Source organism: Lepisma saccharinum, chromosome 25 (genome assembly GCF_977018435.1).
Source record: "Lepisma saccharinum chromosome 25, izLepSacc3.1, whole genome shotgun sequence".
NCBI lineage: Eukaryota > Metazoa > Arthropoda > Insecta > Zygentoma > Lepismatidae > Lepisma > Lepisma saccharinum.
The window spans coordinates 38178641-38250729 of NC_139253.1; positions in this window are offsets into that span (position 1 = coordinate 38178641).

Sequence of the window (72089 nt, forward strand, 5' to 3'; positions counted from 1 at the left end):
TGAAATGCTCGTTTCGGAAACCTTCATTTGTTATTTTTAAATAGGATATTTTCGTGAATATAGGAGATACTAACGATTACTGCAGAGACCTCATACTCTAACCTTTGTTCTGGAAATTTCCTCGATAGACTTTGAGCCTTGTGTAACGAAGGCACTAAAGATACGATCCCCATAGGATCATGTGATGGATGAGATTTAAATGCGGGTCATTTAATATTGGAAAAGACATCAAGAAGAATACGGACATCCTTCAATGGAACCGGAGGGAGACACTTGTAATATCGAACCCCTAGCGTCGCCATATCTTGCTACAACGTCCAGATGGTTAGCGTAGAGAATGAAACAAACCGGCTATAAAAACGAATATAACTTTTCCTGTCTCTACTGCGAGACGGAAGATATTCCTTTGAATTCGCATTTCGTATTTTCCTTGTTCCCCATTTTGAGGTTTTTCTGGTTTATGTTGCTTTTAATCGGTTCTGAAATCGCTGTAGATCTAAACGTTTTTATGGCTTTCTTTGAAGTGGATTTCCCTGGTCTTCTGCGAGATTGCGTGCGCGTGTGTTTGTATGAAGCTTGAATTATATAAACAGTAATAATAAAAAAGTAAATCCTTTTCAGCTACCGAGATGACGGTTCTTATGAGTAACGCTTGACCCTGGGAGCTTTCAGACCGAAGCGACAAGCAAAGGGTATCTCCTGCAAGTGAAGGCTTGGTAATCAGACATTAAAAAATAAATGTGTCGCTTCGGTCTGTGTATTTTGATGCACAAAAAGTTCATCATTAGCACTTTTATGTGTTACTCGAATTGTTAAGTCCACTTTATGCACAGACAGAATCGGGACAGAACTTATAGTTTAAAGTGGGATCCGGACCATTGTCCAATGAGGACCCCTTGATTACACGACGATGACGTTACCATTACGCCATCGGGAGTCCTCAGATATGGTACTGGAGTCATTATGTGTGTCCATTGACACATTTTGGATTCTGTAGTGGTTGATAATACGAAAATATCCAAATACTTTTATCTGTTAATTCAGTGTTTTTCAAGTTACTCTCTTCTGCTAAACGGAATTAGAGAAATTAATTAAGATTGATTTGTTTAATTTAACTTCGCTATTCTGACACTCATGAAGATGATTGATAATATGACTAAATTGATGAAGTGATACTCACAAAGAAACACCGTTTTCCAATCCGAGATTCGAACCTTGACATCGTAACGCGTTGTGCTAACCACTCCGCCACCAAGCAGTCTCCGCGTATTAAGAGAAGCTGAAAGTAGTTGATTGATTGATTGAATTGCTTTATTTTACTTCGCTTCTTGTGCCACTTCTGGCTAATTTGCGAAGATGAGGATGAGTGATTATATGATCTTGATTAAATGATGAAATTGATGAATGGACAATCACAAACATCCATGCCCAGGCCAGGATTCGAAACCGGGACCCCTGGCGTCATGACGCGACGTGCTAACCACTCAGCCACGGGGGCCGGCGTGAAAGTAGCAGAGTGCATAGTATTCATCCTCCTACAATGAACTTTAACCTACACGTTACTTTGGAACAGGCTAATTATAAAACAGAAAAAAGTTCTGAAATTAACCTCTACCCATCTCACTTTACCAAGCTTGGTATCTAATGCACAATTTCATGCCCAGCATCAGTTCCACGATCGTTATACAGGACGTATCACTTTCGTACGAACATTTACAAGAAGAAATGAAACGAAAAATGTGCTTATCGCAAGGGAAGGAAAACAATCTCTCAGGATGCTTTCCCTCTCAGAAAGCAAAGCATCAAGCAAGGGGGTGGGAAAACGAAATCAAAACGCAGCGACGTAAAACGAAATTGAAAGAGTTGTTTCGACCCATCACGATATTTGATAACGAGAGAGGTCGGATGACACTTGGGGGGGGGCGCTTTAAGATGACGACCGCGCAAGATGAGCCAGGAATGATTCCGATGAATATGTATTCCTGTTAAGGAAAAGTCAGATCCCGCTCGCGAGCCATAAAAGAGAGCGAAGTCTTTGTCTCCGTTTAATGTTGCGTTTGTGCGGGCTACCTCCGTCGCCGGCGAACCAGTAAAAATATTCCATTAAACGATGAAGATTGGGAGGGGAAATCTATCTCAGACCTTGCCTCCCTCTGCATTCTCTTCGTGCTGTACGGAAAAAAAAAAGTGGGGCCATATTTTTTCTCTCGCATTTCCCAAGGCTTTAAAAAATAAGCGTCGCACGCCGTAAAGATTCAGCGGTTTCGAAGTTAAAAGGTTTATCTTTTTTGTCAAGGTTTCTCTGAGGTTGTAGATGGCGCTTTGCATTATATTATTTTCTGAAGATAAAAAAATATATAGTTCGAATGAAACACGGTGTCTACAATTTCGTAAAAACAAAATTCCCTGACTTTTTCAGGTTTTCCAGACCACGTCGTTAGGGCACTTCATGTATTTACACATTTGAACAAGAAGGACACTACATGTTTTTATTAAACACCACGCTTAAGGATCGAATAAACTAATCAAAAAGTAGTAACGAGAAGTAGAACTGAACAGAAATTAACTGTTAAATAGGGGTATCAAGTGTGAGCTTTTATGTAATACTTGCCACATATTCATTAATGATAAATAATTATATTTTACACAAAAAATCATAACAATAAAATCATATTTATAAGGGTGGCCCAAATGAAACTTAGACTTTTGTCGTAGCGTCGTAGCTTAACCTTTGATCTGGTAGGTGGCGTTGTATGTAAGAAAGCATATATGTATACATCGTATGCATACCTGGTATAGTCTGACGGCGCAGTTTGTTGTTTACATGTGCAGAAGCACGTTCACAACATGGATTCGTCCAACCGGGCCCAGCGAACAAAGTTATTCCATTCTTGAAGGCAGAAAGTATTAGTGGAGCCGAAGTGTATTGTCACGTGAAGAATGTGCCCATTCGTTTTCGATTGGCTGGAGGCAGGTGGGACTGTCAACTCAGCAACATACTGTACTACCCTAAACAAACTGAAATCGTCCCTCAAGAGTAAGCGACCTGGCATGTTGTTCAATGGGGTTCTTCTGTTGCACGACAACGCACGGCCTCATGTTGCTCAGGTGTCCCGTGATCTGCTGCGGCGTTTCCGCTGGGAAGTCCTCGACCATCCTCTCCACAGCCCTGACTTCTCGCCCTGCGACTACCACATCTTCGGGCCACTAAAAAAAACATCTGAAGGGCCGCCGGTTCGCCAACGATGCTGAGGTCCGTGACTCCGTTGAAGATTGGTTCCGCAGTCAACCACTGACGTTCTTCGCTCAGGATATTCATACCCTTGTGACGCGCTGGGACACTTGCTTGGACGGACAAGGTGACTATGTCTAGAGGATATGCCACCCGTGGATCACTTTTACTTCCTGTATGTTCATATATTCCAACCAATAAATCATTATAGAAAAAACCAAGAGTCTCACTTTCACTTTGGAAACCCTTGTAATATATAATTATAGTAAAATTTAGTAATGGGGCATTCCATGTAAAAGTTCCCCTGAATCTCAATTTTTCAAAATTAAATGCAATGCTGTAACTTCATTCTATCTTGTGAGTGAAGATCTAAAATTGTCATCTGCATAACAATTCAAGTTTTATACATAATTAAGTTAGAAGGTAGAAGGTATTATTTTACATATTGTTCGTTTATTTTAAGTGTTCCTTTACCATTGTTTTCTATTTTTATTCCCCCCGTGATACCAAGAAACAATTAATTTCTCCTCTGTTTCACTAGAGTATTCAAAGGTCAATTACCTTCTCGCTTTGCCTTAAATCATTTATTTTTCATCATTTTAAAATTCACAGTTATTAAGTGAAGAGGAAGTGTTTCGTCCCACCGTGACACAAAATTGTTCACTTAAGCTATAAATCTAGGAAGGTATTTTAAAGGTGTTTGTGTTTAATCGACAGTGTTAAGTTTCATATTTCATTGCACAGCAGCTGTAAGAAAAATGTTTCTTAACTATCGACAGAATAGTTACTTTAATATCGAAAATGTAGTCCGGGTATCCCACCTGTGACAATGGAATGTATTAATCCTAATATGTGCCAAACACAACCCAAAAATTTCACAAGAAAGTGTAAAATGCCAATAACCACTTCCTGTAGTAGATTTGTAGTTGAAAATAGTCCAAAACATGGTCCTTTTCCCTAGAGTATTTAACATACAATTTCTACTATAACTGCCAGTAATATTCAGTGTATCAAACAAAGTGTAGTTTGTCCACAACAAAATTAAAATGTCTTGCTTGTCCTTTTCTTTTTTGTTCAAGAACCTATTTTTAGTGCACTTCCACAAAAACATTGATTTTTCCAGAACCACACTAAATTTCTCTGACATTTCCATGACTTTTTTAGGTTTTCCAGATTGGTAGACACCCTGTGAAAAAATGTGGATGTGTCTCCGCAGTTTTAAGGGGAGTTAATGCCACGCCGGTGGCTGAACGTGCTGTTGTTCTTGGTACCGAAGAGTCTATACTCTGTCCTGACTGTCTTTGGAGCAGGGGCGCGAATAGCGGCAGAGAAATTGGGGGGGGGGGTGGGGTAGAATCGAGTGGGTAGAGCGAAACAGTACACGCTGCTGCGAAGGCTGGTAACTGCAGTCGCTTTCCCTCTCGACGCAATCCTATTCCCTCATACGTGTTCATTGGTGGAGTCGTCTCGCATTTCTACTTGCGTAGATACTTGTTTGTTTTCGTTCGCTTGCTACAGAGGTAGCCGGGAAAGAGTATACGATTCAAGTCACGGACTTGGGATGAATATTCATTTTTGAGCGTCCCTTCATCAATTTCATCATATAATCGCTCAACCTCATCTTCCCGAATAGTCAAAAGTGGCAGAAAAGCTAAGTCAAACAAACCAAATGAATAAATCAATTTTATCTAATTAACATCCATACATCCTCTCAAATCATCAAAGTTGTAGAAAAGCTACAAGGGATGTAAATTTAAGATCAACAGATGTAAAGAATTGAGGGAGGTAACAAAGCATAAAATATTTATTATATTTTAAAACACACGATGTATTGATGGTGTCACTAATCGTAAATACATCAGATTTCAGAGTTTTTTAATTGCAAGTATCCTTGCAAACATGTAAGAGTACATGGGCCTGGTACAGCTTCCGCCTAGAAATGATCTGTCATCTGCTGGCCGCTGTTGCCAAACCTACGTTTCGTGAAGACATAGGGACTGGCTGAGCTGTTGCACGAGTCTGACGAAAGGGCTAATCATATCAACGAGTTGTTCAAGACCTTAGAAAGCAAATTCTTTTTCTCTCCCGATCTGAAATACAAGCTCCTTGTACCGCTACGAATGTGCAAGAGGGTATGACGAATAACTCTGAACTATTACACGGAGTAAAACATAGCATTTCTAAATTGATTTTTTCCCATATTACTAGATAATATCGTGATGTCAGCAAACGACTGACAAAGTAGTTCCGAATTCACTGATTATGTTCTTGTCAATACGTTGATATGATGAGCGGATGTCCGAAATAGAACACGAGAATCGGAAACGGAAGATGCGTGCTTGTCATTATGGATAATTTGCTCTTCTCCGAAGCACAGAAGACGACGAAAACCAACAGAGGAGAATCGATATTTAATGCTAATGAAAACGAAAGCGGTCCACCTTAAAATTTCCTCAACTCTTCCTATTGATTGTCTCGAAAATGCATGGAGGCACGTAACACAGGATTGATTGCGTCTTTACATTCTGGGTACAAAGAAAATCCAGAATCTGCTAAACAAGGCTTCGTGTGAAATATTCATACCGAACTGGTTACTCTGCATACATAAAGAGCACACGCACATGGAGAGAAAAGCCAGCAAAGGACAGTTACTGAGAGAGAGGGAGAGGGAGGGAGGGAGAGAGAGAAGGGGAGGGACACGCAGAGAAAGAGAGAGAAGGAGGGATGAAATTCTGAAGAAAATACATCTCAGAACACGTAACATTCTATGTGGTTTTGAACTGTAAGCACGTATGGCAATATTTACTCTGGAGTCTGCATGATTTTGCAACGATAATGGGAAAAATCGAACTCCTTAATGCGCAAGTAATTGCCCTGGGAGTATTGAACGTTAGGAGAGATGAAGGCTGTCCTCACAATGCCTTCTTTTGTTGTATCCATGTACAGTGCACAGGCTTGGAATATGACATGCCGTCAGATACAATTTGAACTAGTACCTACTACAACGCAATCTTTCAAAACGGTTGTGCAAAAAATGTGAAATATTTCAAGAAATTTTGTACTTTATATAAACTCTTATTCGAGGCCAATGCAAAATCTACACTAAAGGTATCTTTGAGTTCGTTGAAAAATGTTTAATTTCTATAAATTTGGAACTTAAAATAAGCACCAAAATCCTAGTAAATGCTATGCTTAAAATATATAATTATAACACCATGAAGCCTTGTTTCCATGATATGAAAAACTCAATATGCTGACCAAGGCAGAAATTTATTTTATTATAAAACATAAACTAAACGTAACGTTTCAACCTTCTAGCAAGGTCTTCTTCAGACTCTGCACCAAGTACAAACGTTACGTTTAGTTTATGTTTTATAATAAAATAAATTTCTGCCTTGGTCAGCATATTGAGTTTTTTTAAAATACACATTAAATTGTCGTAGTTCTATTTTGTACCTATCACCATGGGAGTGGGTTTTGTGGTATATTCACAATTTTGCTAGCGTTCATTACAGGTTAGAGTCCTAGGCTGGTTTGGATATTTCTTTGTGAGTGTTCCTCATCAATTTATTTTTCATCGTCGCAGTTAATCAAAATGGCAGAAAATCGATGTAAAGTAAGATAATACAGAATCCGGAAGGATGTTAGTGACGCTGGTTTTGTAACATTAGGCTTTCTGAAGAGCAGTGGAACAACCCTCCTCAGATCAGGACTCGAAGCTGGAATTGGTCCCGGGGTCGAATTCCAGCCTGGCCATGGATGATAAAAATATTCATCATTTTCAACATATCATCACTCATCCCCATACTCGCAAATTAGCCAAAAGTGGCACAAAAGCGAAGTAAAATAAAGCAAATCAATCAATCAATCAATCAATCAATCGAAGCTGGAATCGAGATCGTGGGTGAAGACTGCCCTCCATGGTGAAGCAAAGTAGACGTTATTCTACCAGTGCACTTTAGAAAAAAATGAAAATAATGTTAATATCACAGCAGATAGCAATAGGCCCTATTATAAGGGAAGCTTTGATATCGGCTTCTGGTCTCAATTTACAAAGAAGAGTGCATTAGAAATGTGAAATAACTTCCAAAAGTGCCGCAAAATACATAAAAACGAGATATCGGAATATGGCCGAAGATGCGAAATGAGTAACCACATGGCATAAGCTCATGTACTAAACACGTGATGAATTTGCATACATACCTCTTTTGTTGAAAGTAAAGGCGCTACAGCCCCTATATCTGACACAGTGACATTAGGCCAATATTCTTTGTCATGTACGGTGAAGAGACAGGTGAAAACGTTGAAAGTTCGTACAAAAATTCCACGCGACAGACAGCTCAAATTTACATGATATATTAACTGTTATTTACAAAACTAACTCAAATTTCCAAAAAATGATCAAGTTGGCTTCCAAACGCTATTTTTGTCTTCCGCACACTTTCAGCTGTGAAGAGCAGTTGTTTCGTGCCCTCTATAGGCTTAAAAATTATAGAAATGTTTCGTCAAATTAACCATTCATGCTTACTACATCAGCTAGTTTACGGATGTTGGAAGAGGAGCTTCGGCAATGGTCTCAGTTCGCAGGCAGATGGGTTGAAAGACCATCGCAGTGGCTCATAAGTGACTGCACTTTCATCCCAAGGACTATTCTTCTTGAGGTATGCAAACACTAACCCGTGAAGTTGAAGGCTTTACCTTTACAATGGATCTTACTGGGACTTCGTGATGTAGAATGGAACAATGAAAATGAAACAAAGATATATTGCAGTAACGAGCATAAAAAATAATGGGTGTCTAAAAAAGATGAGACGTTTTGAAACAGTAGTATAGAGAAGGGAATAAATAGTTGCAAGATATTTAATCATAGAAATGAATAGTGCAGAGGATGCTATTACATAATTACATACCGCTGAAAAGATATGTAAGTTTATGGTTTGATGATGGCGTCTAGTAGATAACGACCTATTGTAAGCAACCATTTCTACAGTAGTCAAGGGATAGCCTGCATACCTCGATGTAACATGTCCACAGGAATCTTGGCGATTATTCAGTTGTAAAAGGTCAAGTCGATAGGATTCGTGAAGAAATAATCTCCCAGATTCCTATGAAGATGTTATATCGAGCTATGCAAGATGTATCTCGACGACTGCAGGAATGGTTGCTTAGAATTGGTCGTCATTTACTGGACGTCATCATGAAGCCATAAATCTACCCATCTTTTCAGCGGTATGTTATTATGTAATGGCATCCTCTGCACTATCCATTGCCATGATTAAATATTTTGCAACTATTTATTTTCTTCTCTATACCTCCGTTTCAAAATGTCCCATCTTTTTGAGACACCCTTTACTAAAGTGGTAATTTTTTTATCTGAAAATTATAAACCAAGATGTAAAACTTACTTTTTTTGACATTAATGACCACTTTCCAACAGTGTGGAAAACTTGAGCAACAAACGATTACATGGTAAATCTACAGATATCGCAATGGGCATTCTTGAAAACCCTGAGCCCAATTCTCCTTCAGCAGCATTAAGGCAGGGAACATCCATCTATACCTGTTACACGCACACTTTTCCTCAGCCATTCTATGCGCATCCAAATCGCCCATTACGTCCCTTCAATACGGACACGTGCATTGAATGCAAGCAACACCCTCAACACAGGGACTTAATCGATCAACGTGGGTACGCAGTTCCCAACTGACAAAATTAGGGACGAGAAAAAAAAGAGAGAGAGGGAGGCGACAAAATAAAAATGTTGAGCGCAATACAAATCGCGTTCCCTTCGTTAAAAATTCATTTGTAACGTGAGCACAATACCAAATCCGCGAGGATGATACGCTTAAAGCGACAGCTGCCCTCATTGATTCCATTCTCTGAAAATTGCTTCGAAATACAAGATGAAGGCATGTTCTTATGCTCCATAACTTTCATTGTCGCCTCCCCCATGGCGCGGTGGTAGCGTCATTGCCTTGTAATCAAGGGGTCCCGGGTTCGATACCCGGTGGAGGCACAAGTGGTTCGGATCCCCTTTAAATTGTCATTAGCCTTACTGTGCATAAACTGGACTTAAAACACCAACTCAAACCAATAACTTTCATTGTCGATCTTCGAGATGTTGTTTATGTCCTAACTGAGTTAACAATGATAACAAACACCATTAAGCCTTCTTTCCATGATAACCAAAAACTCAATATGTTGACCAAGACAGAATTTATTTTATTTTAACACATAAACTAAACGTTACGTTTCAACCTTCTAGCAAGGTCCTCTTCAGACTCTGTACCAAATACAAATGAAATAAGTTACAAAGCAGGAAGATATATATATATACACAAAAATCACTCCCCTCCAGATACAAGATTATTAGAAAGTTGTTTATCTGGAACATTCCTTTCCAGGTGTTCCAGTAGGTGGCCTCAGCTGTCAACTGTTGTTTCACCGGACAGGCGATTTAGATAAACATTTCCTTTCATCTGGAACGTGGTTGGACTCTTTATCTCACGCTCTTTTCCCTTATCCTTTCTTTCTTCATTCCTCTTCCTTCTCTCTACGTTCCAGATGAAAGGAAATGTTTATCTAAATCGCCTGTCAGGTGAAACAACAGTTCACAGGTGAAGGCCACCTGCTGGAACACCTGGAAAAGAATGTTCCAGATAAAAAAACTTTCTAATAATTTTGTGTCTGAAGGGGGGTGATTTTTGTGTGTATATATATATGTATATCTTCCTGTTTTGTACCTTATTTCATTTGTATTTGGTACAGACTCTGAAGAACACCTTTCTATGTGGTTGAAACGTAACGTTTAGTTTATGTTTTAAAATAAAATAAATTCTACCTTGGTCAACATATTGAGTTTTTGAGATAACAATATGTTAAAAGTTCAAGAAAGAAAAATACTCTATTACTTCCGATTGGTAAGAAAATGTTTAAAAACGTGATTTGATTTTTGTTATTTAACGTCGCATTTTTATCGCGTTTGGCTAATTTCCAACGATTAGGGTGAGTACTGAACGAACACTCACAAGGAACAAACATGCTCAGGCCGGAATTCGAACCCAGGACTGCCGACCTCCGTGGCGGAGTCGTTACGATGCCAGGGGTCTCGCGTTAGAATCTCGGGTTGGGCATGAGTATTCTTTGTGAGTGTCTGCTGACCAATTTCATCTTATCATCACTCATTTCTGCATTCGTGATTAGCCACAAGTTGCAGAAAATCGAAATAAAATCAATTGAACCCGGGATCCGTGGCGTCCTAGCGTGCTGTCCCAATGTCTCAGTCACAGAGTTCAGTTATAAGAAATTAGCAAAACTTATTTTCCAATAAAAGTAGAAACTGAATTGAATGAAGCAAGAGTCTTAAATAATTAAATACTTAAAATAAAATAAAATCCTGAAATTTGAAATCAATGGATAAATCAGTAAGTACAGTTAGAACACTTTGAAGGATATTATGCTTTAAATATTTGAATAAAGCGAGTTGATGATATATGATAGAAGATCGAGGCTAAGGGATGAGGTATTTGGGAGGTATGGCGACAGGTACGAACTCCAATAGGTCTCACCTTCGATTCCTGGAGGAGGCACATTACACAGTAGTTCATATTCCACTTTAAACTATAGCTCCAGCCCTGATTAATCCAACTGAGCATAATGTGGACTTATAGCAAATGTTCTGCTAGATATATTACTTAAATATTATTAAATTATTTATTTTAAACAATGCATATCGTACTAATTTACAAAAATCCTCAATGAAATGTTAAATGTTTTTTTTAAAAAAAAACTAGTTTCAGTTAAATTGTATTTCAGCCTCCACGCCAGTGGTCCGGGTTCTAATCCCAGCCTGGGCGTGTTGTTCTTTGGGAGTGTCCCTTCATCAATTTCATCATATGATCGCTCATTCTCATCTTCGCGACTAGCTAAAAATGGCAGAAAAGCGACAAAAAATACCCAAATTAAATCAATCAATCAGTCTCCAGAATTATGAACATATTTGAAATCAAAGTTGACTTGAATTTACATGAAGATCACAACAGTGAAAAATCAGAAGTTCACAGTAATGTTATTCCAACAGTGACAATTTCTCCGAGATGGCAATACTGAATCATATATACATAGATCACACGTTTGTTTAGTTACTGAGTGGGATCAGCTGACTCTGCCGAACAATGGAGGCGTAAAATAAACGGTGTGACGAACATGGCTAGAGTACAACGAATGGATTCCACGGATGAACGAGCGTCGCATCGCTTGACATGGCTGACACCAAATCAACGCTGACTGTGCAACGTCTATCATTGGATATTTGTACAACGCGCTTCTTCTATGAGCAGAATGCATGCCATTACACGTGTAATAGATGCTTCGCTTCCTTCTACATGGGAAATGCCTTGTAAGCTGTTATTGGTACGGATTATCCTGTTTCTCGTTCATAACAGTTTAATTAATTATTAAAAATTAAAAGTTGGTGGTTTATATTTGTTAACAATACTTTGTAAGGAACATCTTCATACATACCGCAAACAAGACGCGCCAACTTAAAATAATTGTTTTTTTTCCGGGGGGGTCAAGATTGGCAGACACAATATTTTTCTATGTAAATGTATGCAATATATGTCCCTCTACGTAAATTTTGGGGGGCCCGAAAGTTCACACTTGTACTAATCAGTGGTATAGAGAGGATTCATAAAAGTTTTATTGGTTAACAACAGCCAAATCTTGTACACTTGATTATCATTACTACTAATATTATTATTTATAAAAATTGTTTATTGTTACTTAATGCTGAGCACAGCAATGGTTAAATACAGCAACACATCCAATATTTCTACAATTACTTCACAACACATCATCGTTGAAATTATCTATAATAGACTTTAGCAGTCCACCACCAACGTTACTATTTACTGAAATAAGGGAATTGTGTCTATTCCCATATTTAGGAACCTTTCAATGAAATGGTCACTATCTATCTTTGATGACAGCATTTTATGTACAGTCACCTGCAATAAAAGTTGGACACCTAGTTCCTGAAATACTGGCTTTCCTGCAATGCTTTTATGTATGTTGCCTAACTATATAATGATTGATTGAATTAGTGTTTTAAGTCCACTTTATGCACAGTAAGGCTAATAGGGACTGGATCTACAGTTTAAAGTGGGATCCGAACCACTATGTGCCTCCACCGGGTATCGAACCCGGGACCCCTTGATTACAAGGCGAAGACGCTACCACTGCGCCATCGTGGAGGCCCTTAACTATATATGAATATCCCTTCATCAAGGCCCATCTAATCATCATTCACCTTCCACGTTGTGATTAGTGGCAGAACACAAACGCCAAATAGGACATTTACAAGAGGAATATCGTATATACTATTCTTGAAGGGATAATTCCCATGGCGGCAAAGGTGTACCAAGTTTAGGGATTCAAATTCCTCCTCAAACCATCGTGCGACAAAATTACTTTCTTTGATACATTACTTCAGAAAGAACTTAATCCGGTTCTTAAAGCTGTCAATTTCTCAACTGCCTAGAAGGGGAGAGTGAGGGTATAAAATCCTCTTATACAAAATCCATTGAGAAATTGCAGTCTTGAACCAGTGTTGCAAACTGCAATATCATTAAATATATAGATGCCTTTATGGTATGATAATTCTGTGTGTTCTATGAACACAGATTGACAAATATGTATACGCAGACGAATTCTAAAGTATTAAGTAATCTAGAGCTTGAGATAAGTATAGTAAATATTTAAAATGTACAAGAACAATAATAACCAGAAAATATACCGTTCTTAATTTCACTACTCTTTTTTCAATTTAAAATGTAATCATCCTTGCAAGTAATATGTCTTCGTAAATAATTTTAGTATTCTTCTCTAACCTTAAATAAATATTTTCAAGCTTCTGTCGCTGTTTATGCAAGAAACATTATTATGAAGTTATGCAACTGAATGTATCTACTTTAGTACTATAAAGTCATAATTAATGCATTTATGTACAATACTTAATTCTAGTTATAAGCTTCAAAGTACATATTTGAATTACATACACAAATACTGAATGTGTTTTGGTTATTACATATGCTGTCTCGAGAGTGGAGGGTATTTCAACATATGTCTGAATATTTTACTTTTAAAAGATATTTCGTAATTGTTATAGGCATTTCGTGGTGTGGCCAACCCTTAGTATATTTTCGGGAAATCGAAAATATACGACTTACAACTTGTTTCACACTGTGTCCAATATTGTAAACTACATATGTATCTGCTACTTTACAATTTTCTTAGAAGCCTCTTTACGTATATTTGATGCATTTCTTGAATCTTTATAATATGGCAAAGAGATGTAAATTGAAAAGCAATACTAATAGAATAGGGATATTAAAAAAAATAGCATTAAAGATCGTTGAGCGTTCGACTGGCGATATGGCAGTTGAGGGTTCCAAGTTCTATTCCCATCCTCGGCATTTGTCTTTCCTTTGTGAGTCTTCGTCATGAAACCAACATTTCGTCTTCATTGTCACGATTCGTCAAAAGTAAAAGGAAAGTAAGGTAAAATAACAAATGGACAAAATAGCGTGAAAAATGAACAACAGTTATATACAGGGATGTGTAGAAAAATAAAAAGACCCATTGTTCAATGTGTATATAGATGCTTTGTACTGGAGTAAATAATTGCAAAGATAATATTTGGAGTCAGAAAAGCAAGCTGACTGGCAGATACAAACTCAGTGTAGAAGAGAAAACAGTTGATTTTCTCTGCTGTGTAAACCATGCGGTTTCTTTTTTGTGTCTGTTAAACATCTCCAATGGCACACCAAACACTTTGTCGCGAAATTCTTTTGCTATTTTTTGAAGAGCACAGATCATTACTGAGCGTCCAAGTGGACTGTCAATACGAGAACTGAAGAGTAATGAAGCACGTTAATAAAACAAAAGCGTAGCTGAGAGAATTCCGAGTCTAGATGATACATGTAGGAAGTGACAGTGTGTTACGTGCCTGATGGGCAAACAGAAACTATGCGTGAGACGAATTAGTTTCACGAGAGCGATAACAGATGTCAGTGCGCCGAGCGTGAATGAGAGGACAAATCGTAGCTTTTGGATGAAGGAAAACATGGATGTGTACATGAGAATAATTAGAAAAGAAACGTGATAGTAATATAAAATTGCATAAATAGAACAAGAGACATATTGTAAATAGTAAATTACTAATGTAAAGTATATGTTCATATGTGAGAATTTAAGGAAATTTTATAATCGAAGAAACGATTACAAGAATTTGTCCATTTCCGATCTCTGGATCGGAATATTTTTTCTAACCGCTGGCAAGGAGTAGGCTGTCAGTTTTTCGTTTGTTTCTGTCTATGGTTGCGCTGTGATAAATTAGTCGCACCAAAGCATATTCTTGGTTGCGCTTCATGTTAGCGGCACTAGGCTATGGCTAGCGCTTCCAGTTAGCGATCTGTGGTTTTCCTTCTATTATCTCGATTGGCCTAGGAGGTGGCGCTGTCTTCCCATAGTTAGACGCTCCTAAACATTTGTTTTGTATATCTTGGTTAGGCCGACATGCCCAAGAAAAGGGGAAAGAGAGCAGGAAGAAGAATACGAGAAATTATACTTGAAAGAAGGAGGAGAGACAATACAACCTCCCGCCATAAGTCATGACCCGTTAGGTCTGAAACGCGATATATCAAGGAAGGAGAAATAATTTAAACTGGTGCCAATAGAAGAATCATCATCGTCGCGACACATTTACGAGAACTGCAAACCAAGTAACAATGATGATCCAAGGAGCAAAGATAAGAAAGATCTTTCCGCATTAGGAAAGAATGCTTAAATTGACATTGTTATTAAGGGATTTGTACATAGTCTGATTGAAAGAAGAAGTCTCCAGTAATCCAATTGTATAAAGTAGAAGAAAATTTACATTAGCCGATTGGAAGAAGAAGCAGCTTTCCATTAATAAATTAGTAGAAGGATGAAAGAAGAAGAAGATTTTCGTTAGTCTGATTAGAAGAAGAAGTTTCCAGTATTCCAATTGTACAAAGTAGAAGAGACTTTCCATTAGCCAATTAGAAGAAGAAGCAGCTTTCCATTAATAAATTAATAGAGGGAAGAATAGAAGAAGAAGCCTTTTCCCAAAATAGAACGAAGAAGATGATTTCCTTTCAATTATATATATATATATATATATATATATATATAAGAATATAACCGATGCAATTTTCGAATCAACATATATAGATATATTTAATTGTACATACAAGCTTCGATATATATATATTTTTCACTGTATTGTGTACAGTTTTTATATTATAGATCCGCATTTTACTATATCCTCTTGGCTATAAAACGCTTTCTTATTTCGTATTCTCGAATAAAGAACCTATCCCCTGAGATTAAGATATTCTTATAGTTGTGGTAAATAACATTTAAGTACCGTACCCTAAGGGGGGGGGTGCCAAGTGCAATATTAAATGTTTGTGTTTGGGTCGCGTTTCTACCCTGTTTGGCTAACATAGAGGATAAGGATGAATGGTGATTAGATGAAATTGATGTAGGAATACTCAAACCAGGATTCGGACCCGGAACGTTTGGACGTTGGAGAAATGGTTACTCGACCATTCAATGCGCTCCACCAGTGAGGCAGTGTATACAGTGGCTTATCAATGTAAATTGTGAAATTATATTTTTGGTTACAAATATATCCAACTATATTGATGATTAATTTTGTTTTGTTCCAAAAGTTGAATTAACATTTGGTATTTTGGAAGTGTGTTTGTGTTTATATTGCCGAATGTCTCACAAACAAAAACGAAATGCTGATTTTAAGCAAGCATAATATTCAATAATGCCTGTGGTGCGTGAATATGGAAAAGCATTGATGAATGATACCAAGTCATATCTTTGATTTTTTAAATTTTGATTGGATTTATTTTACTTCGCTTCTTGTGTCACTTCTGGCTAATTTGCGAAGATGTGGATGAGTGATGATATGAAATTGTTGAATAGACATCACAAACGTCCATGCCCAACCAGGATTCGAACCCGGGACCCCTGGCGTCGCAGCGCGATGTGCTAACCACTCATATCAAGAAGGTCATCAACCTTACATATTTTGATTAATTTTAAATTTGGCATAGCCTCCACTGAAAGCGACACTTGAGATAGGAATCTATGCAAAGCTGCAGATACATATCTTTTGTAGTTCAGAAATTACAGGAGTGCAAAATGAGCGATGTCGACCAATTCTTTTTTGCATCATCTTGTTAATTTTAAATAGAAATGTTTTGGCAATCAGTGCAACTACAAAAGTGATTCAGACGCTGTTGGAAAGGTCTTGAAGAGTTCTTTCATATATTACATGCCCTCATTATGGAGGGAAATTGTGAAGGTGGTGTAATTCAAATTTGTGTAACCATTTTCTGAGGAATGTCCCGTACCATGGCCGTCTGGTCTCCGGCTACGATACGCGAGCAGGGTCGAGCCTTAACACTACGTTTTAAGAGAACGCCTCTTCTCTTGTCTTCAGGTGAAATTTCTTTTGCCGGTGGTGGTAATTGAACCTACGACAGACCTATGCTTTTTACTACAAATCCGTTGCTCTAACTAACTACTCCACGGCGTTCCCCAAAGGAAATTTCTAAGGCTGAGCCAATATCTGTATCGGAAAGTATCGATGGAATTTTATTTACCGATACCAGCCGATACCTTTCCGACATTTTAGTCTTTCGCCGGCGTCCCCAAAAAATGCCGCACGACCTGTTCCGAAGTCTAGTTATCCTCGAAATTATACAAAATTCGAAATTTTAATTTATTCTGCAGTAATATTTTGTAAAAAACTACGTTTTGTGATTACGTAACAGGAATTTTAACATTCTGATGCAACTTGTGAATATTTTAAATCAAAACTCTGGTAAAATGATGCTTATAACTGGAGCGAAACACTACCCATTAATATTAATCATTGTTTTTTTTAGAACTTTGTTAGAATTTTCAAGTATCGGGATCGGTTCAACGTGGTATTGTCTTAGCCCTAGAAATTACACCTCAACACGAGAGAAGAGATGTTCTCTCAAAATGTAGTGTTAGTTCAAAGCACTAGACAATGGATATGTCCAAATAACATTGCATGCTAATGTAAAACCATTGTCACTAACATTCAGAGAATTTTAACATTTTTCTCCAAACCATATTAGCCAAAGTAACCATTTCTGTAACCAGCATTCATCTCGCACCGTTGCAGAAGCTTCAGTAGAGACCCTCCACAACGCTGAACGGGAACAAAGGCCGAAATTATCAAGTAATCGAAGCGGTTTATAACGGCGGGAAAACACCGGAAGCATCTCTGAGCCCAAATAGCAAGAACGTATTTCCCCCCCGATTCCCAACCACGTACTAGTCAGGGTCCGCATTGGCGCCGTAATAAATCCTGATTTACGACTAGCATTTACCAAGACTCTTCCACTCATGCAAATTACCCCTAACAGCATCACACGATTGCAAGCGACCTGAGCCTGCGTCTCTCTTAGGTAGGTTGTAGCGAGAGGGGAAAGCGGACAGCAAATTATAACGAGCGATTTGCACTGTCACATGCAAATCTATTATTGCAAAAGAGGTGGAGCTGGATTAACTTGCATCCCTTGTAATTAATAACCGGAAAAAATGATATGCATTTACACAAAAACTTTGTCGGTCTTCTGTAATATTATCGGAACGTGCTTAATGTCAACCTCATTAAATAGCGGACGTGTCTTTTAAACACTCTTTTTCTGTGCAGCACGTGTTTTCAAACCCCTACCTCCGTGGCGGAGTGGTTAGCACAGCGCGCCGGGTTCGAATCCCGACTCATCCTCATCGTCGCGATTAGCTAAAAGTGACGGAAATTCAACGCTAAATAATAAATTAATCAATCAAACATGTTCTCAACATTATGCTTGTGTTTGGGTTATTGTGCGACTCTTCTAGCTTTCTAGCTTAATCGTGACGATGAGGATGAGATAGAAGATTTGAAAAACACACAACCATCCCTTTCACAGGATTCTAGCATCTTACAGCAGAGCTCCCACGTAATAAAATAGTGTGAACGGTTGCTGTTTCGGTGTTGGAGGCTCACAAAATTGTCGGTTGATTGGTTTGATTTATTTTACTTTCCTGTTTTGCCACTTCTAGCTAATCGCGAAGATGAGGATGAGTGATGATATGATAAAATTGATGAAGGGACACGCACAAACATCCATGCCAAAGCCGGAACCACTGGCGTCGTAGCGTGCTGTGCTATACTCTCTGGCACGGAGGCCGGAATAAAAATGTCGTTGTTGGCCCAACATTGTGAGGGCAATTGGAGATCTATTTGAAACCATTGATAGTGGGCTCCAGAAAGACAGAAAACATTGGCGATGGGAGTCGACGCGTATGAAAGATGCAGGTTGTAGGACCCGTCCTTTAGCAGGCTGTTGCATCAAGAAGTTTAGTTAGTTTTAGCCAACCACTTTGACATAACGGCTGGTATTACTATATACTTCAAACAATGAGTCCAAGAGTTTGAACGTTGTAGCAACTGAGGAAATAAACGCATATGTTTCGGTTTCAACCTCGCCGATGACGTTTTAGCCTTCTAATCAAAGGTTTCCCAGGTTCGATTCCCGACTGGATTTACATTGTACAATGCACAGTGCTTTGGATCCCACTTTCAACTGTGGCTCCTGTCTGGATTAGCCTGCCTGTGTGAGCATAACGTAGACTTCAATCTACAGACGCTAGTGAAAATTGCTCCACGAGAACCATTAAAAACTACCGTTTCCCTGAATCGCCGAGTTAAAATAGTTCGTGCGCCCTTCGCATACTACAATATATACCCTGTCACAGCTAACTGTGGAGCAAGGCAGCGCACAGCGTCAGAGAAGCGAGGGAAATTGAGTGGCCAGAGCGAAGGAGTACACGCTGCTGGGAAGGCAGTCGCTTACCCCCACTCCACGCAATTCCATTCCTCTTACGTGTTCATTGGTGTCGCCGTCTCGCGTCACTACTTGCGCAGAGACTTGTTTTCGTTTGCCTGCTCCACAGTTATCGGGGACAGAGTATAGATGCTTGCGACTGAAGTGAAAAGGAAAACGTTTCGTCGTAGCTGCAAACATATATCATAGAAACATAATTGTTCGCCATTGATGTTCCAATGCTATTGATTTTTTGTATCTAATGTCTGGGACAAGTACGGTTCTGGGAGATTTCACGCCGAAGCGACAAGCAATACGACAAATGTCGCTCGAGAATAAACCAATCAAGAATAACAGTGAAGGACGTCACATGCTGCATAAGCATACATTACATTGGTCGATATTCAAGTGACAGGCGACACGTGTCGCTTCCGTGTGTAGGCTTTCTAAGAATTCTGTATTTTTATTACAACACTGAATAAATGGTAACATTTCATACAAGTTATGAATTATTTTTGTTATTTACATTAATATGTTCCACTGGAATGACAATTCTCCGTCCTGTGCTGTGACAAACACTTTCATAAATATCCATGATGCTCATTTGTTATGGTCGATTTGTGCAAAAAATTAATGTATTTAATGTTATTTATTGTAACAGTAATGATATAATCAAGAGTAAACTAAAAAAACTTAACTGCTCTCCAACACTTGCTTGCAGTTCGAACAGGTGTTCTCGGGTCACCAGCCAAAGTTACATTGGAGTTGCTCCCAAAGTTTCGAGGGCACACATTGCTCTCATCTTCAGGGAATGTTCACATTTCAATTTAACCTGACTGGTAACCCAAGAACACCTGTTCGAATCACGTCGCCAGGAAAGATACAATTCCTATTTTACTTCCAGTTTTTAATTATTTAATGTCGACTAAGTATGAGTTTATATCTTGAATACGTCTTCTACTGTCTTAGTATTACACATGAGAAAATAAAATAAATAACTGCCATCAAGTACGTCAGAATTCCACATAATTGATAGATAGAGTACAATTTACATTCTAAACCCACATACTACATGCGAAGATTAATGCAAGTACAGAAATAACAGAGAAAACATATTTTAGATACATTTGAGTTACGAGAAACGTAAGACAAGAAACTTTAATTCATTCCCAAGGACATTTCTCCAGGAGAATTGTATACTATCGTGTAATCCAAGGACAGATAATTTTTAATGAAACATTCTTCATACGAGAGACAAGGAAATATGATATTGTGTGATGCTTGTACTCACGAAAAATGATATCTTTTGTTTTCCCTTGTAATAACGGAAGAAAACCCCTGTCCTCGACGAGGCAATAAAAGAAATTTAGAAGCTTGATTATTTTGACGAATGGGGTGTCACTGGACGATAAACCAGGTCGTGAGACGTTCCAGGGGGCTCAGCGATCGTTTGGCGGGGAATCCAGGAGGGAAGACAGTAAGATATGAGGAGAACAAAAAAAAGAACCGGAGTAGGCCAGGGAAGACACCCGGAGCTCCAGCTGCATTAAAACAACTGCCGGAATAAGTGGAGAATTTTAAATGAGAAGAAAACGGGAGTCTTCCTGCTTTTGAATAAATCAAGAACTTTCTCAGATCTTCTTCGTTCCTTTGCTTTTTTTTCCTCCTCTCTCTCTCTCTCTCTCTCTCACCGTGAAACAGTTCATTATCCTAAATCGCCATTCCACCACCCAAAAATGTATATTTTTCCTCCCTTGAATTTTGCTTTCTACTCTCAAAATTCGATGCATACTTTGATTTTTTTTCTCATTCATGGAAAAGGTATCTTCACTTGAAATGTCGCCCCGGTTTGAAGACAAGTCCTTAATGAATGCTTCAATCTTAGGCGTTCGCTATTTTTCAACTTTCCTTGTATTTCAGAAAGTGTTCTGGAAAGATTTTAAAATTCAAGGAATAACATCCAAAAACTTTCTTAATGGCTAAAGTAGAAAAATATATATCCATGGAGTGGACGCGGGAAACAGATGTGTTTAATTAGGAATGATTTAACAAGAAAGTCTCCAAATATATTCTACCTTATGCAAAGCAGGAGGGAAAAAAGTAAAGAAAATGTGCATCTAAAGAAGAATAGTTACAAATTATAAACACAGAAGCTGCAGTTTAATTATGAATATTTACCAACATACGCTGAAGTCCGCCATATTGTTGGCCGCAATATTAAATTCAACTCAAAAATTTTAAATGGAAAGGGACTAGAATAAGGCTGTGGTGAAGGAATTCCACTTGACAAACCCAACAATGGTTCCCCCTGGGCTTAACCTGTTTCTATCATGACAAATTGTACCCAGCATTACATTTTATAAGGAGTGTTTCTCAGGATTTTTTCTGAAGGGGAGCGTAAGATTTCATATCTTCAGTCATGGAAATTTTATTATTATTATTATTTTCATTATTATAATTATTACTAGACTCTATTATTATTATTTTTTTATTGCTTTACAAATCATGAAATTCAAATTGAATTGAAAAAAATTTGATATTGCTTTCAAGTTTAGACGCGAGGCTGGAATTTAGATTTCAGATAGAAACTGGATGCAACTTGCTTCCTTTCCATAAACAGCGTTAATTTGTTGTTGCACAGTTTTGTCTTTTTGTACTTTTCTCAAATTCACAGATATCAAATAGAGACCCCTTAATCTACTGTCCTTCATGGTACCGCTGATCCATATTACAAAGAATCTTATTTAACATATATATATTAATTATTCATATTTTCTGCACTATAAGTGTGTGAAATTTCATAAATTGGCAGTTTTTATTCCAGAAGTGTAAAAACATTCACTTGAAGGGAAATGTTTTGAATAATTCAAGATTTTCACCGCATCCGGAAATTTCGAAAATTTTCCATCCCGAAAATTTCCCCTCCTTGTCCGGAAATGGATAATTTTTGTTAGACAAGGAAGTTAATTGCTGTAACTGATAGCCTGTAAATCGCAGAAAACAATATTATTTGTAATAAAATATCGGTACTATGTCACCATTAGAATTACATGAACATCTTCCATATATATCAGAAAGGGGATACGTGCTCCCTGCTACCCCCCACGAGCGCCCTTGTATATAATAGAGAGAGGTCTCCTTTGCACATTACAAGAAGCCATGGAGGCTCATAGGGAGCGTAGAGGTAGAGATCCACATATTCACGATCTCGCCCATTGTGGAATTGATGAGACCAGCACCACGCTCCGGATTATATACTTGCATATGGGTAATGCAAATCAAACAAGACATATTTGACAATGAATTCAGGGGCGCTTAAATATTGCCAATTTCCCATGTATTATATTTAATTCTATTATTTTGAGGGCATTTCGTGGGGCATCGTTTGGACCTCAAACCCACTGGAAATTAATGAAATAATGGAATACCAATGGTATGGCAGGACTCGCACCTGGAACCTTCGGTAGTGATATCCTTAGTCGTCCGTCGCTGTGACGTCAGCAGTATCTTGATATGAATATGGTTGAATGTCTCAAACTGCACTAGCAATATTACTAAGAGAAAGGACCCGATTATCGTCCCCTCACCCAATACCGTCCCCTATGGTATTGGCGTTGTACCGTGCTGCCAACTACGGAAAACAAGCAGAACTAATTGAACGTGGCCTGTTTAGTATGCAGTGAGAGAACAAAGGTTGCTGTGTGCACGCTAGCGATTGTGTTGTGGAAAATAAGTGTTTTGCTGTTTCCAAAAGTTTAGGAGTGCTGAATTCATTACCACCGCACCACAGAAAGGTAGGTGTTTCACTTTACTTTAATCTAGCACATCAAAATAGAGGTTGTAAAGTATATTTAAATGTATTTGATTGGTCGTTTCTCGTACCACGTCGTGCTCAATCACGACGCCATAGTGCTTATAGGATAGATCCGAATATCGTCCCTATGTGTGCTAAATGCCGTCCCCGGGACGATATTAGGCTCCCAGTTACATTGCGCTTTCATCGTTTCAGATGTCTCCTGGTCCTACAAAACGAAGAAAACAGTGGATAAAGAAGCTATGGTTCGAGTCGTGGAAGCAGTTCGCAAGAAAGAAATAGGCCTGAAGAAAGAACAGAAAGAAGAATATCAAATATCAAAGTTCGTCATCGGAAGATGAGGAAGAACCTGAACTCGCAAGCACAGATGATGACGACAGCGATGACGATTATCCAGACCGAGACGAGGATTATGAAGACAGTGAAGAAGATGCCGTGTGCTTGTATTGTGATGGTTTATTTTCTGCAGACAGGAATGGTGAAAAATGGGTGTATTGCTCAACTTGTAAAACGTGGTGCCACGAGGACTGTGCTGGAGGACAGAAGCCACCTATTCACTTCACCTATTCAGTTTGCTTAAGTGCCTAGATAAACGTTTGCGTTTTTTTTCAGTCCAACGTCCATCAGCTTAAGTTTTCTCATTATGGTTGCAGGGGACGATATTAGGCAACCCATTCCTTACTTTCGTGCATTTTCGCAGGTATTTTGTATATTATTTATATACAGCTCACATATATAAGAAATATATATAATAATCTACCGAATCGTGTTATTTTCCATTTTTGCACTTAGCTTTCTAAACTGAAATTCTCGTGTTTTTTAAAAAAAGGACGATATTCGGGTCCTTTCCCTTAATATTACATTTCACCACAAAAAACAAAACAAAGGCAGCGACATACCCAATTACGCTAATGGCGAAATTGAGATGTGTAATCCGGTTTTTATGCTGCGATATGTTCTGTTGTATAATGAGCGTCATGTTTCTTCGACAATAAACCTCTGGCAATCGAGAAGAAAGTAATCCTGGATGTCATGAGACCTGGCCTCATAATGGCGGTCGCTGTGGGGTGTCGTTGCTGTAACTTTGCGGCACAGTTCATTAGATTACGTCTTGTCGGCCCGATTGAACTGTTGTTAACAAGGGAGAGAGCAATTGGCGGGCAGAGTACATGGAGGCTCCAACCTATATTTGCTCTAACTCAAAGAGGGCCTTGTTATTGGTCGATCACTTGTTCCATGCCAGCCATAATCTATGGCAATGATTGCCAAAGGCTCATTATCATTACCTCTTAATCAGCTTAGCTCGCGATATCGATGAATATATAACGAATATCAGGGATATAGAGCGATTTGATTGGATGATTATGAAGCGTAATAGCTCATTTATAATTTACTCGTTCCGTACGGATGTGCACAAAGCTAAGTATTTAATTATGAATATAATGAAAGCTGGTAAAAATTAGTGACTTATATGGACAATATGTTCCTGCGCAAAGTGGCCCTGTGGGTCACACAGCCTCTAATAAAATGGATACTTTGGGAAACAGTGGCAAAGGCAGCCGGAGAGTGGTGCTAATCACATCACCAGCAAAAATCCATGAACATGACTCTGAGAGCAAACACCACCACATTCCAACATGAACCTCAATGACAATGTATTAAGCATGTATTAACTATCTTTGAAACACTGTTCACTTTGTAAAACTATAATTCGTTAATAAGAATCATATATCGATTTTGTTTTTATCCTTGAGATATGTGCTCTTTATTTTATGATAGAGTTAAAGTCTTATAATACGCACTCCAATAGCCTCCCCGATGGCGTAGCGGTATCGTCGTCGCCTTGTAATCAAAGAGCCCCGGGCTTGATGAATGCTGGAGATACATAGTGATTCGGATCCCACATTAAAATGTGGATCCAGTTCGTATCTATGCATAAAATGGCCGTAACTCAAACTACATATATACATAGAGTTTTGGTTGATTGAGTTATTATTCCATTTTCACTTTATGGACAGATAACGAGTGGGCAGAGCGAAGCAGTGCACTCTGCTGCAGAGACTAGTAGCTGCAGTCGCTTTCCCCCTCCACACAATCCCATTCTCTTCCATGTGTTCACTGCTCGAGCCCTCTCAAGTCACTACTTGCAAGGAGACTTGCTTTTTTTCGCTCGCTCCAGAGATTCCCGGGGTAGAGTTTTGAATAATAGAGAAAAAAGTAATACAGTAACACCTCGTTAATCTGGTTCCCGATAAGCCGGACTTCTCTTAATCCGGACAGACAAAAGAAGAAAAAAAAGCAGAATGCAAGGTTTTAATGTGGCTAGAAGTCAACAAGAGAACTTCCCAAAGAAAGGGCAGTCAACCACTGATGAAATTCTGTTTCCCGCAGACTTTGTACTGTACTGTATAGTGTATTTATGCCTATGCCCTTTAAATAACACCATACTAAATGTGTTTTGTTGCTATAAACTGAGTTTTAATGCGCTTTCAACTGTTCTTTTAGGTTATTTCAGTTAATCCGGACTTTCGTTAAACCGGTCAACTTATCCCTCATTAGTCCGGATTAACGAGGTTTAAGTGTATATAATTTTTTTAGAAATCATTCTATTAACAACTAGGAGTGTAAGAATTTGCCCTTCCGGAGACACCCAAATATCAACTTCCCTTCCACGTAGTATACCCTGGACTACATGTAGTCTAGTGAGGCTCTGTCATCTAGACTTACGGCCAGTAAAATCCTCTGTTGGGCTCGTGTTGTGTCGTCCCTATATGTTTGTGATTGTATCTTCATTTATCTCATTTTATCGCCATTCATCCTCATCTCCGCGATTAGCCAAAAGTGACAGAAAAGCGAAGTAAAGTAAACTAAATCAATCAATAAATATATAAATTAACAACTCTTTGCAGTTTGATAAGAAGGAGATTACTTCTCTTTAACTACACATCGAGCAGTCCAATACTCATAAATGCTTTGCCGTTAAGCCTCTACAACCAAGGTTGGAAAAGATGAAGCTAGCGTAAGTGTGTCAGTACTGATATGCGAGAATCTGTCACTGCAAATTAGACAAAAGAATGTATTTTCCCCAATAGACGTTACGCGGGAACCAAGTTTGACATATATTAATTTCGAATGATTTACAGGTTAGCCGATCGAAATATAGTGTGCAAATGTCCATCCAAAGAACAACATAAACTCATATGGGCAAAAACTTTCGCAGCACACGTTAATTAATCATAATCATTCACATGGAAGCTCGTCTATGTATCGAATTGATATATATTGTCCGCCATGACAGGGAACAATTAATACTTGTCAATTTAAAACGAGTTCGCAGTGTTAATTATATGTTCCTGCAGGGACTAATTTCCTCGTTTGTGAATCCTCGCGTGAACACGTGCCAAGATTTAATTGCTTCCCACACACATAATTAATTTATTGTTCGTTCTTGTCCGTCCTCAAGCAATTGGGCCGGTGCTAACGGGGAAATATCGAACTCGTCACAGGCACATGCTTTCATCCCAATGAACAATTCATCATGGCTTATCACAAGATTAGCTATATTTAGAAAGAGAAGATGAACTCTAAAATATTAAATGCAATTAGCATACACATACAATAATGTTTTCCAAATTCATTGCTATATTTTATCATTTTTAAATATTCGTTTATGTATTTTGTATTTTTTATTTATCTTATAAAGTTGTTGCTTTAATTACAATAAAACAATAATGTGAACTCCAACAGTTTACCTAATATTAACTTGCTCCACTATGTTTATCGTAGGTTATCTTCCCCTAATTATTTCGCAGTCACTATGTAAATTTGCCATGCAGTATAATTTGTAGAATGTTATATCGACAAACAATAATGATGAACTCGACATAATGCACCTTCAAATAAATATTTTTTTTACAATAACATATTTCGTCGTATACGAACCTGACGAATGTAACTCCAAAATTGCAGATTTCGGTTTTGTTGAAATCAACTTCTATGACAAATCTCCACTTCTAATCGTTAGCATTAAGAGTCATCATGTATCTCCAATTTACTGGCTCTTATTAAGAGTCAGACATATTTGTAAGAATGCATTCTTTCCTCTCCTGTAAAATTGGATAATTGGAGTTACGTCATTCTCGTTCTCGTACGACGATTTACGTCATCTTAAAAAAATAATTCAGACATAGAACATTATACTCAAATAAATAGAATATACAGTAATTCGTTTTGTACATATGATTAATAAATTGCGTGAATGGCTTCAGATACAAACGCAGGTTAGATAATATAGCTCAAGTAATCGTGGCCATATTTTCGGATGATTGATTTTGAAAAATATGTGCATAATTATATTATTACCATGGTTTGAGCAAATTCGTATTCTCCTTTGTAAGAACAAATTATTGAGAAAAATGACGATTGTTTCAAATGCATAAAAATAATTTTCTGGTAAAGCTACAGTATGAATCGCATGATTGGTCAAAATAATGATTTTCTTTCCCCGCCATAGAATTCGTATATGCTATTCGTTAACAAAGAAATTACACAGTTTTTTATTTTATAGATCACACAATGAATTATGTTAAAACTTGTATCTACATAAAGCTAGTTTCAAATTAGTTCCCATGTACATTTTAGAAGTATTAAGGTAAACTGCCATGATATCGGATACCCGCCCAATATCGGATACCATCATTTCTCGGCTCGTGGGTGCTGCCATCTGCAAAAATCCACTGAACTACGTTCGTCGATTGCCGCCAATACTTCCTTGTGAGTGGGAACGCTATTGAGCACGGTCACGATCGACGAAAACAGAAATTTTCAGTTTCTGGAAGCATTTCATGATCAAAGGTTTTCACATTGAAGGTAAGGAGAAACAATAGCTTACTTATATTTAATAGAAAGATGGAATATTAGAGTATGTTGATATGCTAGTCCTATTCGGGTAAATGTCTTTGTTTGAGATTAAGGTTATATTTTCCACGAGGTGAAGATGGGGATGAGTGACGATATGATGAAATTGATGAATGGACATTTACAAAATGATGCCCAGGCCAGGATTCGAACCCGGGACCCCTGGCGTCGAAGCGCGATGAGAAGGAAAATATTAAACGAACATGTAAATGAGACGGTTACGGGGAAGTAGAACCAATATTCTGCATATGTAAATACATATATGTACGTAATATATGTTCTTCAGGATATTTGAGATGGGCTGAAAGATGGCTTGCCCCTTAAATCAGCACTGTGTTAGCGGGTGCAATTTTATGAGAAAAGAAAAGCAGGTTGAGGAAACGAATACAGCAAATTCAATGATGAAATAAACATGTGAATATAAATGGATATCGTGTAAATAGATTATCTGTTCAATCTCCGGTCAACACCTCTCACTCGTTTATTTCTTCATTCTTAACATTCGTACTGACCTATTCTGCATTGCGAAAGAGGTGGGATATTGCTTTTTCACGAAAATAATTTCAATTTTTAACATTAACAGTAATTATTGTTCTTGCTTTCTTCGCTTCCGTAACACACAATATGGCGGGCACAGTTGTGGATCATGAGTGGGTATGCAGTGTTTCCAACCTTCTTAACTAAAAAATGCCCCACGAACCATTCCCGCATAGCCCCAAACACCATTCACGCATAGCCCCACAAACCATTCACGGTAAGGTTATGTTAGGTTAGCTTAGGCAAACATAGTTAAAATTTGGGGTCGTAGTAATATCAGGAATGTACATTTCGTTTCTTTCATATTCTTGCAAAACAACGGCGTGGTTGGAAACACTGACAGGGTGTTACGTCATCGAACGTCCGCAACACGTAGAGGAAGCAAATAAAAGCAACGGCAATTGTGCGTCGGAGATATATTTCTCTTCAAAAATACATGAATTGCCGGTACAATAGATTCAACGATGAAAGAAAATATGTCCACGAACTTTGACAATGCTACAGAAACTCATTTTCGTAAGAAGTTTCTTCTGTAAAAAAGAAGAAATCCGTTGACCGAAGATCGAACTGTTACCGTAATTAATAAACTGATATGCATTTCAAAACATGCAAATGTACTTATTGGTCTTAATTGTCCATTGTTCCTTATGAGTTACTGAAATGTAGGAAGTTCAGATCCGAATTCTGAAATGCACTCAGACGCACAACACTACCAGTAGTTCCATTCACAGCAATTAACCTTACGTTAAAGTCGATTTATCTGAGATGAAACATCATCTTAAATGAGCAGCATCTCTTTCCCTCGCTACCTTCAACCCGCGCAGCTTGCGGGGGAGGAGACGGATGTGAAATTTAACGAATATGGTATCCGCTCGTGGAGGACAATCCAACACAACTGTTACAATATGTCGTCTGCAATTAGCACACGCCCACCACCTCTCGCGCGTCCAAGCCCACTGCACAGAAAAGGGCTAATGGATATGCGAGACAATAGAGACAGATTCAGGTGACATCTGGCGGTAAAATTTATCATAATTTTGTGGAATATTTCCTCTGCGGATGACTGATTTATAATGACCCAGCTTGCGACGAAATCGGCAGTAGAAGCGGGGGCATGTCGCCGCGTCATTAGTTGAGGGTCTTCCTTTCCCTGTAGCACAAGGCAATATGTGGTCAGAATGGAGCACGCGTGTACATAAAACATGTGTTTCAAAACATAACAATCAATTACGGCAATTAAGAGCCAGCGTGACATTATTAAGTTCGTGTCGGACATTATTGATCGGGTTGGCATATTCAGTTATTGACATATGTTGCTTATTTTTTGTTGTTGATTTTTACCATTGATGTCCGACCGGGAGGAAAGGGTTAATGGAGATTGTAAAGGGTGTCCCCAAATTATTAGCCTGATTTCAACTACTTGTCTGAATGTTCATTGTACACTCCTGTTCACAAAAAGTGGCACACTTTATTGGGTTAAACAGTTGAAGAAAGTGCCACTTTATCTGAGCAGGAGTGTACAGTCACCGGCAATAAAAAAATGGGACATATATATCCTGAAATACCTACTCGCTTCTTTGCAATGCGGTATGCGTGTTGCCTAACTCCATGGAGATGAACTTTCTTCAATAGCAACTTTTCCATAGAAGTTCCCTGTACGCCGTAGAGTTAGTAACGCACATAATGCGCTGCAGGCAAGCGAGTGTTTCAGGATCTAGGTGTACCATTTTATTGCTGGTGACTGTACATTTTCCACTGCCTACTGCTTTGTCTTTTGTTTGTTCTACCGATATGTTTCGTTGTTCTATGTAGCTCATCAGTGGTGATTGACTCATAATGAATTGTTGGAATTTTAAGAACTTTTTTCTGCTTTCTTTTGTTTGCTCTCCTCCTTTCTGAAGGAGAATTAAACGTAAATTGTCAAGTTTATCACCTCCTGTGTCAAGCTCAAACTTCTCTAACATGGTGGACTCTAGACCACCGCAAAGATAATCCTCACTGGTACTTTACATCTAAATAGAGGTCTTATCCAGATCACTAGACGAGGTGCAGTCTCTACCACCGATAAATAATCTTTACTTGCACTCTTTTTATATCCTACTTTGCACTATAACCACGCATATCGACGCCTGTCCAAAACACATTCTGTGCTGGGCCCCCACGGACAGATAAATAGACAGAGATCCTGAGGACCGAAACAGAATCACTCTCTGAAACGTATGTACAGTGGGATCCATGAGTATTACCGTGCAAACTGTCCATGACTATTTTCACTAATTTTTCTCTTACATCCTTAAGAGATGAATTTCTATGTACGCTTGTACAGAATTTGTCGGCAGCTGGTTTTGAGATTTAATTCTTGAAGCTCCTATTTGGTCAAAATAGTGCACGCAAACATAGTGATGGACAATTTGCTCGGTAATACTCATGGATCCCACTGTACGATTAGGAAGGAAAGAAAAGTAGTTAAAAGCATTTCCTTTTGCCGATGGAAGATGCACATCCGATACTGTGTCGAATAGAGTGTTGAAAGGAGAGGGTTTCGTTCGAGCGCCAAATTCGCACGGACGACGCTAGATAGCGAACGGAATTGAGAGCTTCTTCGTTCGATCGAAAAACGCTCTAATAGGCTAAACGAGCGGTATACACTCGAAACCTAGTACTACACGTACAAACGTAATTTGTCTGTGGTAGTGGTCCCTCAAATACGGATTCTGAAGTGAAACACGCAGTAAAATTGAAAGTTACGAAACATTGTCATCATCTCCATGTTAAAGTGTAGTTTAGTATATCTTACCAATACACAGTAATATATGAAAATGAAATAGGTAACAGTGAGCTGAAACTACAAAGCTATATATTATACATGCATGTTCACATTGAAAAGGAAAGAGGAACATATATTAAGAGTATTTGAAATTAAAATCCTTAGAGCAATATTTGGACCTAAAAGGTATGAGGAGACAGGTGAGTGGAGAAGGTTACATAATTTAGATCTGCATAATTTGTATTCACGTCCAGATATTATTAGAATAATGAAATCAAGAAGACTTAGGTGGGCAGGCCATGTGGCACGAATGGGAGAGGAAAGGAGAGTTTACAGGATTCTTGTTGGGAAACCTGATGGTAACAGACCTGTAGGAAGGCCAAGGCAAAGATGGAGATTTTGGTTGGTTGATTTGGTGTTTCAAGTCCACTTTATGCACAGTTAGGCCAATCGGGACTGGACCTACAGTTTAAAGTGGGTTCAGAACCATCCTCCACCGGGTATCGAACCCGGGACCCCACGAAGATGGAGAGATAATGTTGAGATGGACCTAAAGGAAATCGGTAGGGATGGAAAGGAGTGGATAGGTCTTGCTCAGGATAGGGACAGATGGAACGCCTGTGTTGCTGCATCCATAAACCTTCGGGTTTTAGAAAGCTAGAGAGGTAGTTAGTTATAATCACATTAACATTATATTTCATTGTACACGCAGCACGCTCAAGGGTAGGAAAGGCGAACGGGCACGAAGAAGCGAAAATTGTCACATCCAGTACTCTGGTGCTTAGCTATTATGCGCGAGAACAGAGTTCGGCTTCCTACTCTCCAAACCCTCATCTATGTGGGATAAACATGGTGCTAATAACATCATCTCAACTGATTAATTGGAATAAGTATCGTCATAGTCACATATCGCAGGGAGTTAATGAAACGGCACAAATCTTGCTGAACAATTTCCCTTGTAATATGCGACTGGCAAAATAACGCTCAATTGCAATATTGTTTTAATTCTGTCAGTTAACAACTGAGATTTGCCGACTAGGGTTGTCGATTTAATCTGTTAACTGAACCGATTAACTGAACAATTTCAAAATTCGATTAACCTATCAAATGTGTTTAATTGATTCGATTATAATGTAACGTGAGGCGGAGGGAACATAATTGTTGTGTGAATCCTTTGTAGGTAGTTAGGCTATTCAGCTATGATTTACAGGCTTTTAGCATGAACTAGTTCTTCTTACCCTCTTTGATAATGCCTCCACCCGAAGGGTATCATATACATTTATAAAAAAAAATGTGTGTTGTTCTTCATAGCGTATAGAATTATTAGAAAAATACTGCATTCTATTATTTATAAAAAACAAAATTAAAAATATCAGTTAGTTTTCCTCCGAGTGATAAATCTGTTTATAATCGATTAAAATTTTATTAAACGGTCGATTAATCGAACATATTGATCGGATATTAGTCGATTAGAATTTTTAATCGATCGACAACGCTACTAAAATATAATTTATTCGCACTTTGTTCATTGAAAAAGATTCTGAGTACAGTTGAAAAATGCAACATAACATTTTTTCCTTCGCTGTAATCAATATTTAACCGCGCGTACAAGGAATTCCACGTGTAATAATATTGTACATGTATTGTATTGGGAGAGGTGAAAATGCAATAAGGCGAAACGGGCCATAATACTTTATTTCGTATATATTACAGGACACGGAATACCTTTCCTCTTCAGATGCAGCCAGTTGCATTGTACGGCCCTACCGGCGAGGTATCGGTGCGGGACTATTCGAATAGAAACACTTGTGGACACAATTATTTTGCCGATGGTAGATGCACATCCTATACTGTGTCGAATAGAGTGCTGGAAGGAGAGGGTTTCGTTCGAGCTCCAAATAGTTCGCACGAACGACGCTAGATAGCGTACGGAGTTGAGACAATCTTCGCTCGAGCGAGAAACGCTCGAACAGGCTAAACGAGCGGTATACACTCGAAGCCCAATAGTACACGTACAACCGTAATTTGCCTGTGGTAGTGGGCCCTCAAATACGGATCCTGAAGAAATGGAAAGTTAAGAAACATAGTCATCATCTCTATGTTAAAGTGCAGTTCAGTATAGCTTACCTTTATATACTGATATATGAAAGTGAAATAGTTAATTGTGGGCTGAAACTACAAAGGTGGGTATTTTACATGTATGATCACATTGAAAAGGAAAGAGGCACATATTGATTCAGTTGGTGTTTTAAGTCCACTGTAAGCACACCAGGGCTAATCGGGACTGGACCTACACTTTAAAGTGGGATCCGAACCACTGTGTGCCTCCACCAGGAATCGAACACGGGACCCCTTGATTATAAGGCGACAACGCTACCACTGCGCCATCGGGGAGGACCAAATGAAAGATGAACTTAAATTAAGAGTATTTACATTGTTTAGTAGACTGAGCTAACCGATAGGCTCTATTGGATCCTTGCATTTGTGACAAAAACACAGACATATAAGAGTAAATATTGAAGAAACATTGGTAGCACAGAGAAGGACTTGTGTGTACCCACCAGTAACGCAGCCTTCATCCTTAAAAGCCCGCCTGCACCAGGACGACTCGAGAGCAAGGAATCCATTATATCGCTACTTTCATAAATGGAACACAAACAGTCTCCTAACGAAAGCTAATGCAGCGACCCCACCAAGTAAACCAGGAAATGCTTTTTGGGATTTCCAGAGCAATCGGAATGCTTATTTGATGATCACTTGCCTGGGTGTAGCGACACGGGCGCCCTCTCCTCTAGAGCTGCAAAGGCTATACGTCAAAAGTTCGGAGTTTGAAAACGGGTGAGGGAGACCAGAGGGATAAATGCTGTTTCATTTAATTGAGTTAGCTAAACAGAGGCTACGCTCGAACTTGCGGTAGAGACATGTCGGCTTCAAAAGGCCTGCAGTTAGATGGCCATTATAACAGCGAACCTTTTGAATACGCGTTCATGCATTGTTCAAACCGTTCCCAGTTTGTAGAGAAACATCAGACGCACACCGAACTTTCCTAATCATGCCAAGTGGATCCCATAATTGGCTTATAGTGTTTAGTAAGTTTTGATCTTAACCTGTTATAGTTTCTTGTTGATCATTGTGCGCATTCCCACTTTACATTTCAAGTAGAATGAAACTGATTACAAATTTTACTGATAAGTTTTAAGAACGAAACAATTCCTCACTTTTATTACATTTAACTTTCACTGTCTTACAGATAAATATTTCATCTAATCGTAAAGTAACGTAAAGTAACTAAATGACATTTCATGCACATGAAAATATGAAGCTTCATGGATATCAAACATTTCTTACGAATATAAGAACCGTTAAATCAGGGTTATATTAGAATCATTCTGAAATAATGTGTATGGCAATACAAACATATTCATAAATATATCAAACTAGTTAATTGCATTCTTAAGATAAATTAATCGTGCTGAAATATGACAATTATATGATTATATTCCTTGTTAAATTGTAATGCGATTGTTAAGGCATTTATATGGATCGTTTTATAATGTGTATGTAACATTCTTAAGAATGTACAACAAATGTATCTTCACATGCAAGATTACTACATTTTGGTCAATAGTAAATTGCAATTATACCAATTTCCTTCACATCTTCTCAGATAATATTTGAGGATATATCATGTTACAGTGATTTACAATAAAATATAAGGTTTACTATTAACTACACAAAATATGGCTGCGTAAGGCAAATTCACATTTAGAAAAAATAAATGGTTGTTGTTTATTATTGCAATTGCGATTTCATTAATTTAATTAGTTGAAATATGTGCAGAGTGCTATCTCTCTAACTTAGCATGTGATTGTTGTGTTTCTTCAACATTTTAACCTATTTCTGATTATGTCAGATAATAGAACTTGGCTCCCTTAGGTATTACGATATTAATTTATTTGTTTGGCTTTTGTTTTTGGCTGGAGTTATGAATTGTGATTTAATGTGGTAAAACTTGTTTGTTAGTTGACGTGAGAAGTTACAATTTAGTACAAACAGTCGGTATTATACATGTAACTATTCTTCTTGGCAATACATGAAATATGCTTATTATAAATTCGTCGAAACTTAGAGTTGATTTTATTTAATAATGAACGAACGATTTCCCATACCTTGAGTGGCATCTAGTGAATGCTAGGAAAACTCATGTGAACATATTGTTGTGTTTTAGAAACGTAGTGTTATTTTGTTTAAGACAAGAACGTTTCAACACATGGACTGTAATATAAGGTATCCATAAATTTCTAGAATTCCCTAGCTTTCATAGATCCTGAGGAAATTGATTCATTGATTTTTATGTTATGGGCACTTCAGCACGGAGTACATTTTGGTCTCGTCACACAATACGGGGATGAATCCCCTAACCAAAAGTTGAGAACAGGGCCCTAATAACAAAACAAAATGTAAAAAACTTCCTTACTCAAGTTTTAAACTATTGTATTCACCACTAAGCAAGAACAAAAACTCTACTTTCTGTGATGACAACTAAATCTTCTTACCTAGATCAAAAGCTGAGGCTGTAAATGGGGACTCAGCACAGATGGACAAACACATGACAACATAGCCCTGCGGAGGATTATACTGGTCCTGACCCCCCCCCCCGAAAGACTTATTAAGTACGAAAATTAAATAATGAAAATATACTCGTTTAGCATTTGTTGTGTAATTTCCTCTGAACAAATTGGGATCATACGACTTTGAAGGACAGGAAGGACATATTTAGGAGGTCTGCACCCTCCTCCCTACCCGAAAAACTTATTAAATAAAAAATTAAATAATAAAAATATACTCGTTTAGCATTTGTTGTATAATTTCCTCTGAACTTATTGGAAGACGAGGGTTATATTGGAACATACGGTTTTGAAGGACAGGAAGGACGTATTTAGGGGGGTCCAGGGGTCCTATTCGAGTAATAATAATATAATATTAAATTATGTATTATATTTAGTATTTATTCCTGAGACACTTGGTTCGCCCCCCCTCCCCCCCCGAAACATATTTCTAGATACACCCCGTGGAAGTGAGTCTGACTTTCGAGTGCTTTACCAGGTCATCACCCCTTACACCTCCTAAGGAAATTTATATCAATCCCTATCTATTAATGGCCCGTGGTAGACTTATGCCATCTATTGATTCGCAAAGAAGATATTAATTTTTTTACAAGATAATATTGGGTACGCCCATTCACCAACCAGCCTTGTTTATATATACATTTTCTCTAACAGAGAGAGAGAGAGAGAGAGAGAGAGAGAGAGAGAGAGAGAGAGAGAGAGAGAGAGGATGGAGGGAGGGGGAGAGAATCGATTAACACCACGTTCTATTACCTTTTATATCAGTAACAGATCCGATAGGAAGATGTGTTGATTTAGTAGCCTATTGAACTAGAGAAAAAATAAAAGTTCGAGAATAGATCTAAGTTCTTTCGCGCAGTATTAACGCCCTTTCATAGCTACAACTACCACGAATTTATCCTTTAAATAAATACATGAGTTGAGAGGGGAGAGAAACATCGGCTTAAGATTTTTAAGCGTCATGAACATATACATCAAAGACCGAAGCCCCTTGCTTCTGCTTCTTCATTTCATTAATGCATAGAAAGGAAGGTGGGAAGGCAGGGGGCACGACTTGCAAGAAGATGAGAAGCGAAGACAAAGTGTGAAAATAAGACGTGAAAGCAAAAAGGAGGAAAGAGGAAAGACAAACAACTTCAATGCGTACTAATTAGCTCTATAAGAGGTAAATGACAAAAGCAGATAGAACAGTGTACTAATAGCTTTGCTTCAACCACGAGATTGGTTTATAAAGAACTTTAAAAATGTCTAAAAAATGTACAGTTTTCAGTTCAGGTAACTCTTTTCCTGAGAGGAATTGACCCCGGTTCACGTTCCTCCCTGACTGATAGGAATACATTCCAGTTCAAGTTCCTGTTTTCCTGAAGGCAAGTTGTTACAATTCAAGTTGCGTTCCGTTGTTTCTACGAGGAAAGGTTCAAGTTCTGTTCCTCCTGTAAGAAATTGGTTTAAGTTCAAGTTCCACATTTCCTGTTAGGAACTGGTTCCAGTTCAAATTCTTCACTTCCTGAAGATAATTTGTTCCTGATGAAGTATCTGCCTTCCAGAAGGAAATTTGTTCTAGTCCAAGTTCCACTTTTCTGGAAGGAATTGGTTCCAGTTCAAATTCCTCTCTTCCTACAGGGAATTATTTCTAACGCAAGTTGCACTCTTTAGGGAAGGAATTGGTTTCAGTTCAAGTTCCCAATTTTCCTGGTAGGAACTGCCTCCAGTTCAAGTTCTTCCCTTCCTGAAGATAATTTGTTCCTGCTGAAGTATCTGCCTTCCAGTAGGAAATGTGTTCTAGTTCAATTTCCACTTATCTGTAAGGAATTGGTTCCAGGTTAAATTCCTCTCTTCCTGAAGGGAATTATATCCAATACAAGTTTTCTCTCTTCTTAGAAGAAACTAATTCCAGTTCAAGTTTTTGCTTTCTAGGAGGAATGTCCTTCCAGTTTCAAGTTTCTCCTTCCTGACAAGAACGTTTTTCAAATAAAGTTCAAGATAGCAACTTCTTAGTTCTTTTCTCTCACAACTTTCCATCTAATAATATTATAATTTAGTTAATGCAATATGCTACTTACAGATGTAGCATGGGTGACGGATGATTTGTTTTCAGAATTTTATCTGAAACACTGTTTTAAAATCTAAATTTTGCAATTCAATGGTCGATTATACTCCCTTATTTAAGTGCAAAGGAAGAAACACAAAGTGAACTTTAAAGTATTCGTTAAGCAGATATGACAGGAAATAAGTTTGGAACTAAGTGCCCTTTACAAGAAACGGATGCATTTGCGGTCTGTTCTGGAATTAAATAACTGATTCCATTAAACACATAACTTCCAAGATATTGGTATAATTGATTGATTTGGTTAACTTTACGTTGTTTCTGCCACTTTTGGCTAATCGCGACGATTAGAGTGATGATGGAATTGATGAAGGTACACTCTAGCGACGTAGCGAACTGAGCTAAACACTTTGCCACGAAGGTTGGCGAGTTATTGATAGAAGTAACTGAGATTAAGTTAAGTTGATGTGTGCACCATATAACTGATCACACACATTACCTAGAGCTAACGGCTATTTTCCGCCAAAAAAACATGTCTTATAAATGGCCATTTGCGTTGCGGGGTGGCTAGCACAGGGTGTTACGACGCTAGGGGTCCAAGGTTCGAATCCCGAATTGGACATAGGCATTCTTTGTGAGTGTCCCTTCATCAGTTTCATCATATCATCGCTAATCCCCATTGTTGAGTTTATCCAAAGCGGTAGAGAAGCGAAGTAAAATAAACCAAATAAATAAATAAATCTGTTTTACAAATCATGCACAAGGAGTAATATTCTGTTGCTAATATGATTATTTCACCACACTATACTGTCTCCTTTAAATATTGAAGCTACAAAACTAGAAAACCCTCTCTCGTTTTACAAAATGTCAATATTGCCTGCAAATTTGAAAGCTGGCACTCGCAGTAATACAGAGCAAACGCAGAACATCCAATTAAGAATAGTAATCATGGGAATTCGGCAATGAAAGCAACGGTCCGCTTTCAATAGATCTGTTCCGCTTAATGAGATGTACACGGTACAGAGTGACACGTGTAAATGTAGCTGTCGAAATGTGTGTATCACAACGAGAAACGCAACTTCCTGTAACGTTCCGGACCATAAAGTGAGATTTATTATCTTTCCCAGTTTTTCATTTCGCCTTTAATGCCAAGCAACCCCTGTCTTCGTCCCCATTTTGTGAAATAACTTATGTACTTTCATTTGTTCGTTAGAATGGCGAAACACAAGAGCGGCACAATGTATTTTTGTTGTCTGGAATCGTGGAACAAAAGTGGTATTCAGTTTATAGCTTGTCTGTCATCGTAAAGCAACAATGCAGGATTACTACGCCGTAAATGTTAAAAGCTATTGAACGCTTGATCCGTGTTTTAATTTTTGTCCGCTGCCATGTTGGGGCGTTTTGATGGATGGAAATGTTTCTTCTCATGCGAATTGTTTACATGAGTTCGGCCTTTTATTGCTCAATAAAAATAGTTGAAATACTGATGACACTAGAATAGTGACTTCTACTAATGAAACAGTTCATGACCGGTGCGCTAGTAATGAACTTTGTACATATGTGAGTCAGTAAGTAGGTCACAAATGTTTATTTAAGAAATACTAAATGAGATACTGACTTGAAAACCATCTTTATTTTTCAGTAATCACCTACGTCGGGAATCGAACCCGGGTCTCCTGCGTGACAATCAGATGCCATACTGACTTTTTCCTTTTAAATGAATATCCTTATGCGATATTATCCTCCGTCATTCACCATTTTCTCAACTTTCACACATATCAATTTTTACTATATTCTCGGTTTCTCTTATTACGGACAAACACAAATAACCATGTCCTAGCCTAATAAATAGATTGCTATGACCATTATGAATAGAAGAGCGACGGGCGATGTGTGCATGCCCTAGAGCCAAAAATCAAAATATTTTTATGGGATTCGAACCCGGGACCCCTGGCTTGGTACCCCGCTGCGCTGACCATTCCGTCACGCAGGCCGCCACGACAAGACCACCGCGGCTCCATAAACAACACAATCTCCACCACCATTGATACATTTGGGCAGCTGTCCCAGCCACAGTCGCACCTCACGTTCAACATGTTTATCATCCGCGAAATGTTTGCCGCCACCGTGCGCACACTTTTCGGAAATTCAAACGGTGATGCATTATGCTGTAGGCTAAAACTATGAGAACAGCCCATTGCAGTTTCTATGCTGGATATGGTCACTTGCCTGGCAGCTCGAATCATCTCCTCCACCCGCACTATCTCCACGTACAGTCCAAGAGTACGGCCGCCATTTTAAAACTGAACTGCCCATGCGTGCGTCTGCTATGTAGCGACTGCTAATTGAATATCATCAAGCTGGATTATGCTGCCACCTAATGGCACCATTAGAAACTACTCACTACTATTCTCAGCTATCCCACATCACTGTGTGATCTATTCCCCTCGTATATATCCAGCGGGAATGGACGTGTCAGTGTATCCAACAGCGTTGAGGAACTCTACAACGCCACAACAAATTGATTCTTCATTAGATGATCTATATGTACAGGGTAAACTGGATTAATAATGATTTCCCACTTAGTTTATGTTCAGTTGTGGTGTGTGGAACTGCTTCAGAAAACAGTTCCTCTAGAAACCTCACTGTGTGGCTATTCTCTGATTGGACAGATTAAAACACCCTCACCAATCACCTAAAAAAGGGTTTTGATCAAACTTCCTCTTTAGACCCGAACCTTAAATGCGACAAGAGGAAGGATGGTGCTGACTACACAACCGATCCCCACGGTCTCTAAATTCCTCCACCCAAGCTGCAGGGATGCATGCTCCATTTATTACCTCCTCTTGATCCTACGCTGATTAGTGAAACTCCAACGCCCTAAGCTCGCAGTGTGGCGCGATGCTGGTGGAATCGTCACGGGATATACACAGGCATCAAAACCCACGTGATGCGGCAGTCGATTTGAAAACAGGCATGCGACAAGCAGGCTTGACATTTGCTTGAGAACTTCATACATGCAAATCCCGTTCCGTGCTATCACAATGGTGCTGCGTGTCGCTATCTCCAAGTGATTACATGTGCCCTTATCTGAGCATGCGCAAGCGAAACTGAATGGTCTATAAATAGCAGCACGAAAAACCTAGGATAAGCCAATGAAAAGTATCCTGAAACCTTGAGAGGCATATCTGGAAATTGTTTATACATAGGGCGTCTGACTCCCACACGGGAGGCCCGAGTTCGATTTCCGGGGGAGTGATTTCAGATTGGAACTTCTCATATAATGTCCCTACATTGGAAAGGTCTGAGGTTTAGCATAGTGCGGGGGCAAAAGTGGCAGAAAGTGGGGGGTAACTAATCCCCAACGCCCCCTCTACACGCCGCCACTGTCTTCACGATATGATGCAACCTGTAGGAGCTAGTTTTTATCATTATCTCTATATATTATGTTATAAAGTAAACACACCGAAAATCTTATATGTTTGCAATGTTACTTTAACTATGAAAAAATCACAGCATTATTTACTACTGTAATAATTTTAATGAAATTCTTCTGTAATTGTAAAAACAAACTAATTTCCAAGAGTTTATCAGAAGTACTGACACTCCTGAAGAATAATTTGTCTTCGTATATTTAATGAATGTTTGGTCACTAGAACCAATTTTATTTTCAAACTTTTTCTGTATAGTAGATAAATTTATATTACGTGTATAATTGTTCATTTCTTTTACGGGCAATTCTAATGGTAATTACAGTTATGGTACGTAAACTTAACCCTCTATATTATTTGATTAAGTGTAATTTCAACTGTTAGTATTAATGATTATATTCCTGCCCGAATTCCTCTTTCATGCATTTAATAAATTCACTTTCACCTAAAATAGATTCGAACGAATGTAACTCGGTAAATATCCCTCACCTGGGCGAGTTCAACATTCTATGCTTTTAAATATGAGAGACATGCAACATCACAGGCAATCAGTAAATATCACAATGCTCCAGAGCTCTGAACAGACTCGTCAGCACTAGCGATCAATTTGTTTTGAATTTCAAAGATACTAATTGTGTAGTAGAAATGTAACGGCGAAACAATTTTGCATTTGTTCCTACTTGAATTTTTGCTATATGTCGTTTTCTGTCACATTTGGCTAATCGCGACTATGAGGATTAGTGATGATTACATGAAAGGACCCTAACGTAGAAGATCCATGTCCAGACAGTGACTCGAACCCGGGAACGACGATGGATAGTCGAGGATCGACCAGTTAACGCATTCGACCACCGAGCCCCAGCTTTGCTTGCGTGCCTTTAATGACTGAACAACACCCATTCAAATCCCATAACGTAAAATGTATTGTAACTCTTCATTCCTTCGTTACGCGGTAAAGAGGACATCCTTTCCTCTGATAAACACGAAAGAGACAACTGCCATCCTCACATGTTATGCAACGCGGTTATATGCTGTGTACTTCAGGTTGCTTGTCTGTCAGGTCAGAATACAGCGTGCGAGTCTTTCTCGTCTGAAGAGGAACACACTTTTGGACGCGAATGTACGAAACGTTGTCTCTCAAAAGAGCCACGCGCTGCAACACCTTTTACACCTACTCTACAACGAGCAACCCCCTGAACTGCCGTACAACCCTCGTGGCTAATTATTTGGCCGTGGCAGATGAAAGGTGTCGCCGCGGCGGTTGATGCCTCTGGAGATGAGAAAATATGATTGCGTTACAACAGGATGTCGAGAAAGTTTGAAGCGACTTTTGTCATGCGACTGTTCCGATGCTCTTTTGTCTCGGAGCCAAGAAAGAAGGGCTTCCACGTGAACTCCTCCCTTGGGGATGATCGAGCAAAGGGCTCGCTCGCTTTGTAGTTCTTTGCTTCCTGCCCTTCCCCACCCCGGGTTGAATAGATGCGAAGAGAGATACGTTGTTGCATTACCTTGAGGACACGGGGGAAAGAAATAGTTTCTCCCTTTTTCTGAAATAAAAAAAAAGGATACGCCGAAAAAGTGTGTGGAAGAATGGAAGTTCTGTCAATTCCATTTGAGGGTCTTTGTCATTGGACATGCAAAGGCAGCTTTGGTCTTGCGATGTAAAAAGATGGTTCATCTCAAGGAAAACGGAGAAGTACATGCTTCTGCAACTTTCGTTCTGGACATATCGCATTGAAGTCTGGAGTGTACTCAGTATATTAGCACCTATGCGCATAAGTTACTGGTAGTAATTAACTGAAGTGATTCACAGCAGAGATTCAATACACGAGGTTTTGTTCTCGTATTGTGTGATCGGCAAAAATTGCCCGTGTGATTACGTACCCGTTTTTTTAAACATCAATCAATAACTTATTCTCCAAACTTAAACGAGAGATCATAATCAATTAAGTTCAAAAAACACTGTTGAAAATAAGAAAATAACATCATCTTTTCCAAAAAAGGCTTTATCACTATGCACATTATATCGTATCTTTCTAAAATTTGTTCCGGAAGAGATACAAGAACGATTGTTCTAACAAGCTAAAACAGTATATTATTGATGGGTGTTGACAGAAATGAAATGACATTTATGTTGCACAGATTTTTTTAGTCACGAGAAAATTCTTTACGGGATATAAGTGGTTACTTTCACTACGCATAATATGGCTTCAAACAAGTAGGTATGTTAATTATGCATAACATTGAAATAGTAAAGAAATAGAATTGGTAGTACAGGGTGTTTTTTCCGCTCTGGGCCCCGATTTCGCTTATGCAATAAAAATCAAATCATTGGTCATAATGTAATGAAATTTGCTACGGACATACCTTGGTGTATGAGAAGCATGGTGACGTCACAGCGAGTGTTGAAAATAGTAACCATTAACATCAATGCATGCCTGCACACGCCTCTCCAGGTTACAGAAGGTAGTCAGTCACCAATACATCAGGAGTCACAGCGTCAATATCCCGCCGAATGCTATCTTGCAGTTCCCTGATAGTCATTGGCTTGTTGCGATAGACCTGTCATTTTCCAGTACGTGCGAACGATAAACACACGCTTTTCCACTGAGTACTGGTTCAAACTGTACTGCTTTGTTACTGTACGGTAATCACGAACCACTGATTCTAAGCACGAACTTTCAACCGAACCAGAACAAACACCAATCACTATCAGATGCATCACAACAGCAGGGCTAAGAACTCAGACTGAAAGCACACGTCCGTACAAATGTCATTTAACGGCAGAATTGCCCAAACGCACGCGCATGCCCACGCAAGGACTAGATACACTGTGGTGCCATCTCCAATGACGTTACCATGCTTCTCATACACCAAAGTATGTTCGCAGCAAATTTCATTACATTATGACCAATAGTTTGATTTTTGTAAGCAAAAATCAAGGGCCGAGAGCGACTGAAACACTCTGTATATCTTGACGTAACGTTCAGCTATAGTTGTGCAATAAATACAATTCTTCTACACTCACCCTACACTATCGTTGAATAATACTGTATTGCCTTTAAGTATGATCCTTTGATCCTTTGCCATGTGGGTCGTGCGTTGAAAATCAATCTTAACTATTATTTTCAATTATGTTCTCATGTTAATCGATATTTTAGCTTACACTTTGATATTAGATCATATTAGGTAATAACCTTTGAAAATGAATTTCATTTGAGCACAGCATCGAGAACACACCGAGAGATTCATCTCAATTTTCATCTCCTAAGCTCAGAGCCAAAGAACTTCCTGAAAGCGAGGGGCCACATGGAGGCGTTGCACTAATCGGTTGAAAATGAGAAGACAGCTCTCTAACGATGTAGCATCATCCTGTGTCTGCCAGCCAGCCCCTTTGATGCTGGAGAATTAATCCCCGTCTTCCATTGGAGAACTTTGCCTTTCATCATAAATCATCTGCAAGACTCCATTTAATGCAAATGTCATCCATTCCCAAAAGCATCTTCCCCCACACCAGGTGAAATTACGATCGGTCTGATATCATCACAGTCCCCACAGATCAAAGGAAATGATCAGTAATCTCTAGTAAATAGGATGTGGGTAATAGCATATGGCTTAATAGTTAATAAATTATAAACAGAGACTCTCTGCTAATGAGTACTATCACGAACCTCATAAAATTCGGTTGCTATTTTCGCGCTTGTCTTAAAATTTACTATATTCTCGGGTCCATTATCTATCTTATATATATATATATATATATATATATATATATATATATAAATGGATGCATGTGTGTTTGTGTGTGTGTGTGTGTGTGAGAGAGAGAGAGAGAGAGAGAGAGAGAGAGAGAGAGAGAGAGAGAAAGTGGGTCTTTGTGTGGGTGTATATAATTTGTTCCGGCATAACTCTCGAATTCCTGTAGCAATTTCAACCAAACTTGCTACACGTATCACTTGCAATGCGGAAAGAAATACTGTGAGGGTAAGACACCCCTGGCACGCATAGGGGTGGGAGTGGGAAGGGGCGACATGCAAAAATAATCGAAAACGACCGATATTAAATTCCGCACAAATCAGCCGTGACTATGTCCGGCACAACGATAGTGTTTCTCAGGTTGTCTAACATTCAGGCTGATTTCCGTTGCGAAAACGACCGATATTAGTGTGGAATACATAGTTTTCGGGGTTGCTAAGATGAATATTGACCCTTTCAATGCAGTTCAACTCCAAGTTCATCACCTATCGGCATGGGGGGTACGAGGGATTAAAAATGGCCTATGTTAGTGTCGAATCCATAATTTTCGGAGTCGCTAAGCTAATTGGTGACATTGAGGATGAAATAAAATTACTTACATTTTACACTATAGTTAGAATTAATTACTTTCCTGTCTAATAGAAGATTGGAATAAATAAATACCCGGGCAACGCCGGCTAATCAGCTAGTTCTCTATATAAATGAGGTAAGAGCATTTTGTGACACTCTTACTAATCAAAAATAGTTTGATTGCCTTCTTAGAAAGAACAAGTCATCTCTTTCGTAAACAGAGGATCATTCAGAGATGAAACCACCTTTAGGAAGAGGGAGGACATTTTTTGAGTTCGAATAGAAACTTGAATAAAAGTAACCAACTATATTAGTTGGTTCTTAGGAGAAAACTATAAATTATACTTACATTCCCTTTACATTTAATAATTGTTAACACAATTTTTAAGTATTGAAGCGTAATTATAATTGTCAATGGCATTCTGCAGCAAACCACCAGCATTCTATTTTGCAAGGAGCAAGGTGCTCTATCTATTCAGGCTGATCTCCGTGGCGGAGTGTTTAGCACAGCCCACTATGGAGCCAGAATGAATGGAATGGTTTATTTTACGACGCTTTTCTGCCCCATTTGGCTAATTGCGAAGATGAGGATGAGTGGTGATAAAATTGATGAAAGGATACCCATAAGGAACACCCACGCCCAGTCTGTGATTCGAACCAGGGATCCCTGGCGTAGAAACACAACCATTCCGCAACGGAGGTCGGCACGATACCAGGAATCACAGACTGGGAATAAGTATTCTTTGTGAGTGCCCATTCATCATTCTCATCATATCATCACTCATCCTCATCTCCGCGATTAGTCAAGAATGACAAGAGCGTCGTAAAATAAACCAAAATCAATCTACTATTGCCTGCTCTATTTTCAAATGTTCTGAGATTTTGTACCTAATATCACTCGATTGATGGATTGATTTGCTTTATTTTCCTTCGGGCTAATTTGCGAATATGGGAATGAGTGATGATATGGACACTCGCAAACATCCATGCCCAGACCGGGATTCGAATCCTGGACCCCTGGCGCTAATATCACTTGAATTGTAATCATTATAAATAGATAGTCAGTAAAAAACACATGAGTTGATATTTAGTCTTGCAATGATTATTTTCGAGAAAGAAATTGCAGTTATTCATCACCATGATATTGATATTTTTCAGGCTTAATAATAATAATGGTAGGGGGAATGGATAAACAGGAAATTAAACTTTAAATTAATCTTATATTTTTTTCGATATTCCTCATAAATTAAAAGACATTTCTTTGATTAGTACGGAACAAAATGTGATGTAGTTGCAGTTATCAACGCCAAATAATTTCTTGATTTTATACTCGTATGTAGAGTCAACGTAAAAAGTGGTCGAGGTTCAGCAACAGAATTGCGGAAACCCAAACTACACAACATGTAGATGGGTTGCATAACGCGTAAGGATATACATTCCTGTACAACAGAGTTCGTTCATTTCTTGCTGAACTGCTGCCAGTTATTACGTCATTTTTAAAAAACTGATCCTGTAGTGTGTTTACAATCTTCGTGCCATGTCTTGTTAGCTCCGCGTTCAGTACATCCATAAATGGCGGCGAAAAATGGAAAGCGCAGAACGACGGGACGAACCGTGTTAAAGGCGAAAATAAACGGAAGGAAAGAGCAGATGAACGTCAAAAGGAAATAAAGGACCGTTACGGAACACATGTGCGGCGGGTAACACATTCACAACGCTCAACAATGCGGAGCCGAGCTCGAGGATAACACGAAACCGGAGTGGCTCCTTCTGCGACCGCAGATATGGGCCTTTCCCCTCGTAGGAAAGGCTGCATGTAATTGTTATGAATCCTCGCACTCGCTTTCGGGGGGAAGCGCAGACAATCCCACCGCGCATAACACTTCAGTCCAGAGTCGAAAGAGGTGGTCGCCCTCTGCAAAACCCTCTTTGAGCTCCGGATAAATTGCGCAAGGTATTAAGATCGAACTGCGCGCTGCTATTTTCAGCAACGGTATGCAAACGCTGTAAGCTATTTATAACGCCACGGTAGGAACAAACAGGGTGTTACGTAAATTGTGGTCACAATGCTCTCCTTCGCTAGTACAACTAGCGGGTATATTGTCTTTTAACGCGTTCGCATACCCAGTATTTTAAAATATATATTGTACGTATTTTGACTTACTCTACGTTGTTTTTATACCTCATTATGTTAAACGCAACGATGAATACAGGGTGTCCACAATTAAATTTCACCTACTCAGAGCCCTCTGGAACCCGTTCGAGGCAACAGATTGGACTGAAACTTGGTACAGATGCTATGAAAGAACATGGGAAAGCAAATGCTGACGATAAAAAAATGGTTCAAATTTTCACCACTAGGTCGAAATGTGGCGCTGAAATCTGATGCACAGTGAAGAACATCCTGGAAAACGCTTCGTCTGACCATTGATCACACTGCCTTACGCTTCCAAAGGGTCATGCACGTTGACAGGGCGCATATTGAACACTGCTGCAAGTACATCGACTCAAATTACAGTTGTTGTTACTTCGGCGCCACATGTCAACCTGGTGGTAAAAATTAGAACTATTTTTTTGTCAGTATTCGCTTCACCATAGTCTACATCAACTTTCTGTGCAATCTCTTGTTACGAAAGGGCTACAGAGGGCTTTGAGTATGGAAACTTGATGTTGCCAGTATGATGATTACTAAATTATATGAAATCGATGAAGGAATGTCAATGCTAGTTAGAGTCAGGGCTTCATAGCGGAATCTTGAATGACAAGATTGTGAATGCAGCACTTAGTCAGAAACATACCCTTAGGCAATGGGATTCGATGCGCTGACCAGGTGATGCAGCCTGGTTCAAATTTTGATTACACCACCGCTCTTAAGCCATATTGGGATCATTCTCCAATAAGAACTGTGTTGAGTGGCGAAATTTAATAATTGTATCCGTCGCGGAATATTCTGGACCGATTTTTTTTTCACTTTTTGAGAAGTAAATGTAAACATTCTTTGAATGTAAGGTAAATATATGTTAACACGCCAATATCGACGAATATTGAAGAACAGTGGAAGTAGGATAGGAGTACATCATGTAGTAAGAATTGGGTTACTAGATTTCATAACTGAAAATCCGGGACTGCGCTGCTCGGGAGCCTCTTGGGAAGAAGGGGAGAAGGTGCACAGCCTGAACCCGGTAAAGAAGTATGTATGTACACCATAATTATTATGGACTACACTAAAACTGCTGCAGAGTTCCAAACGTGGTAAGGTATTTTAGAAACGATTTTCAAGGACGCGGAGGAAAATGAAAACACTGTCCTCTAGCCTATAATTTTGGAAGATATATTTTCCCAACAAATATCACAAAAAATCAAAACTTATAATAAAAAATTATCAGAAAAATACATTTTGCATCTTACATAACAAATTCATGTTTAGGAATTGTCATGCAATTGATAAATAACGAATATCATGAAAGTATAGCCTTGATCATTGATACTTTTTTTTATCACATTCCGGGATATTAGTGAGTACCGAAGAAACCTTTTGGGACACCGGAACAAATGATTGCGTTCCGGGACTGTCTCTGAAAATCCGAAACGTACAGCAACCATAAGTACCAATTATGGCAATAGAAGTCGCGACCAATTGCATTAAATTTACACAAGGGTTTGCTGAAAAATATCTAAACAATGCTTTGCTGGGAATCGAATTCGTGTAAAGCCATAGTACGTAGTTATATTTTCGCATCAGAAAGTGTGCAATATTTACAAGAAATGACAGAAATTCTGTTGAACGAAATGTCTTTGAATTTCAAAACAACTTTCCGTTTATCAAACCAATTTCTTCAACCAGGACAATTTTTGGACAGTTCTGAGAGCAAACCAACATGAATTCCGCTCTACAGCGTTGTCACGGAGGGGCTTAGGAGTGAAAATACGTTCTGCGAACTGGCGATTCTTTCCGGAGAAGGAAAAACCGATTTTTGCAAGATTTTTCTCACAGTCCTCATTTTTCTCCTTCTCTCCTTTTTTCCCGTCGTGTTTCAGCGTTTTCCTGCCGATTTTCGATCAGTAAACGCTACAGACCACGCATAATGATGGCCTCAATTTATAGCTTAAGGTCAAGAGACGGTGAGGGCATCGATTTCAATATGACGAATAGCATACCCCCATCCTCCTCAGAAACACGGATGCTGCAATGGACCATTTTATTCATCCTTTGAGGCTATGGCGCAGAGCGTCCCGGATAACCTTTCCATTAGGAAGTCACTGGGCAAGCATCCTCTCCCCTCCCCCCAACCCTCCAGCGAACGTTCATCTAAACACCCCTACACAGTCAACCCGATCGAGCACCCCCGAAACGTTCTTCCTTTTTTTACCCTCCTCCGGCTCTTGGGGGAGTTGCCTCTTGTAAACGAAATGGAGAACATTTTTCATTCGCTTGAAATCAAGCCTTAGGAGGAAACTCAAGTGAGGCATCAGAAATTTACAATACCGTTAGCGCTTCCAAAAACGGAAAGTTCTGATCAAAAGGCCTGATAGCGTGACTTTAGGAAGGCATTCTCAACTACCTAATCAAGCGTGCTGCTTGCTGGAAAAGCGTGAACGGAAGAAATCTTATTTTGCAAAGAAAAGGATGCAATCTGGACTTTCACGGATTCTCGCTTCCATCGTTTCACTATCTGAACATGTGTGCTAAAATGCATTCTTGGCTTCCAAGACTTTTGCACTGCAGAAGTATCACAAAATCACAATTCTGTGCACGAAGATCATGGCCTGAGAATTTTCCTGAAGTCTGACACAAATGCATTTATATACACATAATTGTGCCGACAAATAACATTCACTTAGCTCCTAATAGTAACCTAACTCGTAGATTCCTTGTAAATCATGGTACAATCAGAACTCTTATTGCCATGACTATAGAAATTTCAATGCATGTAGTTTTCTTTTGAAATGGAATACATGTAATTTGAAATAAAGTAGACAATGAACTTTTACACAGAAAGTACAAGACTTTATGATTCTTCTATCCTTTTTTAGAAGTTTATCAAATAGTCTCATAAAAAGTGTAAATATCTATAATTCTTAAATACATTGTACTGAATTTTAAACTATTAACAATAGTATGTTTCTACTGCATTGTTAAAAAGTAGTACACTGCATTTGCATAAATTGTCAGATCTGGTTTTGTATGAAATCTCCTGAAATATCTCTACTACTTAGATGTTCATGTGGACAAGTAGATAGAAAAAGATTAGAAACTACTTCTACGACCTTAGAAATATATCTATATTATTTTATTTGATAGTTTTGTTAACTTTCTGTCTACTTAAATTTTTCACTTGGAAATATGAGTTTCAAAATTAGTACGAGATAAATATTTACCTCCTGCACAATTACATAACAAAACAAATATATTGGTAATGTTAACCCAAAATATTAACTATATGCGTGATATAAGACTTCCACTGCTCTTTCTTGGAAATCCACTTTTCTGGTAATTGGGAAGTGTTCTCTTTTAATATAGACCAGTTTGTGCAACTTTTGTAATTTTCTAAGAACGATAGCCAATACTTATAAAGCCAGAAAATTAACAATACTAAGAAATAAACAATATAATCGCCAAAATGCATGTAAATGCACGCTACTTTGTTGCAATACTATATTGGCATACCTTAGTCGCGAAAAGTTTTGTTCAAGAAGTGACAAACTGATGCACTAATGCATTTTTCTCACATGCTCAGTTAGTTTAATTTACCTTAAGGATAGAATACAGTTTCGTTGTAATGATGAAGTGGGATAATGTTATCCCTTTTCTATTACAGTCCACAAGAAAATATTTTTTCCCTTTTCGCGCCAAAGGCTCACGGCACCAGAAATAATCAGTTAGCGCCTCTGAAGTTGATTGGGCGTTTGAGTCACGTGCGCACAATTGTGTCTATAGTTTGGCAGGGAGAAAATAAAGTTAATGTTCAGTTTCACGAATAGATTAGAGGTTCACTATCATGATGAAATGGTATAATGTTATTTCCTCTCTAAATTAGCACATTGAAAAAAGTACTTTCCTTTTCCAGCCAAAAGCTTAGCACCAGCAGCGAGCCAAGCAGACGATGATTGGGCGTTTGTAGTTTTGGCGGGGAGAAAATATGGTGATGTTACACGGAGATAGTACAGTTTCGCTGTCATGGTGAAATGGAATCATCTTATTTCGTATCTATATAGTCCACAAAAAAAAAAAAACTAATTTCTTTTCGCGCCAAAAGCTCCCAGTATCAGCAAGGGAAATAGTCTGAAGCACATGCAGAAATCGATTGGCGTTAGAGTCACTTGCGCGCTATTGTGTCTATAGTTTTGGCGGGAAGTAAAATTACAGTTATACCGCACGGAATATAATGGATACAACCGTGTAAAGTCAGTTTAGCTATTAATGCAGGGAAACCTTTTGAACCGTTCAATTAATCACCACATTGTTTCCGGGTTCAGTCACTTAACTACGAGGAGGGATGAAACAAGGTCGTCACCTCCGATCGCAACAACATCACCAAAAGGCCTGAATTAAGCGCTTCAATCTCGGTACGCTGCAAATTAACGCTACGTCTCCCAAACTCTGCAAATCTTTCCTCGGGAGCCATTCCGTTAACCCTTTCCACTTCAATATCCCTGGTCCTAACCGCTTACCAGCCAACTCCAAGTTGGGCGCCCCCACTTCCAAAACTCATACCAGCGGGGGGGGGGAGGTTAGAGGGGGCGGGGGGCCAGGAAAAAAAAATCCCAAGTCGGAGTGAGAAATTACATGCCTACGCTATGTGGAAATTCATCACCGGGTTTTAATTCCAGGCCCAAACTGTGGGCGGGAACCGAGTCAGCAGCTCTGGCTGCTTCGGCAAAAATAATGTGATTTGCGCTTCGGCTTCTTTTTTTTAACCAGAACAACAGGAAGCGTTAAAAGTTAGTGTGAAGAATGGCCCGGAACTAAATGGGACAAGATTTAGGTCAATGTTCGGAAATCAGATTTCTTTCGCTTGATTTTGTTTTTAGAGCGCTTTTGCACTGAACGTGGTGGTATTGTTCCGACAGCATCATTTATCATGTTTTTCCTCCATCGGAGTCTATACTTATCGAATACTGTAAATCACATATTTCGTTTTGTTTTTTTTACACATCAAGTACAATCTCACGTGTGTTCTAGGCAAAATGGATTTTGCTCTAAATCACGTTTTCGCTTACAATTAATCGTGTTAAAGCAGAAAAAAGAATAGTCCAAAATTTAGTTATGGCACAGTTGTCTCAAGTCACTTTATGCTCAGACGGACTAAATGTTGTTGGATTTACAGTTATTAAGTTGGATCCAAACCACTGGAACGTGATCCTACCGGGGACAGAGCCGGGACCACACGATTACTACTTCGTTGTTGTGAGAAGCACAAGAGTGAATCAAGAGAGTTGTGAAGAAGTGAAAACTATAATTCACTAATTAACTAGTTCCATATCCTTCTTAAACCCGAAGGTTTATGGCTGTTCCAACACAAGCCTTCCATCTGTCCCTATCCTGGGCAAGATAAATCCAATCTTTTCCATCCCTACCGATTTTCTGTAGGTCCATCTCAACATTATCCCTCCATCTTCGTCTTGGCCTTCCTACAGGTTTCTTACCATTACGTTGCCCAACAGGAATCCTGTAAACACTTCTTTCCTCTCACATTCGTGGCCTGCCCATCTAATTATTCTAATAATATCTGGATATGAATACAAAGTATGCAGTTGAAACTATAGTAAGTGAAATTGAATTAGCTATGATGGGTTGGTCATTAGAAATACGAAACATCCACTAACGTCAAATCAAAGCGAACAATAGGATCACTCCGTCACCGCAACTGTAATTTACAAATGAGTTCCCCATTAGATGTGATAGTTGAAAATGGAAATAAAATTCCTGGTTGAATACAGCATACAGATTCAAGCATATACGAGTATTACACATTTTGCTCGTGTAAATATTCTAGATTTGTCATTTCTGGTAATATTAATAAATTAACTTAGTTACTGAACTCACCTGAATATCCTTGAGTGTTAAGGAAAATTAAATCGATTTTCTCTACACAATCAAGTACAGTTGTGAGTAAAAGTGAAGTTCAAGCCATAATTGGAGTAGGACCAATCCCGTGACCTGCAAGGTGTCCCGACTTGTTTGCTCTCGATTTTGATGTGTGGGGGCACATGAAGGCCTTAGTTTACGCAACAGCAGTGCTTTCCGTGGACAATCTCAAACAAAGAATCATCGATGCGACTGAAGCAATGCGACGCTCTTTCACTTCAAGAGTAACTAAAACAGAAGCAAGGAATCGGGCTCTGGCGTGAATTCGATATAGAGGAGAACATTTTGAGAAAGACTTGTGAACTAAATCCGTTCCTACATACAAACTTTCTTTCATTTCATTATTCTTTCAATTTCCACTTCATAGTCGCGCTCTACCTGTCCCGTTGTTATTGAACTTTTTCCCAGATTTTTTAATTGTTTGTGAACATTATAATACGTCGTCGGACAGCTGGTAAAACAAGGAAGTTTTTCTAGTAGTTTGTACGCTTAGTGCCTTATTGATATTTTGAGATATTTGCTGTATTTTGGTAAACAGCTTCATTGAAAATTTAAACATCGAGTAAGTTTTGACCTGCTCTTTGAAAATGTTTGGCTCTTTTGATTGTTTTACTTTTAATAAAACATTGTAAACGTGTTGGAATGACATACAAATTAAAACAAGTTGAATTCGATCACCACTTTTTTCTTATTTTAATTTTGAACCTGGAAATCGAGAGTTTTTCAACAAAACAATAAATGTGGAATATCTCGAAAATGGACCCCCTTGGTATAAGGCACATTAGGGTTAAATTTGTTGCAAATTCGCTGTACTATCATGCCTTCAAAGGAATACGTCGAGTTTGAGGTAACCCTGTATGTATTGCCTGCATATGTTGCACTTTTCCTTGCGAGCGTACCCGAATGTTACAAAAGGCCAAGTGTACTTTCGCTCAGTTCAAGGAGTCAGAAAGCAGAACCATCCCAACCAACTCCAATTATCGTTAGAGAACGTTTGGTTCCTGATGACAGGACGCTGTGAGGATATGACGGTGACATGGAAAAGACATCAAGGGCGAAGTTCTGGAGCTTTTATTGGCCGGACAATGGACTCCCACCGAGCTCCTGATGGCGTTGTTGTTCCCAAAGTTGCACGTGGGTAGTGGGAGGCACCAGAGAGCGGAAGCTGTCTTTGTATAAGAGGGGACGCGAAGAGCAGGAAAATATCTCCGTGCGGGAGAGAGTGAGAGCAAGAAAGAAATAAACATCATCACCTCCTGGAAACAAGAAACAGGGTGATTTAGTATTGTCGTTCCAAGCCTATTTTTGGTGACTTATGATCCTTATCGGAAATGTAAGAGTCAATATTAGTTATCTGTATGAAAATAATGAACATAATATACTGGCACGTTTGTGCTCTTCGACTTCTCCTGAGCATTGTAAATGTTATTCTCTATATATGGTTCATGAAAGATTGCACACGTGACTACAAAACATTTCATACTACAGGTATTTTCTACTCTTACGGCGGCCGGTCGTAGTTCTGGCAAGGAAAGTTTGGAGCGGGGATTACGCCACAGATCAACCAGACAACAGCGGTGGCGCCGAGAGTTCCAACGCGGCTGGAAAAAGTATTACGTGAACCTCGTTCTACAGGCTGCTGCGTTTTCTATCGTGCTGGATTGGTCGCTTCCCCTCTCCCCACTTCCCCTGCCAGCATTAGGATCGGCCGCCGTAACAGTAGAAAATACCTTGAAATCAAAATAACACATACTCTATCCCGGGAATCTTTGGAGGAAGGCCGCGCAGAAGGATATGAAGAAAGTTGGTGGAACGAAGCAGTACACCCTGATACAAACAGCTGGAGCTGCAGTCGCTTTTCCCCTCCACGCAATCCTGTGTCCTTGCACTTGTTCATTGGTAGAGCCTGCTCAAGTCAGTACTTGCGCAGAGACTTGCTTTCGGTCGGTCAGACAGAGTATAGAAAATCAATGCAGTCAGTAATAGTATGCACTAGTGCGAGTGAGGAACTATCGTAAACTATACATATCTTGTGAAGAGAAAGATATCTGTTTGATTATTTCAGTGTTTCTTTTCAACCTATTTATATTAATCGCAACGATGGGTAAGAATGATGTTTAGGGACACAATGTGACATATGGATTATATGTTCATAAACTTTCTTATAAGTGACATGAACGTCCTTGATAATATGTGTACCAATGTTAAACTGTACAATATTTTCAGGAATTGACGAATGTGAAGCTAGCTTCTGGTCGATGGTTATAAAAATACATTAATTACCCAAGTATTTTAAGAAAGAAAATGCAGGAAATCACGTTCGGATAAATGGGTTTTTATCACTGTGCATTCGTTACTGTGACAACGTCAAGGTTTCCAAACACATAAACGTTATACAACTTATCATAGATAGAAAAGAAAAAAAACATTATTAAACATTGCACATGAAAGGTTTACAACAGATATAAATGGCATATTTCAAATTTACAATAAAACAATATGCACTTGTGTTGTAATAGATTGATTTATTGAATCTGAAATTGTAGGTGCATCAGCGTCACATTATACGGGGTCCAGCTCCTTAAGATAAGTAAAATGCAACTAACATAACATAACTATAATGTCGGAGGACTAAAATATTTTTGCCTGGGTTAAAATCTGAGGCTGCAAAGGGCACTCAGCACACACGAGAAAAAAACACAGGACAACACACACACAGCCCTACAGAGGATTATACTGGCCGTAGGTTCAGACGCCAGAGCCTCGTTAGACTGCAAAATGTATTTCAGGGTGTATTACGTGGTTGTGTTGTAATAGAAAACAGTCACAGAAATAATAACTGACGTAATTTTCCAGTAATTTAAGGCTATTAATAGATATATCGTCACTGTAGCGGATGGTACAAAATATGGCTCCCATTCTTAATTAACAGGCGATCTCTCAAGCATAGGAGTTTGCAATGTGAATCGATAAGAGCGAAGAGCCACGAAGATCAATATGGCGAACAGAAACTATCACGGAAAATGAACTAAATCCTGATACCAAGCAAACACACTTCTTGTATTCGCGCCAAGGGAATTCACCAATAAAAAGGAGCGGACGACTCGGGTAATCCCCTGAAACGGAATCTTACACGAAAGGAAGCAGATGTAGACAAACCTTATACGCAATACTGTCCTACAATAAATCTTTCCCGTCGGATTACGACGCTAAGAGATGTACGACTGTTTGCGGAGGTTTCCTACTCTCTAACTTTTGCACTTTGTCTCCCCCCACCCCTCTTCTTTCTCCGCCCCCGGAGCTGTAGAGATGGTCTACACGCAACATTGTGTCTACCGCTAGATAATCGTATTTCAGTAATCTTAGGCTCAAAGCCTAATAGAGTCATTTTATTTTGATGTATAGGATTAGGGCACAGAGCGAGGAATTTCGTATACCTCTAAACTGCGAGAAAGGGTTGGTGTGTATTTTGCCGGATATGCAAATTTGCAGCAAAGAAATCAGAATTTTTGCTTCATTCAAAATTCCAGAGTCTTTCATACAAGAGACCCAGCTCTGAGGCTCACACAGCCTCTGTCTCTTCGATGGATATCTGGTGGTAACCCTTGCTACCTGTGGAGTACCTTTATGCACATTGAAGCCAAAGTCAAATGCAATGAGAAAAGGTTTCCTTTTTCTAGAATAGTTTTCACGATATGATGCTGGTATCAGTGAAAGCCAGTGTGTGCTGGATATTACACAGGGTGTCATTTTAATGGCGCAACAGTCGTTCAATAAAGTCGTTAAAATAGTGTTTATTCTGTTAAAAATATGTACTATACATACTAAATAATGACTTTTTTAATGTTAAGGTTGTAGTCCAACATCAAGATTGATATAATACATTAAATAAATAGGAAAAGCGAATTGACTTTGTGGCAAGTTACCTTGTAACATATTCACTGTTCACCATAATATATATTTCTAATGTCCTCCACATTGAAAAGTAAATGCATCATCTGAAACAAGAAATGCATAAAGTCTGTAGCTCATCGAGAAAGATGCAGGAAAGTGCAGCAATTGATGCATTAAAGTACAAAACATGCAAAAATATGCTCACTTGAATTTACAAACGATTTTTAAAAATGCATCAAACTCTAAACCTGAGTCTTGGCAAAGATCAGGAAATACACTCTATTACATCAATCTTTGAGTTTGATGCATTCAGTCGTCTGCGTGTACACACACTTTGTTTCGGTTTGATTTAAATAGATTGATTTTACTTCGCTTTTCTGTCAATTTTGGTTCATCGCTAAGATGAGGATGAGTGATGATATGATGAAATTGATGAAGGGACACTGACAAAGAACACCCATGCGCAGTCCGGGATTCGAGCCCGTAGGGCGCTCTGCTAACCACTCCGCCATGGAGGTCAGTATTTTGTTTCGGCAACAAAAAAAAATACATTACTAAAATAAATATATGAGATAACTTTTCAGCATCTCTGCATGATGCAAAAAAGGAATAAATAGAAATAAATTCCTAATTGATTCTGAAAAGTATCCTAAAGTCTAAATTCGGAATTGAAATTTCGTTTTCAATGAAACTTTGCAATGTTACAACCAGGCCAAAAATATCAACGAGGATGGAGAAATGTTATGTTGCTATGAAGCAAACTGCAAATGCAATCGAGATCTAATCTATAAGTCCGTTTGTTGTCATTTGATGAGAATGATTGGCGATGACTTGAAATGGAAGAAGAGATACTGATAATAGATATGAACAGGATACAGAACATGAATATCTTAGTGGAAGAGAGATTTTCATTCAGAAAGTTACACTTATAACATCTCCAATTGTGTACGACTTCATATTTTAACAAACGTTTTAATTTTTGACCGAACAAGGAGGAATGCAATCAGCTCCACTGACTGGGAATGTGGCAGGTAATTCATGCTTTTGAAGGGATTCTCGCAAGGATAACTTAACAATTTCCTTTGCCTCAAAGTTTTCCTTGAGTTATAGGTAATGACAGTTGCAGAACGAAGACTGTCAACAATGCAAGACACGAACTAAGTGCATTATTATCATTTCCAAGAAAGCATCGCAGAGAAGCCTTAACATCCATCTCAACTTAAGAGAAAGAGGATGGGAGGAAAGAAACAAAGTTCCCAGTTGAGCGTCCAAAATGGTTTTCCCAGGCGAGGCGCATTCGGAATATAAACCGTTGGCTGGGAAGTGAACCTGGCATATGTATGCATAAACAGGAGGCGGCACCATCCCGAGTGTCCCTTTGCATCTGGAATCCTCCCACCTCCATTAATTCTCCACGAATATCGCCTTCCACGTTGGTACCTTTTGTCTTAGTCGCACCCGGCGTAATTTCACAATGCAGCATCCGCAGCAGCAATGGAGCATTTCTCGAGAAGAGCCTTCTCGCCTTTCTCCAACACCCGCTCCTTGCGCGAACAGACTTCATTTGTTTTCAGCAGTCATGCCAAAGCCAGGTGTGGCTCTTTATAGCCTTAATGGTGTCCAACACCAATAAGCTTTCTCTCCGTCTCTCGAGCATGGACTAAGCTATAACCCTCTTCCTGTAATTAATGATCTGCATAAATTTAATTTGAAGATGGCTGCGTCCTTGGGAGCCGTCATTGCCTCCCACACTCCCAAAACCCTTGAGTAGAACCCTTCCCATAGTCCGCTTATTGGCCGGCCTCGTCTCAATATCGTACGGGAACCTCAAATTACGGGCGTAATCACAAGTAAGGGTGGATGTTGTGGCGAGCGGGGAGCGGGAATATGGTTGAATCTTCCGAAGATAAAACGCAGTAAGAACTTCAAATGCCTAACGTTAGTTATGTTTTATTACCAAATTTTACAATTAACAAATGGGGATTCCAATTTAATTTCGTTTCATACTTAGGCCCTCTATTAAGACACGAAATTTGTCTCTCTAACTTTCTCCAAGTTCAGTAGATTTTAAAATTCAACACCACACACGTCATCAGGTGTCCAAACTGCCTCACCGATGGCGCAGCGGTAGTGTCGTCGCCTTATAATCAAGGGGTCCCGGGTTCGATACCCTGTGAAGGCACATAGTGGTTCGGATTCTACTTTAAACTGTAGGTCCAGTCCAGATTACCCTTGCTGTGCATAAAGTGGACTTAAAACACTAAATAAACAAAAAAACAAGGCGTCGAAACTGCAAATTATATTGGTAATGTTAAAAATATTCCAATCACTGAAACACTTGCCAGTGGCTACTAGAGTTTCAACATTATCACGCAATTCTAAGAGCGCGTGGTTAACTACCTTCATTTTGAACTCTAAAAATATGTAATAATCTAAACTGTGGTTTAAAAAGACAAGGATATGGATGTAACTAATTGCCGGTTTGTTGAATGTTTTTTTGCTATATTTTAAATTAATTGAAGTTAACCATATTTTTGATATAGTGCAAAAGTGTTTTGGGGTAGTAAAAGGTTGAAATATGAACCGTGATTGAAGGCTGTTATTTGGAACTTGTGTAGTAGCATTACACCATGTGTATAAGAAGATCCAGAACGAACTAATAAGCCATAAAATATAAGTTTTCACCCAGGCAGAAGCCAACGTAAAGTGAAGTATTGCTTCTCCCCGCCTTTCGAATTTAGAAGTCCGATCAAGGGCAGAGAAACAAACACAGGACTTTCCTGAGACCGATAGGTGCGTGTCAAACATACGTACATTTTAATTTTTTTTCTGTTCCTATTCATATTTGTAGTGTTGCATTTGTTCAAATATACTGAAAATAGTTGTTTATCCTAAGACAGAAACTATAGTGCTGCCTCCTAGAGGAAGACTGTACAAACGACTGTTACTATGAAATAGTCTGTGCAAACAAAGTTAAAAGAAGGATTCAAAATATGTAAAGTTGTGCTCTTTGTGTGTTAGAAACGCTAACCGAATAAATGTAGTTTGTATCGCTAATGTCTGCGTTTTCCATCGCACAGCAGGCACATGAGTATTTTCAGGTATCACTTTATCCATCTTGTTTATTTTTACTATATTGTAATGCTTTATTTTCAACAGGAATATGTTGTGTTAATATTATTAAATGTATAGATTTGTTTTATTTATGTGTAATTAAAAGTGGTCGATTAGAGGGGGCGAGGGGGGACAGTTACCCTCCAACTTTTCGCCACTTTTCTCCGATGCACTATGCTAAATCTTATATCTTGGTGCGTACTGAAAGTCGTGATCAACTTTTTATTTCAGACGTAAATGTTCACGTAGAGCGATGCGCTGTATAAGACAGTTAGAACCATCTATCGTGACAACATACACTTGAAAGTGGGGTGATCGGCGCAGTACGTATGCGCATTAGCGAGTAGCGAGTAGCGAGTAATGGCTCCGTTTGACAAGTCGTTTCGCTAGCTTGCAGTAATTGAATTTGAAGGAAGGTGCATCGGCATCAGATATCCACCGCCGATTGCAGGAAGTGTAAACGTCAAAGCCTGGAGTGGCGACATCAAACATCACCAAGAAAGAAGAAACCGAGGACAATGTCATCAGCTGGCAAAGTAATGGGAACTGTCTTCTGGGATTCGGAGGGTGTTCTTCTCGTGGACTTTCTCACTCCTGGGGAAACAATCAATGCATCTCACTACGTTCGCACATTGAGAAAACTTCGTCGTGCTATTCGTGAAAAAACGTCCTGGCAGGGATAGTGTTATCCTCCAACACGACAATGCCAAGCCGCACACAGCACAGCTAACGAGGGATGAAGTTGCCAGATTTGGGTGGGAACTCCATCGACATCCTCCCTACAGTCCAGATCTGGCTCCTTCTGACTTTCACTTGTTTTCTTTTCTGAAAGAACACATGCTGGAAAACAGATATGACAACAACAAGGAAGTGGAACTTGCCGTTAGGAGAATACTCAGACGTGCCCGAACGGAGTTCTACAACAAAGGAATTTTCAAACTTCCAGAACGTTGGCAAAAATGTGTCGATTTAGATGGTGAATATGTTGAAGACTAATAAAGGTATGTACTTTAACAGGCATATATTAGATTCTTTTTTGTACAGTTTACTTCCTTCTTGTAACATGTTGATCACGACTTTCAGTACGCACGATACAAAGGGAAATATACGGTATTTGCACCCCCCCAGTTTTGCCACCGTGTCCCCCGGTTTTGGAACCCCATCGCCGCCACTGTAGACATTTTGTAAATTATCCAGTCTGGCACAGATATATCTCTTGTTGATTGGGTTGCCAGAACAACGAGGAACGAGAAGAAGACAGAATGTTAATTGTGAAATGTAAAAAGATGTGTATGTGAGTTATAGCATAATTTACCAGGGAAAGGTTCTTTGAATTTTGAATGTGTTTGTGGTAATATTGATATTATAACGCTGTGATTGATCTTAATTAACATGAAACGACAATAAACGTTATCAAGGTAAGGAATTATATTTTAATTTCTTCAATATTACGTCCCGAGATGACTCAGAGTAGTCGCAACATAAGGAAGTCTCTCATAACTCTACCGCGCACGGGGATTGGGCAACTACCGAGACGTGGTAATTCAGTGTCGTGCACCATGGGGAACGTCACATAAGAGTGCATGCAAATACGTTGCACATAATTCTTCTCGTTACTACTGATATATTAATGCAAAATTAAATAAAATAACAGTAATAGTATTTTTGGTTTTTTATGTTAGTTTTTGCTTTAAGTCCACTACAAACTAACAAGGGTCTAACGCCTGGATTCGCAATCAGTAAAATCCTCTGCGAGGCTTGTGTTGTGTACTGTCCATTTTAAGTTTGTGATTTTCCTTTCATCAATTTCATTTTCTCACCATTCATTCTCATTTTCTCGATTAGCCAAAAGTAGCAGAAAATCAATCCAGATAGGTTAATCAGAAGTGGACCTACAGTTTGAAGTGGGATCCGAACCACTATGTGCCTCCACTGAGTATCGAACCCGGAACCTCCCGATTACAGGACGAATACGTTACTACTACGCTACCAACGAAACCTGTATTTTTGGTTGTGAGATGGCATTTTGCAAGAGATTTATGTATATTTCTACTATATTAACTATTAATAAAAAAAAAACATATCCAATAATAACGCGATACATGAGCATATCTTCCAAATAATATTCTTGTCTATTATCATGAAACACAAAATCTACCTTCACCACGAGTAACCTTATTTGCAGAGTTCTCTTCAACAGAATCTGCATGTTGCAGTTTCTTGCGTGAAACTGTGCAAGTTCAACTCCGCATAACTGATGGAGAGGGATCATAAAAAATATAAATTCCCTTATCTCTCAATAAAACAAGGACATGGCCACATGGAGCCAGTCCCGATACGCAAATTCCGTGAAGAGTTCAAACAGAAGCGGGAAGGAAGTGGCGGGAAATGCCTGCAACAGACATCTGGCGTGTGGAAAAAGAACGATCCAAAAACTTTTCAATCACCTTAAGTAGCCGCATGCTTACCATCCTGTGCATCTTTTTTCCGCTAGTTTTTTGTGCGCACGAGAGAGAGGGGGGGGGCTGATGGTGCCCCATAAGTAGGACAGAAGAAAGGGTTGCAATTTTCTAATGGAAGCTGACTATCCAATCCAGCGCAATCAATTACCTCATTGTTCCCAGGAATCAAACCCGAATCCTCCATTAGCCTCACGAGCCCCCTTTGTAACATCATATTTGAATATAAACAGTTCCTAAATCGTTTCTAATGGGGATTAATATCCAATTACGGTAATGCTGAGTTACCCATCAGAGATGTTGTTTAGATCTTCGGAATGAGCTTTTAGGTTGTTAATGAGCAGAAGCCAACGAACGGAATGATAGAGAGAGAGAGCAATAGAGAGGAAAATGAATACAGGCTCGGTAAACCACCTTTTATTATTTCAGATCACTTTTCATTTCCCAAGGAAGCCCAAATGCCTCTCCTGTCTCATTTCGAGCAAAATTACTGCGTTCATTTAGAGAAATTAAGTACGATCTGTTACATTAACTACGGTTAATAATACCTAGTTCTAATTATCAATACATTACTTGGGCAATTATCTCCAACTTCTTTCTCAGCATCCTTCCATAAAAAGAATCTGCAAGCCATGATATACGGGATTTGATTCTTTAATGCAGAATAATACGCAATTATATATTGTTACCTACCAGTGCTTCCTTTCATGATTCACAAGCAGTCCAGAATATTGCGGATGTTACAAGTTACACTTTTTAGCAAGATTAATAAATAAATCTGAAAGATGGGCTTAATCTAATGAACTTATCACTTCATACTGTAGTTTTACAGGGAACTACTACGAATTTTTGATTACTAAATTCCCTGAAGTTTCCAGGTTTCCCAGTCCAAAAATGATTTTTTTCCAGACATGTCTATCATCATGATTTTTCAACCTACTTTAGTTATCAAGCAGTATATACCTACGATTCTATGAAATACTTCTATGCATGAAGTGAAAATCTCAAACAAGCACAATAACTAAATAAGCTCCAAATTTTTAGATATTTAAAAATAAAAAATAATTAATAATACTCACGATTTCAAAGGACTTTCACCTCAAGAGCATACACGTCTTACTCATGTTTCAAGCAGAATACATAATTGCGTTAGTCCTTACCTGCAAGAGATAATATGATTATTTATTTTGTCTATAAACTGGAATTTTTAAGCACATTAAATAAAAATACATTTTACATTTATGGTAATCTGACGTAAATAGTGCAACGGAAGTTGCATTTCAATATTAAAACTTTAGAATTCATTCTTGCAGTACTAATATCTTTACAAAATAACTTACAGCATACAATTAGCATTCAAAATATCACGTGTTACACCAAATACAACATTTTTTCAACAAAAACAGATCTAAATTAACAATCTTAAAATTACCGGTATTTACGTCTATACAACGTCCTTGAAGACAAAGGTTATTAAAGGGACCCGGGATAGATGCCACGAGGAGGCACATTGCATAATGGTTCGAATCTTCCTTGAAACTGTAGGTCTCGTCCCCTAATAACTTGTTTGGACACAAAGTAGACTTTAAAACAAACTTAGCCAAAATATTTTGTCACTGTTAAGTTATGCTTAACGATGGCTACTCCTATACATATCTATACAAAGAGAGAAATATGCCATTCTTTTAGAGTACTATTAGAACTTTCATTTTCTGTAGAATTAGTTACGATCAAAGAACAATAAACTTTGATGTGTGAACACGTTATCAGAAAACTACAAATACAAGTTATTTTGGTAGCCAACGCTCAGAAATATACCAAAGGTAGGATCTAAAATAATACGTATTCAACGAATGAGCGGGGAAAAAAGTGAGCACACAGTGATGCTAAATTCAATCTGAAGTCAAAACCAGCATCCCTCGCACTGAAATATTGGTCCCTGTTGCGCAGACAATCTTCGAAGAACAGCAGCGCCGTAACCTATTAGAGAAACAGGTACATTCTTGAAGCGGCATCATGGGAAGAGATGTCTTCACTGCGGTAGTTTACCTGGTATGTGTGAGCTGTGATATTGAAAATCGATACTTCTTCAAGCTAAAATGCCAGGGTGTGAGTAAAAAAAGGAGGGGAAAGAAACTTCACAGGATTTTTTTTCTCTTTCTTACAGAGGAGTCGATGGGCGACAGTCCAGAACCAATAGCAACCACAGTATTCGACCTAACTCTAGTGTCAGCGCTTTCCTCGAGAGGTCCTCCCAGTCGCGATTTTAGTTCACGGGTCATCAAGAAAGATGCGCGCGACACTGATGCCTTTTCGAGAGACAGAAATGAGGCTGGAGACCAAAGAAAGCGAAAACAATGGGAGGGGTGGAATCGGGAGAAGAGGGATTTATTTTTTTTCCTTCTCGTCGGAGGCAACTGCGCCCATATGGATCACAGCCAGCAATCCGAGCAACGTTCAATTGCGTCATGCGATTATTGGAAAAAACTTAACGTCGTTTTCTCCTGCAAATTACGAGGAACTGGGAAAACAGAGGCTTCTGTGAAATATGACTCCGATGCTTTCACTTGCGATTTGGATGTTTTCATCCCGCTTCGTCATGTCGTCCGATCGATATTTCGAATAACTGGATGTGCTTCAAACGTGCATGCATGTATAAATGAATACTCTGAGTGTGTGTGTGTACGTGCTGGCTATTTATAACAGAGTTTTGCCTTCTGCAGGGCACAGGCGACAATAACCCGCTATTATGGATGATGAAACGTTGCCATTAACAAACTTTCAAGTTTCCGTTTGTAAAGCACACACTCGGGCACACACACACACACACATACACAGAGAGAGAGAGAGAGAGAGAGAGAGAGAGAGAGAGAGAGAGATAGAGAGAGAGAGAGATAGAGAGAGAATCAGAGATACGTGTATATTAGTCAAACATACATACCAACATACAGCACACACATATATATATATATATATACATATATAGGCAGAGTGAGAGAGAGAAAGCTTAGGGGCAATAGAGAGAGAGAGAGAGAGAGATAGAGAGAGAGAGAGAAAGCTTAGGGGTAATATATATATATATAGAGAGAGATAAAGTTAGGCAAGGAAGAGAAGCAGACAGAAAAAAATCGGTAAGACCGAGAATTGACAAATAGAAAGGGAAAGAAATGCGATTGTAGCACAGACACGCAGGAAAGGTTTATATTTCAAATAAATTACCCAACAGGGACGATTTTACTATCTTATCTGTTTTATATTTTCAAGATTTTATTTCTTCTACATTTGTGTTTTATTTTTATTGTGTAAGTAATAAGCAAATTGTACCTGTGACTTCTTAAAAGGAAATGTTCGAATTATTCTTAATCTGTGAGTCAAATATGGCGTAATTTGAATCTTGTTTAAATTATTCTATGACTTGTGCTGTCTTTTAGTTCATGCTGTTATCTGCACTACTCACACATACATACGTACATATAAACATACGTAGAACGAGAGTGGAGGTAGTGATAGTAGTAGTAGAGAGAGGGAGAGAGTGAGAGGTACAGAAATAGAATGAGACGAGCAAGAAGGATGAGAATTAATTTGTTAACAATATAACACATCCTAAACTGACTCAGATACATTTTTTAGACAAAATTGCTTCATATAGAATGTCAAAAAAAACTGAGAGATTTCGTCAATCACATTAATTCCCGATGGAGTGGAAAGAAAATTTGCCACTTTCTGTTTCGGCCATATCGCACCAGATCTATGTCTTACTTTTAGTAGCGTCTGTATTATATTTATTTAAAAACAATTTTAGTTCGTAATATGGTAAAAATAAGAATTTTCAATGCTGCCTTCAATTTATATATATAAAAATGGGTGCATGTGTGTTCCGACATAACTCTCGAACTCCTTGAGCAATTTCAACCAAACTTTGTACACGTATGACTTGCAATCTGGAACGAAATACTGTGAGGGATAAGACACCCCTGGTACCCCTAGGGGTTGGTGTGGGAAGGGGTGACATGTAAAAATAATCGAAAACTACCGATATTAGTGTGGAATCCATAGTTTTCGGTTCGCTAAGATAAATAGTGACACTTCCAATGTCGTTCAACTCCAAGATACCCCTGGCACCCATAGGGGAGGGGGTGGGAAGCGGGTGACATGTAAAATGACCGGTATCAGTGTGGAATCCATAGTTTTCGGGGTTGCTAAGATGAATAGTGACACCCCCAATGCCGTTCAACTCAAAGTTCATTTTACACTGTAGTTAGAATTTATTATTTTCCTGTCTAATAGAAGATTGGGATGAATAAATACCCGGTCAACGCCGGCCAATCAGCTAGCCTTATATAGCGTAAACAGTTCATCCAAATGCCACAGCCCTCTTAAGTCTAAAGAATGTCTTTATCTTCACATCCTAGGTCTTATGCTGACCCGCCAAACAGTACCGAAAAACAGGTTGCCTACAAGTCACGGCTTCGGGCAAGTGTATGAAGCAAGGAAATCCGGTTCAAGAATCAATTCAATTTCATTGAAAATAGAATTTCCTTGCAGAATTTTGGATGAGTGGTAAAAACTACACATTGTTAATATGCAGTGAAATGAACAAAACGAAAAGAAAGTCATTGTTTATCCTCGGTTCAATTGTACACAACGGTAGAACGTGATTTGTTGGAAGTATGAAAACACGAACTTGATCAGCAGAATTCTAATATTGAATAATTAAAGGGAGATAAATACACAAACCACTTTAGTTGGGGAACTTTTACCTTCGTGATCTGACTTTTTAGGTTAATTTCCTGATTTAAACAATTTGCGTGTTCATTTTCTTCAATTCAATTCAATTCAAAGGAAAAAGCCAAGTCATTAAATAGTCGAAAGAAGCAGTTGCAAGTAGTATGTTGCCGACATTCGTGGCGGAGTGATTAGCACAGCTCACTACAAGCCAGTGGTTACGGGTTCGAATCGCGGCCTGGACATGGGTGTTCTTTGGGAGTGTCCCTTCATCAATTTCATCATAACATCACTCATCCTCATCTTCACGATTAGCCAAAAGTTGCAGAAAAGCGAAGTAAGAAAACAAATGAATCGATCTATCAAATACAAATTTTATGTTGGTCTACATGGTAGCACTGTAAAGCCTTGTTTCCATGTTTAACAAAACACTCAAAATGCTGCCAAAATTTATTCTAAAATAACACATTTTAAACGTAACGTTTCCACCCTGCAACAGGGTTTTCTTCAGACAAAAATTCACAATAAATAATAAAATATAATATTCACAAAATAAAATATTCACGTGTTATGGTTCCAGTGATGAGAGTTTCTAAAATAATAATAATTAATAATGAATTTTCTAAGAAGTTTGTGTTTTTTAGGTAATACTATAGCAGTAGCAACCTAAAAAATTAAAACATATATTTTAAAGTAAAGTATAAAACAGACGGGTAACAGATATTCACAAAACACATCTCTTTCACGTAATTCATATTTCCAATTCTTTATCATTATTAGTCTACTAATCCATTTACACGTCAGTAGTCAGTTATGGGATGACATATTTACGATGTTTGGATAAATCCTAGGGTAATTACCAGTTTACAGTGCGATAGTTATAGGAGATATAGTAATGTGAAAATTGTGCTGTGTTACCATGTAGTAAGTATATCTGTATGTCAACACATCCTATGAGGGTACAGAATTACCCACAAAAAGTCATGAGAGCCCCATTATTTTTGTGTGATTCATTACTGGGAATCCACAAGAGGTGTGCGAAAAGAATACTTTAATTCCCGCTATTATCGGGCATTTATAACCCACCAAAACAATATAAATGATAGTAGCAACGAATATTAAGTACTTCTGGGTTGTCGTTGGCGCCGACCGTTTTTCGTAATGGTTGCGCAGGGAACCGCAGGAGCTGTTTTACTGTTTATTCATTGGTTTGGGAACGCTTAATTCAACCGCCACGAATCTCTGGTTGCGTTGTGAAAAATGACTGCTCAAGTCCGCAGAGACTCGGGCCGGATGGGTTTTATTTGTCACGTGTCACTGACCGGAGATCACGTGGTCAGGGCCACGGTCCTGGATGAAGCGATCTTCTCAAAGTCATCTATTTTTACTTCCACGATTGTTAATTGCCGTATAATGCCTTGACCACAAGCATATTGCGTGAGTGGCTTGGAATGGGCAATAATAGCCCTTAACAGCTCGCCCTTCACAATATGCTGAACATAGATATTCAGGGTTAAACTCCAAGCGAATCAAAACTAGGATACATACCGGGTGATTAGAATTAAACTTCCCCTACTCAAAGTGCTCTACAGCACGTTCGAAACAACGGAATGCAGTGAATTCTGGTGTAGAGGGGAAGCGAATCCCATCGAAAAACAAAGTTAAAATTTAAGCCACCAGGTGGAAATTTGGCGCTGAAATAACAACCAGAATTTGGAAGCGTAAGGCAGTGTGAACAATAGTAACAGGAAGCGTTTCCGGAGAATGGTAGCGACAAGTCAGGTTATGCTCGCTTTCAGCTCTGGCGGAAACCGTACACGTTACTTACAAACACGACCTTTCAGGAATCACCAAAGACAGAAGTTACGTCGATTCAAGTCCGGAGGCCAGGGCGGCCAAGCACCTGGAAAACGCCAAAGTTGGCACAATTCGGCAACCAGCATGCGGGGATGCTCAATCTTGCATAAAGACAAGGGGTCTCTAAACATCTTCACTCTTGGAGGCAGGAATCACATTATGTTCTAGGAGTTGAGCGTAACGTGCACTCGCAACCGAACACATGAGAGAACCTTGCGGTTTCAGCTCCTCAATGCAAAAGGGGCTTAGCGGTGAAACCACACCATGCAGTGAAGTAATCGGAATGCAACGGCCGTTTCAACGCCACATTTCCACCTGGTGGTGAAAATTGGAACTATTTGTTCATAGGCGTTCGCTCCCTATTGTCTGCATAGCCTCTATATCGCGTTTCACCGCAATCCGATGCTTCAAAGGGCTCCGAGTACGGAAACTAATTCTGGCCACGCGGTACGAGCTTATTCATAGGGCGAAAACTAGTCTAGCTAATAGAGTTCTGGATAATTAATATAATAACAGTTAATTGCATATTTATATGAAGGTCAAGGCTGAGGTGGAAGGAAAATTTTGAAATGGGCTTGAAGAATATTGGCAAGCATGTTTCAGATTCGATTCGTTTTGATCAGAATAGTAACAGGTGGAAGGCTTGCGATGGTGTGGCAACGAACCGAACCTTCTTGTTTAGGAATGCCAGAGAGTTCGTTAGTTAGTTGCCTTCCTGCAAAGAAATTAAACTTTTGGCTTCACGATAATACATTCTACCAATCTACAGTGATGTACCACACGAATTCAGATTGAGAGCGAGAATAATTTTAGAAACAGAATAGCGGTAATTTCGCACAGAAACAGACAGTACAAATTTAATGATGTTCATTTCGTAAAACTTCCATACATGCTCTATGCAAACAGTCTTGACAATCTCTTTTCTGTTTCCGCCGATGCAGTATCCAGAGTAAAGCCTTCGCAATTGTCGCTCTTGAAAAATAGATGCTGGCTCTCAGGAATACACGGCGCAATACGAGGGGAAGGGGGGGGGGGCTGTTGCTTGTGTAATTACAGCGTGTTTTTTTCACTTTTTCGCTCTCTCTCGACCAGGATACTTAACAATCGTTTTTGTCATCTCTTCCCGCGCTCTTTTATTTCTTATCTCTTCTCTCTTCTCTGCTGCTTGTTACTGGTGGTTCTCCAGGGATGGGACAAAAAAATGTTCGGGCCCGGAGAAAGGAATAGGACGCGGCCAGCCACCTTTTGTCGCTAAGAAATCTTTTGTGCTTCTGCCCTAACGCAATTTCCGTCCTCTCTATTGTCTGAGCGACAAGCCATTGAAGGCGGCGCAAAGACCCCCCTTGTTTGGGGGGATGGGGATCTCGGAATCTTAGATTGCACTCGCGGCGGAACACACGGTCCTTCTTCCGCTGGGCCTCTCCTTCCAAAGGAGGTCTTTACGTTCTCTTGAGATCAACGAAAAGACCTATTTCCTCATTACATAAGTTACGTAAGCAGAAGCGCCTCATCAGATACAATAAACGCGGAGTTATGGCATAAAGTTCAACCAAGATTCTGGTGGTAGGGAAAGAAGGAAGAGATGTTGAAAAGGCAAGGAAAGTGACGTAAAAGGGATCGAAGAATTAGTTGCGATACAAGTGACGGTAATGCCATACACAAATAATGTATTGCTTTATTCAATCTTTGAAATGAAACAGAACGTGTGGAGATGAAAGGTTCTAAAATACAAAATAATATTTTTAGCTATACCAATGGAAGATTCATTGGTGCTGGAAGACATTCAAGAAATATCTGGCACAAGCATGACGGAATCGAATTACCAAATATGAAAGGTACAGGGTAAAACAATCAAACTCCACTTTCGGTGAAAAATGATACTTTGATACCAAGGGGTAGTGTACTACATCCCCACATGTCTAACTTTATGGAAAAAGGACTGATAGTCCCGCAAAAATTAGGACCGAAAAAATGTTTTTATTCATTCATTCTATAGCAACTTCAAACTTCAAATTTCATTCCTCTAACATTTTAAAAAGTGGACATCGTTTGTTTTTCCCCTTTACGTTTCATATATATATATATATATATATATATATATATATATATATATATATATATATATATACACACACACACGCAAAATTTGGCAATTTTAAAAACTATGTGATTTTATGGAAGTATAAGAACATCACTTGCATACACTTTTGCAATAAAACACTTGAAGTATGATAGTATGTGGTTTGGAATGGGTTGAAGCAGTTACAAAGGACAGTGCTTTTCACCTAGAATTGTGACAGAAGC